The 72089-nt window shown below is 43.8% G+C and overlaps 1 protein-coding gene across 1 annotated transcript; it reads left to right on the forward strand.

Annotated features, from left to right (window-relative positions):
* Positions 1–4812: 4812 nt before the first annotated feature.
* On the forward strand, positions 4813–33865 carry LOC121538173 (acetyl-coenzyme A synthetase, cytoplasmic). The gene is made up of 18 exons (XM_041845974.2): positions 4813–5829; positions 8352–8547; positions 16058–16253; positions 16522–16594; positions 17267–17342; positions 17769–17910; positions 22102–22149; positions 23655–23792; positions 23976–24146; positions 24717–24850; positions 25420–25552; positions 28372–28428; positions 28552–28632; positions 28785–28893; positions 29073–29141; positions 31220–31396; positions 31588–31662; positions 31778–33865. Exons 1-18 carry the CDS (start codon positions 5703–5705, stop codon positions 31903–31905), a joined length of 2130 nt encoding a protein of 709 aa, XP_041701908.2. The 5' UTR covers positions 4813–5702; the 3' UTR covers positions 31906–33865.
* The last annotated feature ends 38224 nt before the right edge of the window (positions 33866–72089 follow it).

A 72089-nucleotide genomic window follows, 5' to 3' on the forward strand; every position in this document is an offset into this window, starting at 1 on the left:
TTTGTACAGTGGGGAAAAAAAGTATTTAGTCAGCCACCAATTGTGCAAGTTCTCCCACTTAAAAAGATGAGAGAGGCCTGTAATTTTCATCATAGGTACACGTCAACTATGACAGACAAAATGAGAAAAAAAAATCCAGAAAATCACATTGTAGGATTTTTAATGAATTTATTTGCAAATTATGGTGGAAAATAAGTATTTGGTCAATAACAAAAGTTTCTCAATACTTTGTTATATACCCTTTGTTGGCAATGACACAGGTCAAACGTTTTCTGTAAGTCTTCACAAGGTTTTCACACACTGTTGCTGGTATTTTGGCCCATTCCTCCATGCAGATCTCCTCTAGAGCAGTGATGTTTTGGGGCTGTCGCTGGGCAACATGGACTTTCAACTCCCTCCAAAGATTTTCTATGGGGTTGAGATCTGGAGACTGGCTAGGCCACTCCAGGACCTTGAAATGCTTCTTACGAAGCCACTCCTTCGTTGCCCGGGCGGTGTGTTTGGGATCATTGTCATGCTGAAAGACCCAGCCACGTTTTATCTTCAATGCCCTTGCTGATGGAAGGAGGTTTTCACTCAAAATCTCACGATACATGGCCCCATTCATTCTTTCCTTTTCACGGATCAGTCGTCCTGGTCCCTTTGCAGAAAAACAGCCCCAAAGCATGATGTTTCCACCCCCCATGCTTCACAGTAGGTATGGTGTTCTTTGGATGCAACTCAGCATTCTTTGTCCTCCAAACACGACGAGTTGAGTTTTTACCAAAAAGTTATATTTTGGTTTCATCTGACGATATGACATTTTCCCAATCCTCTTCTGGACCATCCAAATGCACTCTAGCAAACTTCAGACGGGCCTGGACATGTACTGGCTTAAGCAGGGGGACACGTCTGGCACTGCAGGATTTGAGTCCCTGGCGGCGTAGTGTGTTACTGATGGTAGGCTTTGTTACTTTGGTCCCAGCTCTCTGCAGGTCATTCACTAGGTCCCCCCGTGTGGTTCTGGGATTTTTGCTCACCGTTCTTGTGATCATTTTGACCCCACGGGGTGAGATCTTGCGTGGAGCCCCAGATCGAGGGAGATTATCAGTGGTCTTGTATGTTTTCCATTTCCTAATGATTGCTCCCACAGTTGATTTCTTCAAACCAAGCTGCTTACCTATTGCAGATTAAGTCTTCCCAGCCTGGTGCAGGTCTACAATTTTGTTTCTGGTGTCCTTTGACAGCTCTTTGGTCTTGGCCATAGTGGAGTTTGGAGTGTGACTGTTTGAGGTTGTGGACAGGTGTCTTTCATACAGGCAACGAGTGGAGGACAGAGGAGCCTCTTAAAGAAGAAGTTACAGGTCTGTGAGAGCCAGAAATCTTGCTTGTTTGTAGGTGACCAAATACTTATTTTCCACCATCATTTGCAAATAAATTCATTAAAAATCCTACAATGTGATTTTCTTGATTTTTTTTTCTCAATTTGTCTGCCCATTACAGGCCTCTCTCATCTTTTTAAGTGGGAGAATTTGCACAATTGGTGGCTGACTAAATACTTTTTTTCCCCACTGTATGCCTCCTCGTCTGTATACCTGCAGATACAGACGCAAAAGTGAGCAGTTCATTCATCTGCACCCAATACAGCTTGCCTTCAACATATTCTTATAGCATACATATTCTTAACTCTTTATTGATTGATATCCATTGAATTGTGTCAATTTTCTGTTTTAGAAATATTTACACAAATATGAAAAGATAGATGGTATCATCATAAAACAATATCAATTTAGATCATACAAGGGACAAACCTTACCTTAAATTGAGGAGATCTATTAAAAAAATCAGTTAAGTGCCTGCACCTGCTGTCCTTTCAAATCCAAATGTTTCAGTTGGGCAGTTAGGTTCCTGCAAGAACCCCCACCAACTAAGGAGGTTCCTCGATGAACCCCACTTCCTATGGGGTTCTTGGAAGAACCCTTTGGGGGCAATATTTCTGTGCCAAAAACCCTAAGGTTCGTCAAAGAACTTTGAGGATCTTAGAAGAACCCTTGTTGAATTTTTAGAGTGTATTGTGACAACCTTAGGTCATAGTAGTTCAAATATAGGTCAAACCGTTTGGACACTACAGACGTTTTAGTGAGAAGACCGGGATGTCTCATGGTCTGATAAACACCGCTCTAGCTCTGCCACCTTTCACCACAGATGCGGAAGTGTGACATAGGTGGATGTGGTGGATTGAGACACATCCAACGCAAAATAACAGATGTCTCTAGCTTAAATGTACAGATTTTAATGGGGATTTTTTTATTATGTTGCATCAATCGACTCTAGGGGTTTTTATGACCATCCTGTGTCACTTTAGTTGGACTAAGAAAATGCACTTTATGACACTGTCATGAAGCATCATGACCATCATAATCATATAAGCCAGATAGGTCTATCAGGTACATGCCCTTACAGTGAGGGAAAAAAGTATTTGATCCCCTGCTGATTTTGTACGTTTGCCCACTGACAAAGACATGATCAGTCTATAATTTTAATGGTAGGTTTATTTGAACAGTGAGAGACAGAATAACAACAAAAAAATCCAGAAAAACGCATGTCAGAAATGTTATAAATTGATTTGCATTTTAATGAGGGAAATAAGTATTTGACCCCTCTGCAAAACACGACTTAGTACTTGGTGGCAAAACCCTTGTTGGCAATCACAGAGGTCAGACGTTTCTTGTAGTTGGCCACCAGGTTTGCCCACATCTCAGGAGGGATTTTGTCCCACTCCTCTTTGCAGATCTTCTCCAAGTCATTAAGGTTTCGAGGCTGACGTTTGGCAACTCGAACCTTCAGCTCCGTCCACAGATTTTTTGGGATTAAAGTCTGAAGACTGGCTAGGCCACTCCAGGACCTTAATGTTCTTCTTCTTGAGCCACTCCTTTGTTGCCTTTGCCATGTGTTTTGGGTCATTGTCATGCTGGAATACCCATCCACGACCCATTTTCAATGCCCTGGCTGAGGGAAGGAGGTTCTCACCCAAGATTTGACGGTACATGGCCCCGTCCATCGTCCCTTTGATGCGGTGAAGTTGTCCTGTCCCCTTAGCAGAAAAACACCCCCAAAGCATAATGTTTCCACCTCCATGTTTGACAGTGGGGATGGTGTTCTTGGGGTCATATGCAGCATTCCTCCTCCTCCAAACACGGCGAGTTGAGTTGATGCCAAAGAGCTCGATTTTAGTCTCATCTGACCACAACACTTTCACCCAGTTCTCCTCTGAATCATTCAGATGTTCATTGGCAAACTTCAGACGGGCCTGTATATGTGCTTTCTTGAGCAGGGGGACCTTGCGGGCGCTGCAGGATTTCAGTCCTTCACAGCGTAATGTGTTACCAATTGTTTTCTTGGTGACTATGGTCCCAGCTGCCTTGAGATCATTGACAAGATCCTCCCGTGTAGTTCTGGGATGATTCCTCACCGTTCTCATGATCATTGCAACTACACGTAGTGAGATCTTGCATGGAGCCCCAGGCCGAGGGAGATTGACAGTTCTTTTGTGTTTCTTCCATTTGCGAATAATCGCACCAACTGTTGTCACCTTCTCACCAGGCTGCTTGGCGATGGTCTTGTAGCCCATTCCAGCCTTGTGTAGGTCTACAATCTTGTCCCTGACATCCTTGGAGAGCTCTTTGGTCTTGGCCATGGTGGAGAGTTTGGAATCTGATTGATTGATTGCTTCTGTGGACAGGTGTCTTTTATACAGGTAACAAGCTGAGATTAGGAGCACTCCCTTTAAGAGTGTGCTCCTAATCTCAGCCTGTTACCTGTATAAAAGACACCTGGGAGCCAGAAATCTTTCTGATTGAGAGGGGGTCAAATACTTATTTCCCTCATTAAAATGCAAATCAATTTATAACATTTTTGACATTAGTTTTTCTGGATTATTTTGTTGTTATTCTGTCTCTCACCGTTCAAATAAACCTACCATTAAAATGATAGACTGATCATTTCTTTGTCAGTGGGCAAACGTACAAAATCAGCAGGGGATCAAATACTTTATCCCTCACTGTATGTCAGTCATCAGTCACAAAGAGGGTGTCTTGTCCTGCTCCTGAAATATGCTCCTGCATTCATCCAAGTCATCAGAAACAGAGCATTTGGGGTAGGTGCATATCCAACAACAATGTGTGTGCAATTACAATGATAATTTAACATGGTCAATTTCAGAAAATGGTATATAACATAAACATACTGTTGACAAGTAGGCTATGGTGTAATGGAATGTTTTGCCTTGTGTGGTAGGTTTTGTGGGTTTTTACACTCTTATTATGTAGGCGTCATAACTAGTCATAAAATAACTGTTGTGGTAGGTTTTGTGGGTTTTGACACTCTTATGTAGGTGTCATAACCAGCCATAAAATAACGCAATATATGTCACAATAGGTCTAAATATGTGTCATGACAGTGTTATGACCATATTATGACAGGTTATGACAAGTTATGTCCGCTGTTATGACATATTATGACATGGTTATGACCGTGTCATAAAGTGTGATGATGCTGGGTGTCAAGTAAAGTCTTACCAAAAAGTGTTAGCTAACATGGCTAATTGAGGGACTGTCAGTGACTGACATAACAAGAGAAAAACTGCTGTTGCACAACCAAATTTCGAAATTGAACCTGGTGTATTGTACTATTCTTACTCTCAATAGTAAATTGAGACCCCGACTGAGTTTCTAAAAAATAAATAAAGTGGCGGTGGTTGTTGAAAATTCTGACACTCGGTCCCTTTAAAACCTGCGTTCTCCTCAAATATGATTGGCTGTCGCGTTTGTGGGTCAAATGGAGTTCACCTCTGCGCTCTTCCTTCGCGTTGTCTCTGCAGTCAAAGGAACGAGGATTTGGACGAACCGTAGACCACTCCACTTCAGGGCAAAACTGATATTTTTGCTGATAAAAATGTCATGTTTCAGTATGAATGCAATCGTTTTTATTTGAATGGAAGAAGGGTATATAAAGTCAAGTGGTGTCCGACCTAGCACGTCGAACAGAAAGGCCTTGTCTCGCAAGTCCCAAGTTATTCTTATTTGCTTTCTAACGTTACTTTCCTAGCTGCTAGGGAGCTATTGTATGGTGCTAGCTAGCTAAAACTTACAAGGATTTGAAGTCTAGCCAGCTCGCGAGACTCTGGTCTAACTGAAAACGCAGTTACATCGAAACTTTTTGCAAAGCAAAAAGTTGCTTATATTTGAGCTTAGCTATTTTCTAACAAGAGGTGGCTAGCTGATGTAGGTTAGGTAGTTAGCTGCTAGCTCGTTTCTTTGGGTTCCACTGCCTAGCAATATTGATTGAATGTGCAACCACCAGCTAACGTTAGCTAGCTGGCTTGTTTGACATAGTTAACTAGCTGTCATTTTCTCAATCACTAACTACATTGCTTCTTTAGCTACTATTCTAAGCATTAACGTGGAAGTAGCTAGTAGGAGGCTAAAGAAGGATCCTCAGTCAAACAAGGAAGTAAATTAATTTAGCTAACTAGCCATTGTTTTTGTGCCAGACAAATGAGAGCGTGACTTGCTTTGTACGTTGCTAGAGCTGCAGTGGGCACGAGCAAATAGCACAATTTATCCTCAATACCATTCTAGATAACTTTGCTATCTGTCCCGCATTTCGACAGCTAATCGATAGTTAGGATAGCTAGCTAGTTAGCCAGCTGACTCGAGGGCAAAATGATTCCAGACAAAGCACCGAAGGAGGACGTTTTTCATGCAGGAGGAGACTTGAAGAAGAACGCTCATGTACCCAACTTTGAGAACTACAAAGAACTCTACCAGAAATCTATTGAAAATCCAGATGGTAGGTTTATCTACAAATACACTTATCAAAGCCTTGTCAACAACTTGTGGAAATAAGTGTTGCATGAACAAACACCTTTCACTTCTATTTTTACAATTGTTTTGCCTCTTGTCTTACAAGAAGCTAAAATGACTATGTATGCTGATTGCACCTACAGCCAGTGAGTTCACTGACGCTTAACAAGGAGTTAGTTTCAGAATGGGTAATTAACAATAAACTGGTCTTAAATGCATCTAAAAAACCAAAAGCATTGTATTTGGTTCAAAGCATTATCTTAGACCTAAACCTCAGCTGGAGTTGTGCATAAAGGGTGTGACCATTGAACAACTTGAAGAAGTTGAACTTCTAGGAGTAACATTGGATGGTCAGTTATCATGGTCAAGTCATATTAACAAAGTTGTTGTGAAGATGGGGAGAGGTATGTCTGTTTATAAAAATACGTTCTGTGTTTTTGACACAAAGATCAACTGTACTAGTTGTTCAGGCCCTGATCTTGTCCCATCTTGATTATTGTCCGGTAATATTGTAAGGTGCAGAAAAGAAAGACCTAGCAGCACACCTTGCCCTTAACTGCACACCAAGAAATAACAACAACCATGCGTGATAGTCTTTCATGGTTGAGGAGAAATTAACTACTTCTGGTCGTTTTTAAGAAAAATGTGTGAAAATGCCTAACCCCTTGTATAATATACAGTGCCTTCGGGAAAGTATTCAGACCACTTTACTTTTTCCACCTTTTGTTACGTTACAGACTTATTCTCAAATGGATTAATACAAATAATCCTCAGCAATCTACACACAATAACCCATAATGACAAAGCGAAAACAGGTTTTTAGAAATGTTTGCAAATTTATTAAAAAAAAACCCAGATACCTTATTTACATTTTTACATACATAAGTATTCAGACCCTTTGCTATGGGACTTGAAATTGCTATGGGACTTGAAATTGAGCTCAGGTACATCCTGTTTCCATTAATCATCCTTGATGTTTCTAAAACTTGATTGGAGTCCACCTGTGGTAAATTCAATTGATTGGACATGATTTGTAAAGGCACACACCTGTCTATATAAGGTCCCACAGTTGACAGTGCATGTCAGAGCAAAACCCAAGCCATGAGGTCGAAGGAATTGTTCGTAGAGCTCCGAGACAGGATTGTGTCGAGGCACAGATCTGGGGAAGGGTACCAAAACATTTCTGCAGCATTGAAGGTCCCCAAGAACACAGTGGCCTCCATCATTCTTAAATGGAAAACTGAGCAATCGGGGGAGAAGGGCCTTGGTCAGGGATGTGACCAAGAACCCGATGGTCATTCTGACAGAGCTCTAGAGTTCCTCTGTGGAGATGGGAGAACCTTCCAGAAGGACAACCATCTCTGCAGCACTCCATCAATCAGGCCTTTATGGTAGAGTGGCTAGACGGAAGCCACTCTTCAGTTAAAGGCACATGACAGCTCGCTTGGAGTTTGCCAAAAGGCACCTAAAGACTCTGACCATGAGAAACAAGTTTCTCTGGTCTGATGAAACCAAGATTGAACTCTTTGGCCTGAATGCCAAGCGTCACGTCTGGAGGAAACCTGGCACCATCCCTACGGTGAAGCATGGTGGTGGCAGCATCATGCTGTGGGGGATGTTTTTCAGCAGCAGGGACTGGGAGACATGATCGAGGGAAAGATGAACGGAGTAAAGTACAGGGAGATCCTTGATGAAAAGCTTATCCAGAGCGCTCAGGTCCTCCGACTGGGGTGAAGGTTCACCTTCCAACAGGACAACGACCCTAAGTACACAGCAAAGACAACGCAGGAGTGGCTTCGGGACAAGTCTCTGAATGTTCTTGAGTGGCCCAGCCAGAGGCCGGACTTGAACCCGATCAAACATCTCTGGAGAGATTTTAAAATAGCTGTGCAGCGACGCTCCCCATCCAACCTGACAGAGCTTGAGAGGATCTGCAGAGAAGAATGGGAGAACCTCCCAAAAACAGGGGTGCCAAGCTTGTAGCGTCATACCCAAGAAGACTCGAGGCTGTAATCGCTGCCAAAGGTGCGTCAACAAAGTACTGAGTAAAGGGTCTGAATACTTGTGTAAATGTCATTTCCATTTTTTTTTTATACATTTGCAAAAATTCCAATAAGACTCTTATTTTGTTTTTTTTAATTTAGAATTGAATGTAATATCTTATGTTCTTGTCTGTAACTGTTCTGTACTTTGTTGTGTATTTATGTTTTATGTGGACCCAAGGAAGAGTAGCTGCTGCATGTGCAGTAGCTAATGGGGAACCTAACAAACTAAACTTATGGATAAGGATAGCTAGCCTACATCATGCAGTAATGTTTTTTATCTGTCTAACACGGATGGCAATTCATGAGTGTTTAAACATTTGGTAATGTGACAAGAAATGGGTGTGTCTGACATTTCTGTGCTTCCTGGTGGTGGAGGCTGTAGGTGGCCTTGCATGATTGTCCCATTCAACCACCAGCTAGTTAGTGGTCATCATAATGGCTCCTCATTTTTTCCTTATTCCAGAGTTCTGGGGTGACATTGCAAAAGAATTCTACTGGAAGTCGACGCACACGGGCCAGTTCTTGGACTACAACTTTGACGTGACGAAGGGGGAGATCTACATCAAGTGCATGGAGGGGGCCACCACCAACATCTGCTACAACGTCCTTGACCGCAACGTTCACGAGAGGAAGCTTGGGGACAAAGTGGCATTCTACTGGTCAGTGTGTGTGTGTGTGTCAAGTGGGATTATGGAGGTTGTCAAAGCACACTCTTGTTGGCCGTTCTATGGTCCTCTGCTTGAGGGGGTGCCCCTCGGGAACAATGGGATGGAATGCTAGGAGAGGAGGCTAAATGGTTCAACAGTGATACTCGGTCCTTCGTCTCTGGCCTCATTTGATATGACTAATGCTCATGATTTTTTCCCCCTTCTTTGTGAAGCTAGCCCCAGGTCAAAGATGTCCCCATGAATGAATAGTGAATCCATGAGGATGAATGTGCTGGATGGGTTATTTAGGGATGTGGTAGCTATTTGTGTGTTATGTTGGTATAAGAGAGCTTTGAAGTTGAGATGCAAAAATACACTTATAAAATTGGTTGTTTGGATCCTGGCTGCTGGTTGGACAAGCAGCATTCCAAGCCTTTCTGTATTGGGGTCGCAGACACACCAATGCCTGCTAATAGTTCAATCTGAAAATTATCACTGCGCCTCCATAAGAATATCATTTTCATGTTGCTGTCCGAATCATCTCTTGTATTTATCTCAACTCGCACATTATTTCCAGTTGCTTCCAGCCTAGCATTTCGTTTGGTACAGCGGGGCTTAATTAATATACCGGTAAGCCTTGTTGTCTGCATGGCCGATTTCGGAAACAATGTTTCACTTTTTAATTTAGATCTCTGTAGTACCGAAGACAGGCTGAAACTGCTTCTCCAATAAAAATCCCAGATCCCACTTGTAGGCGACGTTGGCTAGCAAAGCTCATGCGTAGAAACACGTAATCGGGTCTAGCGGTTGTCTCGCGCCGAACAGCACATCAAATCAAAGGCACTCGTTCGATATAAAGTTATTTTTGACAAAAATGAAAACCTTTCACAAGGTTGGAGTAATAACATGTTCAACTACTCAAATCTAGGTTGTACCTTTTTAGATTGAGAAGATTACAACTGAGTAAGAATTTTTAACTTCTCTCATTGACTTCTCAAACCTGGTCTGTTTGGCAAGCGTTCCCGGAAGTCTTGCAATGTTGTGCCTCTGGGTTTAGAGTGAATGGTTCCCAGACAAACTTTTTCTGAGACGGTCGCAATAACGCATCAACGTCATTATCATGGACATATCCAAGTAAATGTCAATATAAACAAAGCTCAAATACATGAAAATGCATGAATACAGTCACAGGTAAATGGGTTGACTGGCCGAACAATGCCATTTACCTATGACTGTTCATGATACAGCACTGCCTCTTGTGCCTTATTGGTTAATTATAGTCTTTGCTCACCCCGTGAACCACACCAGACTGTGGGTCATTTAGACCACAAGGAGATGTCATGTATGTACAGTATGCTGCAGTTTTGACATAATAAAGTGCTCTGTAGTCTCAATGCAGTGGTATACGGACACCAAGCTCCCAGTCACATCAAAGTTGAATTCATTTAGGTGTCTGCGTGTCTTATCTTGCAAATTGTCTCACAGTTATTGGCTAATGATGAACATCATTAGGCCTACACTTGACTTGTACTGCGTACTAGGGTGACTGAGGTCTCAACTCTGATTTTAGAAAACTGACTTCACACTACAGATGTTTTCACTACTAGAATTTTGAAGTTTATTCCTTGCCGACAGGCTACTCATCACAATGGTTAAAGTTAGGAGAGATTTTGCTTCACTTCCAAAGTTCTGTCTTGCGTTGTTGTAGCTTAAAAGGCCGTACTCTCTGCAGTGTCTTTCAGTCATGACTTCTCAAGTGTGAAATATCTGTCCCATCAGTTCCTATTTATACCATTAGTTTGGCCCTGCTTCTCATCTTATTCAGTCCTTTCTTTAGGAATTCCGTTTTAGTCTCGGACTGATGTTGTAATAGGCAAGCCTATCGTCTGTTGCTAGGCTACATTAGCTGTTTTGTCCCTAAATGCTTGTTATGTTTATTCTGTGCTGATGTAGGAACTAGGCAGGCCTGGTTTTTTTCTGTCCTCTGCCAACCTCTACAACAGTGTTGGAGTGTTTGTCATCTGTACTTTGACATCTTGACCGTGAGTGCTGAAAGTGTATTTATAGGACTGGGTGTCTTGACTCGTGTGTGTGTGTGTGTGTGTGTGTTTCGCCACACTGTCACCACCATTGGGAGGGGAACTAGTTGGATGACCTTGACCTACCAGCAGTCGTGTGAGAGACTGCCAGAGAGCAGAGTGAAGCTCATAAATAAACATACATCTAAAAGGGAACAGTGGGCAGTCTGTTGAGAAATCAATGTTGTGTGAAAGCAGAGCTTTGCATGGGTCTTTTCGTCCTTGCACATACACCATTGCGAGATAACACAGTGGCTCTCTACAGTATCTGGCAGGCCTATTGCTTCTCAATCTAAATTCACAGCCAGACCCACAAGCTCTCTTTCCTTTAGATTTCCTGTTATACACAGCCTAATAGGTTTTGTCCCTAATTGCCCTACATTTTACTGTAGTTCGTTATGATTATTCTGTGCTGATGGAGGTACAGTTGAATTGTTTCTGTCCTCTGCCAACCTCTACAACAGTGTTGGAGTGTTTCATCTGTACTTTGACTTCTTGACCGTGAGTGCTGAAAGTGTATTTATAGGACTGGGTGTGTTTCGCCACACCCATGGGGAGGGGAAATTAAGCTAACATATGGAATTGTTTTAAGATGGTCACACCATGGATCATTTAGCTATTTGATTTAGCATTTTAGGACCCCTTTAGGTATCCATATTTGTTATAAAATATTGAATTTGACCTTTACTGCTATAGCCCATAGAAACGCGTTGAATAACACATTCATAAATGGCAAAAGAGGCGGTCAACTAAATCACAAGGAATAAGGTTTTGAAGTGTCTGTCCTATATCTAGGAGATATGAGAAAGCTCAGGAATTATTATATTTAAAAAATGGACACATTTTAACCCCTTTTTAGGGGGGGCACAACTACTTTTTTTAAACCGGTACTGGTTTACCTTTAGATGAGAAACGGATAACCCCATCGTGTTCCTGAGTCTCCACTTTCCATAGTGGGGTCATATTAGTTTGTAGCCCAAACGGTTCGGACGCTGCAGACAGAAGTTGGCACATCAGCGGTACTGACTTCAGACGAGTCCCATGACACTATTGGGGGTGGTAGAACAAAACGGAGAACACCATCATGTTGGTGAGTGTTATCTTTCCATAGAGTGGTCATATTCATTTGTAGGCCGAACCATTCGGACACTACAGACATTTTCGTGAGAAGACTGATTTTCGGGGTGTCTCCTGGTCTGACAAACAGCGCTGTAGCTCTGCCACTTTCCACTGCAGATGCGGAAGGCCAACAAAGGCGGATGCAGTGGATTGAGACTCAGACCATACAAAAAAAACATATCTCTAGCTTAAACAGACGGATTGTGATTTAAAAATGATGTTAATTAGATAGACTCGCGGGTCAATCGACTCTAGGGTGTTTAAGTAGTCTATTGTGGTTATTTGAGCATAATGTAGGCCAGGGGTGGGGGCCACAAAAAAAACGAACTCATCGTGAGGGGCTGCAGTGGCTCGTGGGTCTGCGTACCCACATCCATACCCACACATGCAGTCAGAGCCGGCCCTAGCCTTGCGAGTAAAACATCTTAGCGGCCCCCCCTCTTGATAGCGAAGAGAGAATTGATGTTTTACAGCGAATTTCCTGCAATTCTACACATTTTTCCATAGGGTGGAGACAAATGTTTGCAGTTTTTAATATGATATCTGATGATCAATGGGGCCCACACGGTAATTGGTAATTCGACCATTCTTACTACAAGTTTAGATAGCTGATCGCTACACTACTAACTTATCGATTTGAAACATTTTAGCTGACATGGGCTAATTGAATGACTGACATAACAAAAGAAAAACTGATGCACAACCACATTTTTTAGATTGCGCCTTGTGTATTCTATTATTCTAACTCTCAACAGTGAGTTGAGACCCCGACTGAGTTCCAGGAATTGATCCGCGGGCCAATATATATATATATATATATATATACACACACACAGTGGGGAGAACAAGTATTTGATACACTGCCGATTTTGCAGGTTTTCCTACCACAAAGCATGTAGAGGTCTGTCATTTTTATCATAGGTACACTTCAACTGTGAGAGACGGAATCTAAAACACAAATCCAGAAAATCACATTGTATGATTTGTAAGTAATTAATTTGCATTTTATTGCATGACATAAGTATTTGATACATCAGAAAAGCAGAACTTAATATTTGGTACAGAAACCTTTGTTTGCAATTAGAGATCATACGTTTCCTGTAGGTCTTGACCAGGTTTGCACATACTGCAGCAGGGATTTTGGCCCACTCCTCCATACAGACCTCCAGATCCTTCAGGTTTCGGGACTGTCGCTGGGCAATACAGACTTTCAGCTCCCTCCAAAGATTTTCTATTGGGTTCAGGTCTGGAGACTGGCTAGGCCACTCCAGGACCTTGAGATGCTTCTTACGGAGCCACTCCTTAGTTGCCCTGGCTGTGTGTTTCGGGTCGTTGTCATGCTGGAAGACCCAGCCACGACCCATCTTCAATGCTCTTACTGAGGGAAGGAGGTTGTTGGCAAAGATCTCGCGATACATGGCCCCATCCATCCTCCCCTCAATACGGGGCAGTCGTCCTGTCCCCTTTGCAGAAAAGCATCCCCAAAGAATGATGTTTCCACCTCCATGCTTCACGGTTGGGATGGTGTTCTTGGGGTTATACTCATCCTTCTTCTTCCTCCAAACATGGCGAGTGGAGTTTAGACCAAAAGCTATATTTTTGTCTCATCAGACCACATGACCTTCTCCCATTCCGCCTCTGGATCATCCAGATGGTCATTGGCAAACTTCAGACGGGCCTGGACATGCGCTGGCTTGAGCAGGGGGGACCTTGCGTGCACTGCAGGATTTTAATCCATGACGGCGTAGTGTGTTACTAATGGTTTTCTTTGAGACTGTGGTCCCAGCTCTCTTCAGGTCATTGACCAGGTCCTGCCGTGTAGTTCTGGGCTGATCCCTCACCTTCCTCATGATCATTGATGCCCCACGAGGTGAGATCTTGCATGGAGCCCCAGACCGAGGGTGATTGACCGTCATCTTGAACTTCTTCCATTTTCTAATAATTGCGCCAACAGTTGTTGCCTTCTCACCAAGCTGCTCGCCTATTGTCCTGTAGCCCATCCCAGCCTTGTGCAGGTCTACAATTTTATCCCTGATGTCCTTACACAGCTCTCTGGTCTTGGCCATTGTGGAGAGGTTGGAGTCTGTTTGAGTGTGTGGACATGTGTCTTTTATACAGGTAACGAGTTCAAACAGGTGCAGTTAATACAGGTAATGAGTGGAGAACAGGAGGGCTTCTTAAAGAAAAAGTAGCAGGTCTGTGAGAGCCGGAATTCTTACTGGTTGGTAGGTGATCAAATACTTATGTCATGCAATAAAATGCAAATTAATTACTTAAAAATCATACAATGTGATTTTCTGGATTTTTGTTTTAGATTCCGTCTCTCACAGTTGAAGTGTACCTATGATAAATATTACAGACCTCTACATGCTTTGTAAGTAGGAAAACCTGCAAAATCGGCAGTGTATCAAATACTTGTTCTCCCCACTGTATATATATATATCAACAAAACCAATGGAGCAAATGCCATAACATTTCCACGTGGATATAGCTGTTGACATCTATGATAGCATACAATAGCCAATATGTGGTGTTCAATGTAGGCCTACACTTTTTTACAACGTTATGCATGGCTTGACATTAAGCATTTTAGGAATGATGCTTTACTTGTCCGAAAGCTCAAATCACGATAATAATAATAATAAGAAGAAATCATAGGTGACTGGAAATTGCACTATTGTGTTATATTACAAATGTACATTAATTGTTATTATTATTACCATACAAAGAATCATACAAAAATGTATGCTACCCTCTGCCTATTAGCTTATTTGCAAATGTTTGCCCCTTTTTAAGAATAAAGCTCGCTTTTCAAAGACTGATGTACAAATGTTGTGCTCTTGTAGGAAGCAATGACTCCCCCATTGCTGACCAAAATTTGCTATAACTGGGCTAGTAACTAACTAGCAAATAATATCAGCAAATGTATGAAAAAAATAATGTATGCACTCACTAACTGTAAGTCGCTCTGGATAAGAGCGTCTGCTAAATGACTAAAATGTAAACATGTGCAAACGTTGCTGCATGCGTCTCTGGTAGCCTAGTGGTTAAGCGCGTTGGACCAGTAGCCGCAAGGTCGTTGATTCGAAACCCCGGAATGAAAAATCTGTCTGTGCCCTTGAGCAAGGCACTTAACCCTAATTGCTCCTGTAAGTCGATCTGGATAAGAGCATTTGCTAAATTACGTAAATGTAAAATTCTGTGATCTCAGGTGATGGAAAGACAGCTCGTGCTGTGAAATCAAACAAGGCTACTCCGGTGCGCTCCTCAGCCTACAACATTCTTTACAACTCTGTCTTGAAGTTAGATTTGGTTTGGTTTGTTGCACCAATTTCCACAGCGGAGGAAAAGTTGATCTGTATAAAGCCAGGAAAGATGGTGTACCTTTTTATCAAGTTCAATCTCTTGCGTCTTTGTGCGGGCTGGCAATTCTTCAGCGCGGGACTGCTCCAGGAGCTGCGCGGCCATGCGCACACACAGCTTAGAGGGAACATTTGTCACGTGGCGTTGGCTCGTTTTATATTGTCAGTTATTTTATCATCAGTTCCATCTAGCCTTGTGTAAGATTAAGCAATCTGAGTTTCACAATCTGCTTTCCACCCTCCCATGAAAGTATGTTTCAGCATGGCACAGTGATTGCTATCCTTGGGCAGAATGTGGGCTAAATGGGTGAACTTGATAAGTGACCTTTGCTCTGACTTTCAGCAGTCTCTAGGGGCTCCTGTTATGGGCCAGTGTTCACACATAGAGGAATGACAGGGCCAACTGTGTTAGGAGGGACAGAGTACTTTAACAGAGACACAAATATACCCAGTAACCACGCTTTAGTGCACACTCTGCCGTCTTAAGAGCTTGTCCTTAGAGTTTACCATTCATGCGTTTCTCATTTAAGAGGAGATTTCAAGAGACAAACAACTCCAGAGCTCAGGCACATTGCTGATTTTAAAGTAGAGGCACAATGTCAGTTTATTACGCCAACCTTCAGCACATGAGACTTAGCTAGAATTGATCCACCATGAATATTAGCTTTGTGAGCATGTTGGTGTGAGTGAATGTTTTGAGTCTGAGTATAAATCAGTGGTTTAGTTTCAATGCTTATTTTCTGATCATACTCTTTTGGGATAACGTCTATACCATATAACTCCTGTCCTTTTCGGTTGGGTTTATTTAGGAAACACTGTGTGTGTTAAGTCATAATTTAAATAGAACACTACAATGGACATTGGCATCCCGGCAACATGACTAAAACTATGGCCATCTTGGTCAGGAAAACGTTAGTTCTACAAACATTATGTATGATATCTCTGTTGTTGGTCCCATCACAGGGAAGGGAATGAGCCTGGCGACGTGATGACAGTGACCTACAGAGAGCTGCTCCAGCAGGTGTGCCAGTTTGCCAACGTGCTCAAGTCCCAGGGGGTGAAGAAGGGCGACCGCGTGTCCATTTACATGCCCATGGTGGTGGAGCTGGTGGTGGCCATGCTGGCCTGCGTCCGCATCGGGGCCGTGCACTCAATCGTGGTGAGTAGCTAACAGCCACCATTTCAACCATGTCTGGATGAGGCCTATAGGCACATATCATACCAGCCTGATTTAGACTCAGACTTAAGCCACTTAAGTGCTAAGTGGATGGAATAGCCATTTTACCAGTTTTTCCTCATACAGATTTTGAAGGAACAAATCTTTCAACCCACACCCTACAAGGCAACCAGAACAGGCAAACACTTATGCGCACACCGCACAGTGTATTTGATTAGTGTACTTGTGTTTTGATTTGTGTGCTTCCCAGTTTGCAGGCTTTTCGGCAGAGTCGCTGTGCGAGAGGATCCTGAACTCCCAGTGCTCGTTGCTGATCACGGCCGGTGAGACTGCAAACTAAGCTGCAGTAACAATGAAACTCTTATTAGATGGATTATAGTGCCATAGGTTATCCCAAAACCTTCTAATCCACAGTGTTAATTAGCCATACTTTATTCTGCTCATAGTGAGAGAGCCCAGTGTATAGGCGGACTGCATCACTCTACAGATTTGGATTTGGAGTGACGCTAATCGGATAACTGCCATAACCATAACCTCTTTAGAGGTGTCCCATTGTGTGTGACAGTGGGGTTGTCATGGGCAATTTCTCCCCACTGATAAAGACTGTTGCCAGGGGGAATGAAAGTAATTAAAAATGTTGCACATTAGCGAAGTCTGCTGGATGCTATTCAATTATACTAAAACCCAGACGTGCATTTTATGATCGTTTGACATCTGAAAACACTCAATACTAAAATGTTTTGCCTCTTAGCTATAAATATAATCGAAGACGGAATCATTCCTTTTCGTAGTCAGTGGATTTCAAAATATCAATATGAAAATTGTTCCCAGGCTGTGACGGGTTCATGCCAATTCACTGAGTCACATCTTACAGTACCAGTAACGTCCTGTCGATGGCAATAACTGCCCTGCGTTTCTCTCATTGATCGGTATGCACCCTTTCACCTCATCTATTCTGAACTTCCCCAACCCTGTCATGCCCCCCCCTCTCTCAGATGGTTTCTACAGAGGAGATAAGCTGATCAACCTGAAGGTGATCGCTGACGACGCGCTGCAGAAATGCAGAGACAAGTAAGGACCAAGCCCTTCTTGAAGTACTGTTCTATCTGACTAGCTCACAGGAGGTTGGTGGCACCTTAATTGGGGAGGACGGGCTCAAAATATCAATATGAAAATTGATATTTTGAGTTTGATGCCATTCCATGTGCCATGTGTTTGATGCCATTCCATTCGCTCCTTTCCAGCCATTATTATAAGCTGTCCTCCCCTCAGCAGCCTCCACTGGACTAGCTAGTCGCATTTACACACTTCTTCTCTGTTTGCCGTTCCTGAAGAGATGATGCTGGTTTGTCTTGTATTTCCAGCAACACATGCCCATGCTTGCCTCCATTAGGTATCTCTTCTGTATGTTCATGTGAATCACGACTCTCACCTTTCTTCTACTTCCTCGTCTTCCTACTCTTTCCCACTCCCCCCCCCCTCTTCTCCGTCTGTCAGGAGTTTCCCAGTTCAGAGGTGTATCGTGCTAAAACATCTGTCCAAGGAGGTGGAGGCCACTCACCTGGTCTCCGAGTCCCCCCCTCCCACTCACCTGGTCTCCGAGTCCCCCCCTCCCAAGCGGCCCTGTCCTGACCTGCAGGTGAGACCAGCATCAGAAGCCCCACTGTCCTATTCATTAGGGCAAACCATGGTAAAATGTTTTGCAATGGAAAATAAAAATGGGTGTTTATTAACAAGTTCAGGTAGTTCGTCTTGACTTCTTTCTTATCTCATTCTCGTTGGCACCAAAAGTAAAAAAAGTGTTGATAGGGGACAGAATGCGGTCAGACCATCATGTAATAGGCATATATATTACTCTTACTGAATTTCCACGTGGGCGAGGATATTGGAAATTTAATCAAAGCCTATTGGATGATAATTTATTTATAATTAGAACAAAGGAATTTATAACTGATTTTTTCCAACATAACATAGGTACAGCGAATCCCCTTATTGTATGGGACACCTTTAAATGTGCCTTTAGAGGCCATGCAATTCAGTACTCATCTCGAAAACAAAAGCAATTTAGGTCAAAAGAGTTTATACTAAGAAAGGAAATAGAAAGTCTAACAGAACAGATAGATGGCAATAAAAACTGTAACATAGAGGCTCAGAATAAATTAGAGGAAAAACAAAAAGAAATGGAGAAATTTATTCAAGAAAGATCAAGTGTAACATATTATAAAAATAAAGCAAACTGGATGGAATATGGGGAAAAATGCACAAAATTCTTTTTTAATCTTCAACATAGGAATGCTACCAAAAAGAACTTAATGAAACTGGTTACAATTGACGGAGTCACCCATGATTCACCAAATGACATTTTGAAGGAAGAAACAAAGTACTTTAAGCATATGTTTTCTTTTCAGTCGCCTCCATCTCCTCTAACTGAAGCTAATTGTAGAGATTTTTTTTCTATTGATAATGTCAAATTAACAGCCACACAGAAAGACTCATGTGAAGGTGAAATTACAGAGGAGGAACTTCTGGATGCAATTAAAGACTTTAAGTCTGGGAAAACTCCAGGGTTGGATGGCATACCAGTCGAGGTATACCAAACCTTTTTTGATATACTAAGAGGACCGTTATTAGCATGTTTTAACCACTCCTATGTAAATGGTAGATTATCTGACACTCAAGAAGAAGGACTGATCTCATTATTACTGAAACAGGATACAAGTGGAAAATATAAAGATCCAGTCCATTTACAAAATTGGAGGCCCCTTACACTTCAGTGTTGTGATGCAAAAATCCTAGCAAAATGTATAGCGCATAGAATTAAAAAGGTATTGCCGGATATTATTCATTCTAATCAGACAGGTTTTTTACATGGAAGATACATTGGAGATAATATAAGGCAAGTATTGGAAACATTAGAACACTATGGAAAATATGGGAAACCAGGCCTGCTATTCATAGCAGACTTCGAAAAGGCATTTGATAAAGTTCGACTGGGGTTTATATATAAATGCCTGGAGCATTTCAATTTTGGAGAATCTCTTATAAAATGGGTCAAAATCATGTATAGTAACCCTAGGTGTAAAATAGTAAATAATGGCTATTTCTCAGAAAGTTTTAAACTGTCAAGAGGAGTGAAACAAGGTTGTCCACTATCGGCATATCTATTTATTGTGGCCATCGAGATGTTAGCGATTAAAATCAGATCTAATAATAATATCAGAGGATTAGAAATAAAGACCTTAAAAACAAAGGTGGCATTGTACGCTGATGATTCATGTTTTTTTTAAATCCACAACTAGAATCCCTCCACAGCCTCATAGAGGATCTAGATACATTTTCTAACCTCTCTGGATTACAACCAAATTATGACAAATGTACTATATTACGTATTGGATCACTAAAAAATACAATTTTTACATTACCATGTAGTTTACCAATAAAATGGTCTGATGGTGATGTGGATATACTCGAATACATATCCCAAAGGAAATAAATGATCTCACTTCAATAAATTTTAATAGAAAATTAGCAAAAATAGATAAGATCTTACTACCATGGAAAGGAAAATACCTGTCAATTTGTGGAAAAATCACCCTGATTAACTCATTAGTATTATCACAGTTTACCTATTTGCTTATGGTCTTGCCTACGCCTAGCGAACAGTTTTTTTAAATTATATGAGAAAAAAATATTCAATTTTATTTGGAACGGCAAGCCAGACAAAATTAAAAGAGCATATTTATATAATGAATATGAATTCGGAGGACAGAAATTATTAAATATTAAAGCATTAGACCTATCACTAAAAGCTTCAGTCTTACAAAAGTTATACTTAAATCCGAACTGGTTCTCAAGCAAATTAGTAAGATTGTCTCACCCAATGTTCAAGAAAGGCCTTTTTCCCTTTATTCAGATTACAACCTCACACTTTCAGTTATTTGAAAAGGAAATAATCTCCCAAATGTCACTATTTCTAAAACAAGCCATAGAAAGTTGGTTGCAATTTCAATTTAATCCTCCAGAAACGACAGAACAAATAATGCAACAAATATTGTGGTTAAATTCAAATATACTAATTGACAAAAAACCTTTATTTTTTGACAGAATGTTTAAAAAGGTATAATCTTTGTAAATGATATCATCGGTAGGACTGGTGGAGTTATGACGCACATGCAGCTAACAAAAACATATGGAAATGTCTGCTCTACCCAAAATTACAACCAAATAATGGCAGCATTACCGCAAAAAATGGAAGAGGAAAGTGGAGGGGGAGAAAGTAAGGAACTTGTCTGTCGGCCTTGCATTAAAGAACATAATTGGTTAAGGAAAACTGTGATAAATAAAAAAATATATCAGTTTCACTTAAGGACCAAAGGATTGACAGCCGTCCCATATAGATTGCAAAATAGTTGGGAAGAGATCTTTGATGTACCGATCCCATGGCATAGTGTTTATGAACTGACACGCAAAAACGACACCGGATTCAAAAATTAGAATCTTTCAATTTAAATTATTATATAAAATCCTTGCTACCAATAGAATGTTATTTATATGGGGGATACAATCTTCCCAGCTCTGCAGATTTTGCTGTGAAGAGACGGAATCATTGGACCATTTGTTTTGGTTCTGTCCATTTGTAGCTTGTTTTTGGACACTGGTCCAGGAATGGCTAAAGGATTGCAATATTTACCTGGAACTAACCTTGCAGATAGCATTACTGGGTGATCTGAAAAGTCATAGTCAATCAATCAATAATATAATAATACTTTTAGCAAAGCTGTTTATTTTTAACTCTCAATCTGTAGAAGCAATGAGAATAGAAAGGTTCAGAATTATTGTAAAACATCACAGTACGGTTGAAATATATATGGCAAATAGAAATCCGATATGGATGGTGTTAAGAGATAGATGGGAGGTATTGAATAGAGCTGAAGGATGGGACTAATAACAAATAATAACAAAGATAGCTAATAATGTAAAGCATACTGTGTCCATAATAAGTATATAGGCTGTATGTTGGGAGCTTTTGGGAAAGAGCACAGTTAGAAAGATATGGCATATAGAAGCAAACCGGATGGACATCATGAAAACGATCGGAGAGGTTGAGAGTAGAAGTAGTTCAGGAGCAAAAAATAAATAAATAATAATAATAATAATAATGATATATATATGTATGTATGTATATGTATATATATATATGTATATATATATATAATAGAATTATTGTAAAATTAACTGTGTCCATAAGGTGTAGATAGTAAGTATAGACCGGAAGTAGAGACCTGGGCATTGTTGTTCACTAATTTACTCCAAGTAGGGAAAGGATGGTGAGGGTTGAAAAGTAATAAAGGGGAGTATATATATAAAAAAAAAAAAAAAAAATGGGGGATTGGAAGTGATGCAGACAATTACATTGATAGAAGATACAATCTATCTGCAATATTAAGCTGATCCATTCCCCCAAAAAAAAAAACCAAAAAACAAGTTCAGGTAGTGCCTCCATTTTCTTCCAGTTGGTGCCTAATGATTACAACCCATTTGTTCATAGGACAGGTCTCTCACCTTTACCACATGCTACTGTTTAGTTAATAAAGGCTTAAGTTGTTATCCCTTTAACGTTAACTCCCTCCTTTGTTTGTTTTTCACTTGTATCTCCTGAAACAGTTCAAGCTTTTGCCGCCTTCTTCCTTGGTGTTTATATAAGATGAAAAGTATACATTGTCCCTCTGCAAAGCCTGTACGGCTTTGTCTCAGATGTCATGGTTCAAATGACATGAAGCCACCCTTTTTTATGTCTGTTGAAATAACAGTTTCTATTAACCCCTTCTAGCAGGAGAAACAGAAAGACAGAGTAAAGAAAATCCGTCCCGTCCCGCAGGTATTTCAGATTTCCCTGAGCTTGAATTTTCTCAATTTCCTTTTCTTCTTAACACCTTTCTGTCTGATCCTCTTCTCAGCGGTAGCCTAACCCTGGGGGTCGATCCCATAGTAACACCCTAACTGCTGTGTCTAGAGGGTCTCTCTCTGTCGGAGCGTGACTGTGGTCTTACTAACAGAACTCTGCTCACAACTGGTCCCGTACCTTATCTCTGCCTGGCTTTAGCCTTTTACTTTTAGCTATACTTAAGATAAGATTGTTGGGTTGAAATTGACCTGAAAGCAACACTGAAGAATAAACAATGACTAGAAGCTTTCAGATGGAAGGTAATTGACCCCTGACTCACCATGTAGATGTAGTGTATCAACACTGACCTCTCATGCCGTCAGTGGGGCCTTTCGTCTCCTGCTATAGTTAAAGTCAGTCTTTTTCGTACTGGGATTGTGCAGCACTGTCAATATACACTGAGTGTACAAAACATAAGGAACACCTGCTCTTTCCATGAGACTGACCAGGTGAAAGTTATGATCCCTTGTTAAATCCACTTCACTCAGTGTAGATGAAGGGGAGGAGACAGGTTGAAGAAGGATTTTTAAGCCTTGGTACAATTGAGACATGGATTGTGTATGTGTGCCATTCAGAGGGTGAATGGGCAAGACAAAAGATTTAAGTGGCTTTGAATGGGTATGGTAGTAGATGCCAGGCGCGCCGGTTTGTGTATGTCAAGAACTGCAACACTGCTGGGTTTGTCACGCTCAACAGTTTCCCTGGTGTATCAAGAATGGTCCACCACCCAAAGGACATCAAGCCAACTTGACACAACTGTGGGAAGCATTGGAGTCAAAATGGGCCAGCATCCCTGTGGAACGCTTTCGACTCCTTGTAGAGTCCATGCCCCGATGAATTGAGGCATACCCAATATTTTGTACTCGGTGTAGATCAGTATATGTGCAACGCTATCAATGTGATGCACATATATATGGCATATTTCAGAAATACTATGGCGGTACAAGTTGGCTGAAAACGCAGGGCCCTACCCATAGTTTAAGAACATCTGTACAGTATATTTCATTAACCCCACCCATATAGTGACCTTTAACCCCCAAGAACAGCAGTTTGGGAGATGCATTTGATTATGAACTCTGGAAGTTACATTATTTGCTAACTTCTCTCACCATTGTTTCAGACTGCTCAAGTGTATACAATGCTGATTCACTTATTCTCTCATTTGTTCTCGTCTGTCTTAGCTTGTCTGAGCGGCATGTTTGATTTGAGCTAACATTCTGACTTCTGATTAAGCGATTAAAAGTATTTAGACTTCTTCCTACTGCTTAATACGAGTGTTATCAGTTAGGCTTGGATGTTGCACTTCACTGAATAGAATCAGTTGGGTTCATCTTTTATTGTTGATTCGGTATCTCTCAAGGGCTGTAAACATTCAGCTATCCTTGTCACCCGGTCAGTCATTCTGTGTGGTTTTACCAGTGTGTGTGTGGTTCTGCCAGGTGCCGTGGAACCCTGAGGTGGATCGGTGCTGGCACAGCTTACTGAGTAATATGTCTGAGGAGTGCGAGCCAGAGTGGTGTGACTCTGAGGACCCCCTCTTCATCCTCTACACCAGCGGATCCACCGGGAAACCCAAGGTACACATTATCACATGCAAGCAATTTCAATTTCTGTCTCTCTGTGCGCCTGTCTCTCCACTCGGAAACCTAAAATACACGTCTTTATCTTTCTCGGTCACGTTTTTGTTTGCCTCCTGTTTTTTCTGTCTTCACATGCACATCAATGCTGCTGTCATGAACATGTGTGTCTCTTCTCAACAGGGTGTGCTCCACACAGTCAGTGGCTATATGCTCTACGTGGCCACCACCTTCAAGCTGGTGTTTGACTACCAGCCTGACGACGTGTACTGGTGTACGGCCGACATCGGCTGGATCACAGGCCACTCCTACATCACCTATGGACCCCTGGCCAACGGTGCCACCAGCGTCCTGGTGAGTGGAGGGCCACAGGCTTACTGCTGTCATTTAGGGGAGGGAGGGCTGTGTCTGAAATGATACATTATTCCGTTTGGTCTCTGGTGCACTATATAGGGTGCCATTTGGGACACCCAGAGGCTTTTTGTGATTAATATGATATACTTATCATTGCTATTCTGGGCTTCCACTTATATTGAAAGAAGGCTGTCAAATTTTGTGCAACATGATTATAATGTTATATGATTTTAAATGGTGTCAAAAACATCCATAGTCCATTTTGACAAACTGTAAAGAGATATGTTATAACCAAGTCATGGTTTTATTGTGACTCATCTCATACAGCTACTCATTAAAATGTCTTCTCATAAAACATGTGTATAAACAAGGAGGGGAGCGATCAAAGGAGATGTTATTTTCCACCTCGACTTCCTCATGTAGTTGAGACAGCATTCTCTTTGATATCAGACAGCCAATGATGACTTAGTTTATGATCATAGAGTTGTGTTCACATAATCTGACTCTGTTTTGTTGTCAATATGTGACTGCCTCTGACTCTGTTGTGATGTGAATCTGATCGGTTTACAGTTCGAGGGTCTGCCCACCTACCCAGACGTGAGCCGCATGTGGGAGATAGTGGACAAGTACCAAGTTACCAAGTTCTACACGGCGCCCACAGCCATCCGCCTCCTCATGAAGTATGGCAGCGAGCCCGTCCAGAAGTGAGTCTCTACACACTTGGCTCATCCACCCTGTTTCTAACCAGGATTGTGTTCATTAGGGCACACTGTAGCAAAATGTTTTGCAACAGAAAACAAAACTGTTCTAATTGGACAGTACCTCCTGGTTTGACCCTGTTTCAACAATTTCTGCCCTATTGAAAACGACCCAGGCCTGAATATGACAGGACTTCATACAGCAAAAGCGTCACTATCTACAGATGGGACTATTGAGTGCTCCATCTGCTTAAATGTGTTACTTTTTATTATTTTTTACTTTAGTTTATTTTGTAAATATTTTCTTAACTCTTTCTTGAACTGCATTGTTGGTTAAGGGCTTGTAAGTAAGCATTTCATGGTAAGGTCTACACCTGTTGTATTTGGCACATGTGACAAAGTTTGATTTGATCCTTTAAGTACATCTACTGTGTAGACGGTCGGTCTTTGCCCTCTGTATATACTGCTATATACACAAGTGTTGGCAAATGCCTGCATGTTTGGTTTTGTCCTTTTGTGTGAGGCTATGGGAGTGTGTCTTCCAGGTTAACATGTTCCCTCCCCGTGTGTGTCAGGTACAGTCGTGAGTCTCTGAAGGTGCTGGGGACGGTGGGGGAGCCCATCAACCCGGAGGCGTGGCAGTGGTACTACAGCGTGGTAGGGGAGAAGAGGTGCCCCGTGGTCGACACCTTCTGGCAGACTGAGACCGTCAGTACCCACTTATTTGTTTATCATGTAATGTTACTGAATAGATTTTAAATACATTGAAGAAATGGATGCGTTTATTGAATGTATTTTATTAGGATCCCCATTAGCTACATCCAAAGCTGCAGCTACTCCTCCTAAGGTCCACACAAAACATGACATAATTCAAAACATGAATACACAATTACAGGACAGAACTACATAAATGGACATAATACATAACATTAACAGACAGGTACAGAACTACATGTGACCCTATTCATTTTATGAATGGCTCCACCCAGTGTGATTCTTGTTCATCAACTGAATAGCTCATGAACCAGCGGAAACTCCATGTTAAGGGGACTTTATTCATTTTATGAATAAATCCAAAGGCCACGCACTATACCTTCGCTAACCCTTTAACGGCGTCACTGTGTGCTTAGGGTCGTTGTCCTGTTGGAAGGTGAACCTTCACCCTAGTCTGAGGTCCTGAGCGCTTTTGGGCAGGTTTTCATCAAGAATTTGCTCCGTTCATCTTTCCATCGATCCTGACTAGTCTCCCAGTCCCTGCTGCTGAAAAACATCCCCACAGCATGATAACTCCAAGCGGGCTGTCATGTGCCTTTTCCTGAGGAGTGGCTTCCGTCTGGCCACTCTACCATAAAGGCCTGATTGGTGGAGTGCTGCAGAGATGGTTGTCCTTCTGGAAGGTTCTCCCACCTCCACAGAGGAACTCTGGTGCTCTGTCAGAGTGACCATCGGGTTCTTGGTCACCTCCCTGACCAAGCCCCTTCTCCCCCGATTGCTCAGTTTGGCCGGGCGGCCAGCTCTACGAAGAGTCTTGGTGGTTCCAAACTTCTTCCGTTTAAGATTGGAGGCTACTGTGTTCTCTGGGACCTTCAATGCTGCAGAAAGTTTTTGGTACCTTTCGCCAGATCTGTGCCTCGACACAATCCTGTTTCGGAGCTCTAATCAAATCAAATCAAATCAAATTTTATTGGTCACATGCGCCGAATACAACAGGTGCAGACATTACAGTGAAATGCTTACTTACAGCCCTTAACCAACAGTGCATTTATATAAATAAAAAAAAGTAAGAATTAAAAAATTAAAAAAAATTAAAGAAAGTGTTGAGAAAAAAAGAGCAGAAGTAAAATAAAGTGACAGTAGGGAGGCTATATATACAGGGGGGTACCGTTGCAGAGTCAATGTGCGGGGGCACCGGCTAGTTGAGGTAGTTGAGGTAATATGTACTAATATGTTCCTTCGACCTCATGGCTTGGTTTTTGCTTTGACATGCACATGCCTTTCCAAATCATGTCCAATCAATTGAGTTTACCACAGGTGGACTCCAATCAATTTGTAGAAACATCTCAAGGATGATCAATGGAAACAGGATGCACCTGAGATTAATTCAGTCTCATAGCAAAGGGTCTGAATACTTATGTAAATAAGGTATTTCTAAAAACCTGTTTTCACTTTGTCATTATGGGGTATTGTGTGTAGATTGATGAGGAAAAACATTTTATTTAATCAATTTTAGAATAAGGCTGTAATGTAACAAAATGTGGAAAAAGTCAAGGGGTCTAAATACCTTCCGAATGCACTGTATATAACATTCTATTGGTTGCAAGAATTTTGTATAAGCCGTAAATGTGCATAATATCTAACAAGGAGAGCGAGGGTAGGAAAAAATATGAAACAACAATGCACGTTCTGTCTGAATGACTCAAATCCACCCATAGTTTGAAAGGTGAGAATGCACACACACCCGCACTGATCAAATCAAATGTTATTTGCCACATGCGCCGAATACAACAGGTGTAGACATTGCCGTGAAATGCTTACTTACAAGCCCTTAACCAACAACGCAGTTTTTTAAAGAATTTTTTTAAAATAAAAAGTGTTAATTAAGAACATTTTTAAATTAAAGCAAATAGCTAAAGAGCAGCTTTCTTGGTCCATTAACATGCAGGAAGATTCTTAGGTAGCTAAACCTATTGCCAAACTTTTATTTAGGATTTTTAAAACACTTCCTCCCTTCCCTATTACGATAATCATCTAATCTGATTACTAACTGTCAATTTACGGATACGATTGCGGCTGGTCAGATCAGCACACCAGTAAATAGCTAACGTTACACCGCATGTCTGATGGCTCATAACCAGCTAACGTTAGCTAGCTATGTTGGCTATTAGCTCACATCTGATATCTTAGCACCGTGTTTATCTAGCCAGCTAGCTAGCATAGTAATCTTTGCTAACATGCTACATAGCTATCTGCTTAGCTAGCTTGCTTATTGCATGCATGTCCGGGCACGTCGACACGAGCCTTATTATTAGTGAATTCAACTAAACTAATATTTGCAACAGGAGTTCGATTTTGGTCACTGTCAATTCATACGTTTCTCAATACTGCACCTTTCTGTTGGAGAATGAGCTAGCTTACTGCTGATTTTCCAAGATAGACATTCCTCGACATTGTGCAGTGCTCGCCGGTGGCTCTGCCAGGTGCTGAGTGGCGACTGGTATAGCAGCAGTTTTGCTATGCAGAGGGACTATCGGCATAGCTGATAGAGAAGGGCCAATAGACTAGAAAAGGCCAATATCCGCCCGATATATCGGCTCGGCCGATTATCGGTCGTTCTCTAAATTCAGCACACATAGAGAGACACAGGCTTTGTGTCTATTTGTAAAAATAGAAAACAATAACACGGCATCGACATCTCTCTTCTGTTTCTGTCACTGTCACTGTAAACTGTAAATAGTGAAAAGGGTAGTTTCATTTTGTCAGTTTGGTGTGTGTGACTGAATCTCTCTTCCCATTCGGTCTTCTCTCAGGGTGGCCACGTGTTGACTCCTCTACCTGCTGCCACACCATTGAAGCCTGGCTCTGCTGTAAGTGTTATGTTCATACTATCAAGTCCTCCATTCCTGCCCACTAAGATGCTGCCTGCCTCCTGTCATTATGAGGGCAGAGTTGGTCTAATTTGCTCTCTGTTTTTTCCCTTCCACCACCAGACCTTTCCTTTCTTTGGAGTTGTCCCAGCCATTTTGAATGAGTCTGGGGAGGAGCTGGAGGGACCATGCGAGGGTTACCTGGTAAGAAAACTGTTAGAAATTACCCAATACTTTCATTTAGCTGCAAACGTTAGATTAATTCTCACTGCAATATGTTGTCGGTATTTGATTAATTGGATCTTCAATGCTTTTGTTTTACTTTGGACATCCTTGCATCTTGTACCCCTCCTCAGGTGTTCAAACAGCCATGGCCAGGAGTCATGAGGACTGTGTATGGGAACCACCAGAGGTTTGAGACCACCTATTTCAAGAAATTCCCTGGATACTACGTCACTGGTGATGGTAAGATGAGTCTAACATGGTCCTGAGCACCATCATGACTGATGTTTATAGAATACCGCACACATTTACCATATGTATTCTTTAAGTGCCATCATATAGACTTCCAATTTGTTTTATGTATACTTGTTTAAATCAAGACCCCCTGTAAACGGCACTTATGTATTAACGTTTCCCCCCAGGTTGCCGTAGGGACAAGGATGGGTACTACTGGATCACAGGGAGGATGGATGACATGTTGAATGTCTCAGGTCAGTACTATCAGCTGGAGCTCTGTGAAATATAATGTGTAGTGTTGGAATGTCTGTACTGTGTGGTCTCTTGTTCTGCCATCTGCGCTACTGCTAATGGTGGAATTCCCCTTTGTGTTGTAGAACATATTACATTACTACTACTACTGCTGGGCACTTTCAACAAAACACCCTTTCAAAGGCCCTTCCACTGTACATACAATATACCAGGGATAATCAAGTACTATTTGAGAAGGTCCGGTCACAAAATTGTCCTAGGTGGCAAAGGTCTAGATGGATATTGTCATTTATTGGGGTAGTAACAAACCCCCACCTCGCGGCTTCGCAGATACAATTTCCTGCAATTTGACACATTTTGCCATGTCTTGTGTGTTCATTTGTGACCCACCACCTGGAAACAGTCCTATGTAGCAACATTTTAAATGGTGTTTTTTACATTGGATAAAAGTAGAGACTCAGAGCTAGAAAATTGTATATAATACACTGCAGTTGAGGAACAATGGGAAAGTCATTCTGATTTGAAAGTTTATAAACTTGTAACCCCACTTTTGAGAAAATGACCCGTGAATGTTTTGGTACATCTACTGGAGAGCTCTTCTTTGTCTACACCCATTCAGCATCTTTCACACCATCATAAGCCTTAGACCCACCCATCTCTTTAAGGATTCACAGTGTAGTAAACAACCAAAGATCTCAAGACTAAAAGTGGTGAAAGTAGTTGCAAAAAGTAGTACAAATACACTTTATCTCGTCCTTGGCCTATATCCTAATCTGACTTTGGTGCAGGTTATGTTCTTCACATTACCATCTCTGGTAAACACGCACTATATCAAATAAAATCAGTTTATTTGTCACATGCACAGGATACAGGTGTAAACGGTCTTTTGTTTAGACATGTAGCTAGCTAAACAATGAACCATAATCCCAACTCTAATGCAGAGTTCCAAACAACAAGGAACTCTGAAATCTCTGACTTCAGTGCGTTCAAAACAACTCGGGAAGAATCTATTTGAACGGTCATCCAACTCGGAATTCCAACTCGGGAACTCTGGCCTCTTTCTAGAGCTCTGACTTTCCAAACTGAAGATCACTGACGTCATGATTTGAACTCTTATTTTTCCCAGATGTTTTGAAGACTGCAATACTACCATGCAGGTAGATAAAGCTAACCAACTAGGTTCAATGTTAGCTAGCTAGCAAACATTAGGCTATAACTAGCAACTCAAATGGATTTCTGAGATACTAATAATATTACTACACAGATCATACACGAAACGTTAGCTAGTGAGCCAGCCAGTAATGAAAATGACTTTCTGACTAAATTAGAAATGGATAATATCTGAAAATGTAGGTAGACTCTTACCCGTATATATTTTTACATTTTAGTCATTTAGCAGATGCTCTTATCCAGAGCGACTTACAGTTAGTGAGTGCATACATTATTTTTTTCATACTGGTCCCCGTGGGAAACGAACCCACAACCCTCTACCAACTGAGCTACACAGGACCATATACATGGGTGAACGCTTCTCCCCCTCTGTCATGGATACCCTTAGTTAGAAGATGGAATCCGGAGACGGGTTTTATACAACGTCCTTCTGCGTTCTCTTTTGGACTCTCTCCGCATTTGGCAATCATCTCTCTGCTTCCACTGGACATTCCACTGATTTCGAAACAGGTCAACGACACTGTTTCTTCCCACCACTGTCATCAGAAGACTCTACAATGTCTGGTTCAATTCAAATGTTTTTAACTAAATCAGGGATTTCGTCATTGTCTGATTCATTTTCAGAATCATGAATAGTGTTCTGCTGTTGTGAAATATTAGTTAGTTAGTCTTCCAGGAAGATCTGACTGATGATAATGTTAAATTCTCCAGCACTAAAATATGATTCAGAGATAGGTAGACTGTTATTGTACTATATTCCTGTCATTGGACTGTATGCTTATCTGGGTCGTGTTAAGTAGGGCACACGGTAGCAAAATATTTTGCTACAGAAAATGAATATCTGTGTTGGACAAATCTAGCTAGTACCTCCCCGTTTCTAAACGTTTTCTCCCTACTGAACACACCCCAGGTCATCTGCTGAGCACAGCAGAGGTGGAGTCAGCCCTGGGAGAGCACGCGGCGGTGGCCGAGGCAGCGGTGGTGAGCCGGCTGCACCCTGTCAAGGGGGAGAGTCTCTACTGCTTTGTCACGCTCACGGATGGAGTCAGTTTCAACTGCACCCTGGAGGCCGAGCTAAAAAAACAAGGTGTTTGCATGCGTGTGTGCGTGTTAGGCCAAGTACTGTCACTGAACATGACAAAGGGGATTATCCTGCAAGGCACCATCCTTGTTATATGCATCTCAAGAGACAATAGGTTCTTGTGTTGAAGCAGATGTATTATAACTGGAATTGAGGATGTTCAGATGACTAATGCTGTGTATTATCTGTTGTGACAGTAAGAGAGAAGATTGGTGCCATTGCCACCCCCGACTTCATACAGAATGCCCCAAGCCTTCCCAAGACCAGATCAGGTGAGAGGGTAGCACATATGATGCAACATTTTACACTATGATATCAAAGCTGTACTGAATGAGAGCTAGTAATTGCGTTAATGACCAAATTGCCTTTCTTCTTCTCTGTATACAGGTAAGATCATGCGGCGCGTGCTACGTAAGATTGCCCGTAATGAGCGGGACCTGGGCGACGTGTCAACGCTAGCTGACTCTTCGGTCATCGAGCAGCTCTTCCTGAACCGATGCTGTGGTGCAGTGTGAGCTTCTACCTGCAGAGGGAGCCAGAGAGCCCTGCCAGGTATAACAGGAAGGAAGGGGAGGAAGAGTTGCAGAAGAAGGAGATTCATACATTGAACTGTAGAGCCTTCACTGTGGGGCTCAAGCCAACACGGGGTTAGCGGAAACACAACATATCCTTCTAGTTTGTCAGGAGTTCCATTCTCCCCAGTTATAAAGTACAGTTGATGTACTATTGGATTCAAAAGTTTGCTTTTTTCCATTTGAACAATGTAGACTTTTGTCATTTTGTTTTGTTTCTTTGCAGCTTGACATAGGATCGCTATGTATGTTTGTGTCTGCATGCTTGAAATGTTTTAAATTGTATTTTCTACTCCCTCTGTAATCTAGAGACAGAGGGAGTTTGTTAGTGTGTACTAGCAGAACACTGTCTAATTCACATCTCCTTTCCTCTCTTTAGTCTGTGAGTGTGGGATGATTGTACTAGAAATAAAATGTAAGGTCACATTTTGAAAAAACAACTCAATGATGCATAAACCCTTTATGATACCTACCTACTGGACGTCAACGACAACGGGCCGGTGTTTAAGGTGGTGTATCCCCCGGTGGTGTGGGAGAACATTGCTGTCATTCATTAGCAAATGTCATGGGGAACGAAAGGGGGACTGAAGGGTTATATTACCGTTTATGTCATAGGACTTTGCTTATAAATGATTATGTAGTTCTAATGAAGACATAATGAAATCCTTTACAAGTTGTTTATTTAAAAGAGTGACCTAACATAAAATGCAGGACCCATTTAGATGTTTGTAATTTTATTTATGGCAAAACTGTCATTGTGTTCATGTGCCAACATAACATTGAAACTGGATGTTATAGTTATGTCGGTTAAAAAAAAAATGGTTTTGAAATAATTTGTCTATCTTCTCACACAACTTCTGGTATTAGGGCCTGGGTGAAAATGTTTTTACGTTTTGCCATTTTATCTTTTTGTTGCCCCTTTGTATCAAAGTGACATGCAATAACTCACTTTAAATTGACTGACTACTTCATGTGCTCTGTTTTAATGGTCATTATTTCGGAAAAAAACCTGGGTTGTATTCACTAGGCACTAAACTGTAGAAAACAAACTGAAACGGGGATGGACTACTTGGACTTGTCCAATAAGAAATGCTACATTTTGTTCTCTTGCAAAATGTTAAATATGTTTTCTATTGCATTCCCTAATGAATACAACCCTGTCCTGGGCATGTTGGAGTGCTGTAATCGTTTTATTCATTCACCTGCATCTCTCATCTCGCACCTCTTTGTGTAGTTTGTCTTGACCGTTCTTACGTTCTCCAGTAGATGGTGCTATAACATGTATTTTCTGAAATCCTCAGGTTCCTCACTTCTACTACATATTTTCCCTGTAGTGTTCTTCTCTATAGCCAGTTTGATCTGTCAGTCAGCAGACAGTTCAATGCATATTATATGCACACAATGATAGACCTATATTGTGTCCAGTTATAAGACCTACAGAACAAGATCTTTGGGTATCTGACTGAACGTGACATGATGAAATGCATGGATGTGATGTTATTGTTTAGTTAGAAGCAGAATACTCTAGGAGACATGAGAGTCACAGAAATACTGATTTATGCTCTGCTGCCTGTCAAAACAATTCCTATCTTTCTCGTCGATAATTTAGCGTTTTCTGCTGTAATTGGCATTATTTTTGTTCCAAGGGCACTTCGATACATTATCATAAGATGAGTAAAAAAAAGTATTTAATCGTTCCCTGTTTTTTTTAGTATGGCATCCTTTTTTCATGTAGTCTGACTTGGTCAGAAAATAACGTATTATTTAAAAGTGTGAATGTATTAAAGAATACCGGTATGCTGCTGCTTTTTGTGTGTACATACGTCTTGGCCAGGTAGTCATTGTAAATGAGAATTGGTTTTCAATTGACTTATCTGGTTAAATAAAGGTAAAATAAAAAGCGTACTGTCTGGCTTGTAGAATTGTAGTAGCTGCCCAAATGTTCTGTGTATTTGTTCATGCTCTGTTTCATCAACTGCCTATTTTACTGGAAGCCACTAGACAGTATCTTCTACGATGAATACATATATTAATGATCCACTACTGCATCATTGTGTTCGGCTCACTTATTGATTCCTTCTCAGATTTCCCCTAGAATGGAAATTATCTGTTTTAGTGGAAACAGCACCACCCTCAAGTTGGCAGTGTTGGAGTATCGATAAGACTTGGGAAGCCTTTGTCATTGTGTGTAGACTGGAGGGAGGGTATACTCAATGAATACATTTGTATTGATTCTTCAACTGATGTATTTTTCCATTTAGTCTTTGTAATACAAATCATGCTTATCAAGTATAGAAATTAAATATGCACTTGTATGATATGCCACGTTGCTCAGTAACATGAACCATCTGCTGCCAATGGGGATGGCTGGGACTGAATAATTGATGGTGTTGTGCTTGGTTTTGGGGCAGGGGCTGGGGACGCTGGACTATTCATGTCCAGTAGCATGTTTGTTCATATTTATCTCGATCCCCTCCATCTCAGTGTTGATCAGGGATGTGAACAACACTAACGACGCTATGGTCTTTTATCACATGGACAGGTGAAGCTAAGGGGTTTGTCCTTGTTTTGGGGGTTGTGTTTGTGTGCCGCATGCGTGTGAACTAAAATAACGGCAGGGACACCCAATTTACATGTCAGGTTATTGTATTTCCTGTGCATCAAAATCCATAACTAGTGCACATGACAAAGCCTCTATGCTTTGTCCTCTTAGCATTCCCTCCACACATGAAACCTGAGCAACCTCAGATTGATCCATTCTTCCTCTCAATCGATACAGTTACATATCACAATATAATTTTTTGGAAGATATATCGATATTTGACTCCCAAGTATCGGTGTAAAAAAATTATTATTTATATACTACTGTAGGTAGCGTTAGCTGGCGCTAGTCGGCTTTATCTGCGCTAAAACGCTAGTATTTTTCATCCGATAGCTTGTTCTCCGTCTTCTTTTGAAATAGTGAGCCAACATGTTTAGAGCACATTTATCTCCCTGAATGATCAAAACACATTTATCTCGTCTCTCTAGTGAGCAATACGTTTCGAATATCAAATCGCAATAAAATCGCAGTATTGAATCGCAATATATATATACAGTACCAGTCAAAAGTTTGGACACACCTACTCATTCAAGGGGTTTTCTTTATTTTTACAATTTTCTACATTGTAGAATAATAGTGAATACATCAAAACTATGAAATAACACATATGTAATCATGTAGTGACCAAAAAAGTGTTAAATAAATCAAAATATATTTTATATTTTAGTTTCTTCAAAGTAGCCACCCTTTGCCTTGATGACAGCTTTGCACACTCTTGGCATTTTCTCAACCAGCTTCACCTGGAAAGCTTTTCCAACAGTCTTGAATGAGTTCCAACATATGCTGAGCTCTTGTTGGCTGCTTTTCCTTCACTCTGCGGCCCAACTCATCCCAAACCATCTCAGTTGGGTTGAGGTCGGGTGATTGTGGAGGCCAGGTCATCTGATGCAGCACTCCATAACTGTCCTTCTTGGTCAAATAGCCCTAATACAGCTGGGAGGTGTGTTGGGTCATTGTCCTGTAGAAAAACAAATGATAGTCCCACTAAGCGCAAACCAGATTGAATGGCGTATCGCTGCAGAATGCTGTGGTAGCCATGCTGGTTAAGTGTGTCTTGAATTCTAAATAAATCACAGACAGTGTCACCAGCAAAGCACCCCCACACCATCACACCTCCTCCTCCATGCTTCACAGTGGGAACCACACATGCAGAGATCATCCGTTCACCTCTCAAAGACACAGCGGTTGGAACCAAAAATCTCAAATTTGGACTCATCAGAACAAAGGACAGATTTCCACCGGTCTAATGTCCATTGCTCGTGTTTCTTGGCCCAAGCAAGTGCACTTACAGAAACTTTAAAAGTTATTGAAATTTTCCAGATTGACTGACCTTCATGTCTTAAAGTAATGATGGACTGTAGTTTCTCTTTGCTTATTTGAGCTGTTCTTGCCATAATATGGACTTGGTCTTTTACCAAATAGGGCTATCTTCTGTATACCACTCCTACCTTGTCACAACACAACAGATTGGCTGAAACGCATTAAGAAGGAAAGAAATTCCACAAATTAACTTTAAACAAGGCACACCTGTTAATTGAAATGCATTCCAGGTGACTACCTCATGAAGCTGGTTGAGAGAATGCCAAGAATGTGCAAAGCTGTCATCAAGGCAAAGGGTGGCTACTTTGAAGAATCTGAAATCTCAAATATATTTTGATTTGTTTAACACGTTTTTGGTTACTACATGATTCCATATGTGTTATTTCATAGTTTTGATGTCTTCACTATTATTCTACAATGTAGAAAATAGTAAAAATAGAGAAGAACCCTTGAATGAGTAGGTGTGTCCAAACTGGTACTGTATATAGAATCGCAATATATCGTATTGTGAGGTCCCTGGCAATTCCCAGCCCTAGCGTTACTGTACGTGTTTGTGTACTTGCGTGTGTGTATTGCACCCATACATGTGTAATTGTAGGACTGGAGCAGGGTCAGTGTCAGTTCCATCACCCCCACCATGGCCTGTTGATGGGAGTCAGAATGAAGGGACAGCCCTGGGGGTCCCCTGGGTGTGCTGCCTGGGCGTGTTGGCCCAGCTGTCTCAGCCGCTTGACCCCTGTAAGCATATGTGCCGTGGAGAGGCCGCTGTTGTTTGTGTACGCAGTGGGCCAACCGTGACAGAAGGAGGAGACTGGACAGGACAGGTGGGAGAGAAGGATCTTGAGACCTCAGAGAGGGGGAAGGGGCGAGAGAATATGACAGAGGTAGTGATGAGAGAAGAATTTTGATTTGTGGCGTAAGACCGGAGAATATGAGGATGTAGGGTGGATAAAGACTGCCAGGGGAAGGGAGGAGCGAATAGAGAGAGGGAGAAAGAGTAGTCTCAGATGTCCGTAAGCTAGCTAGGCAACGGCAGAAGGTCTGGGGAGGATGTCTGCTTCTTTCGACAACAACAAATCACGAGTTTGGGTAGGCGGGGCTTAAAATGTGGGTGGGAATTGTGCTCATGTTTAGCTAGGTAAACAAACAAATACGGCAGTGACGTTACCGGCGACGTGCTTCCCTTTTCCGACTCGTCCTCTACGTCTGAACTGACGGCAGAACTTCTACAGACGTGTAAGCTGGAGCATTGTTACATTGCCGGAAGCAACCCGTCTGTCCAAAGAGACTAGAGAAAGAAACAAAGGGTAGGAAATAAGTAACAGATAGAGAAAGAGAGGCCTTGATGGTGGCCTGGCAAATCTACTCCAGCACCTGGGGCTTGAAGAAGGAGGGAAGACGGAGCAAGGGAAAGGGAGAACTAGCTAGTAACCTTTCCCTCTCCCTAAGTCCCTCTTCTCCTCCCCTCCCCCACCCCCTTCATCACTCCTCCCTGGGCTGTGTGCTCTGGTCCAGGGGGATTTGAGTGTGGTGGTTGGTAGGTCGGGTGGGTGAGGAGCAGAAGCTAGTGAGCAGCTCAGAGACAAGACAGCAGGTGGTGATCTCTGTTAGAGATCTGCACTACGATCAACTGACCAGATTGCCTGCAGGGAGAAGTCTCTTTCTGTTTGTTGTAAGCTCACTGTAGAGGCCAATGTTTACTATGCCATGAGACTAATGTATAAGAACAGATGTGGTTGTATTTTTATCATTCCTTACTTATCTATCCATTTGTCCAATGGTATATCTGTCTCTGTTTTCCCCTCTTCTCTAATTTGGTCAAATTACAGGATTTACCACTCACTCCATCTACCTAGCTATATGTCGGTCTTTGTCTCTCTGGCTGGGGTCTTACATTCCTATCTAGCATGTAAGGGTGTGTCCATACTGAATAAATTAGAAATCTGTGTGGGCCCAGGCTGAGTAAATCCATGTTATTACAGATCAGATAGAGGACAGATGAAGGAGGAATGTGAAGCCTCGTCTCTACACAATAACCCCTGTGACTCTGTCATCACAATGAAGCCCTGTTGTTGTTCTCTCCTCTGTCAACTCTCTCTCTTTCTCTCTCTTTCTCTCTCTCAAATTATTTCTACTCTCTCCTCTCTTTCTTCTCTCTTTCTCTCTCCCCCTCTATCTTTCTCTCAAATTATTTATGTTCTCTTTCTTCTGTCTCTCTCTCTCTCTCTCTCTCTCTCTCTCTCTCTCTCTCTCTCTCTCTCTCTCTCTCTCTCTCTCTCTCTCTCTCTCTCTCTCTCTCTCTCTCTGTCTCCCTGTCTCCCTCTCCAACTCCAACTCTCTTTCCCCTGTCCGTCTTCCTAACCGACTTCAGTAATGACCAGAACAAATCAGAACTTTGGAATGAGCCTGTTGTGACAGTGTCTGTGGTCAGCCTGTCCAGTGGACTGATGTGACTGGCTGACTGGAGTGACCTGCCAATTCAGCCAGCTCAGACACCCATTTAAAGCTGACCTGCACCCAGACCGGCTTAGATGAACAAGTCTGAGAAGTCAGCCAAGAGTCACTGTGCACTGTATGTATCAGCATGTGTCGTAGTAAATTAAAAACAAAAACGGTGTTTTTCTAGAACAGATCAAGTGTTTTGTATGCAAATGTCCTGCATCAAGAACAGCACGTGGATAATAAGTTAATAGCATTACATCTGACAGGAAAATGATGACTAGGAATAAAGGTAATGTGTAGTTCAGTAGTACATGGCTCCTAGAGCTAAGTAGTAGTAGAGCTATCTCGCTAAACTGATGACACAGCAACATAAACCAACCACCTAATTAGTGTGCATGTGTGTTTGTGTGTGTGTGCGTGCGTGCGTTGGAAATTACGCTAGTTCATGAATGTTTGCATGTGAGCACATCTGCTAGTGTTTACTCAAGTAAAACCCAGATTGTATCCACACTGGAGTTGAATCAAGAGAAAGCAGGCACTGCTGCCCTCCCACTTGTGCATGAAGGGCAGATATGTTTGTGTTTGGGGTTAAAGTTAAACTCTTTTCCCCTATGGTGTGGATGGGCGTTCCTCAGGGGACAAATGCAATTAAAAAGTCATTACTGGCCCAGTGTCACCTTCCGTCTACCCCAGCACCTTACATCCCTTCTAATCATCTGAAGTTCACTCACTTCTCAACTGAGTCCCAAATGGCACTCTTTTCCCTGTTTAGTGCACTACTTTTGACCAGGACCCATAGGGCTCTAGTCAAAGGTAAGGCATTACATAGAGAATAGGGTGCCATTTGGGACGTCACAGCTCTGTTTAATATATAAATTATGTTTAGTGGGAAATTGTAACCACCAGAGAAGATTGTAACCACCAGAGAAGACCCAAACCAAAGCTATGCTTATCCTAAACCATACCCCTGATAAGGGTATATAGTGTAAACAATTAATTCACAGTAATGTTCTTGCTAAATCTTACTTGTTCGCTATTGAGTTAGCAACCTTGCTTAGTTTACTTGTGACACATGCACGTAGATATGTACGTACAAACACACTCTCTCTCTCTCTCTCACACACACACACACACACACACACACACACACACACACACACACACACACACACACACAAACTAGTTATCCTGTGTAATTAGAAGCAGCAGCTGCCTGCAGCCTCTGGGTTATCAGTGATTCCCTGGCTAACGGCTCCACCCCTCCTCATTTAGTACAGCCAGCTTCCAAAGCCATCACTGTTTTTATTTTGCATTTTAGTCATTTAGCAGACGCTCTTATCCAGAATGACTTACAGTAAGATAGCTAGGTGAGACAAGCACATCTCACAGGCATACTAAGTACATTTTTCCTCAATAAAGTAGCTATCAGCAAAGTCAGAGCTAGTAAGGGGGAAAAAAGTCAAGTGCTAGTGTTACACTGAACAAAAATATAAACGCAATATTCTTTTATATTTTTTTACTGATTTACAGTTCATATAAGGAAATCATCTCCTTCGCATAGAGTTGATCAGGCTGTTCATTGTGGCCTGTGGAATGTTGTCCGACTCCTCTTCAATGGCTGTGCGAAGTTGCTGGATATTGGCAGGAACTAGAACATGCTGTCGTACACGTCAATCCAGAGCATCCCAAACATGCTCAATGGGTGACATGTCTGGTGAGTATGCAGGCCATGGAGGGGTGCTGTGGGATTATTTAAGATACTCTGTTTCTACTGCTGCAGCTCCCAGCAGTCTCTGCCCTGCCCTGCTGCATACTGCTCCCATTCAGCACTGCAGATGGTCAGTCAGTCAGTTAGTTAGTCAGTAAGTAATTCCATCTCTGTAACATACACTTGATTCTGACCTATTGGGCCATTAGTGGCCTCTTCGTACATCAACATACAGTACATCAACCAATGTGTGGCTCTATGGTTCTAGTGACTAGTTGGAGAAGATACTGTAAATGTAAAGCTGTTGAATAGCTCTTCTGTACTGTTGAAGGTGGAAGTTAGCAGACCTTAGTTAACGTTCAGTCTTGGTCCTCAGTCAGGACAGTTGTAGATGAGTCACCTAAAGGAGTGTAGTGTACTCTGCTCAAGCTCCTGCTCTTTCTCTTTATATCTGTCTTCTTCCGTTGATTTATTTGTTCACTGTCCTCTGACTGGTGCAAGTCTTCCTGTACCTCTTTCTTCCTATCTGTTCCAGGTTGTTTGTGCTATGTTGTGTTGAGATGCTTAAACTTTCTGTTTGTCCCTTGTCAACTGTGGTAAAAAATCCCAAACTGTCAGTCTCAAATCTGACGGTATCATTCTGTATCTCTCTGTATGTATCTTTTCTTTTTTTCTCACTATCCACCTTTTATAAATCTTCTACACTGGTTGCTCCATTGTTGTTCTATGATTGATCCATAGTTAGCATTTTCCTTGATCACCACAGACACAGAGGAGGTTCAGTTCAGTAAGGTTTTGTTTTCCATGTTTATACCACCTGATCTAGCCCTCTCTTCTTGATCTTCCCCCGCTAACCCACTTTTCCTAATCATGCTCACCAGAGACCATCTCGAGGGGTAAAGCAACCCAGTTATCATGACACACATGGAAGAGCCATATGGGCAATTACATATTGCCCTCATATGATCATGCAGTGGTTCAGAGAGATGAGAGACAAGCATCATGTTTTTACTCCCTGATCGCCTCTCATATCACTGCTGCCTTACTCCTCCCAACTAGAGTCAATCTACAAATGGATGTGTGGTTGACTTGACGGTGTGTGTGTGAGTGTGCGTGTGTTTGTGTGTGTGTACTGTATGTGCATGCTAACGTGTGTGTGTGTGAATATATACTTTTCATGTGAAGTTTGAATGTAGTGCACGTCTCTGGATTTGCATTAGTCTCATCTCATTTCTCCTCTGTGTGATAGTTCAGTACAAATCAATAGGGGGAAAGGAAATGGGAATAACAGGGTGTGTGTGTGTGTGTGTGTGGTCACACGTGTAGGTCTCTTTATGCCGTATCTATTTCTCTCACCCTGGTTGAAATGTGAGGAAATTGTCTGAGCCTGACCAGTTGAGCGGGTAATGATCTAATTGGGCAATACAGGGCTCAAGTGGTATGGATATTGCAGTTAAGGTTGAGTTGTTTAGGAAGCAATGCAGCTGTTGTCTGTCTGTGTGTGTGTGTATGCACGTGTGTGTATGCTTGTGTTTGTGCGCAGGGTGTAAGTGATTGCGTGTGTGTGCCCACGCGCACATGTGCATAGACGTGTATATTCTACTCTTCACAGGCTTGATCCAAATAAAGGCATTATAAAAACACCAAGAAAATAGCATCCTTGACTAGCAACAATTTTCTCTCTATCCATCCAATTATCTCTTTATCTGTACAGACCCTGTAATCCAGGGCAATTTAGAAGGCTTGTAAGTCTGCTGTCTTTTGTCATCTGATGGCACAGCTGAATGTGTTTCTGATCTGAACCTGTGGTGGTTTAAAGCTTGGGGAGAGAGAAAAAGGAACACATCTGTACCCCATTAGGAGATGAACAACTTTGACCCTGTAGTAACTTCACCCCACGAGGCTCTCTGTTGGGACGCTGTACCTCAATGAAGCGATAAGGGCCACTGTAGCTTTTTGTAGTTAAAGTGTCAAGGCGTCAGTGTAATGCGGTAGGCGAAGTCAGGCGCAGGACACACAGCTAATCAGAAGGCGTACTTTATTCAAAGGTAAAAGGAAGAACAACAACCTCCACGCAGGGAGGGAACAAACCCGCACACTAACGACAGCCGAAACATGAACAAACACACACAACACACAGTGTGAGACAGAGGGTTAAATAGGGGAGACATAACTTCATAATGGGAAACAGGTGTGACCAATAAAGACAAAACAAGTCGAACATAGATACATGGATCGGTAGCAGCTAGTACTCCGGTGACGACGAACGCCGAAGCCTGCCCGAGCAAGGAGGAGGGGCAGCCTCGGCTGAATCCGTGACAGTACCCCCCCCTTGACGCGCGGCCCCAGCCGTGCGCTGACCCCGGCCTCGGGGACGGCCAGGAGGACGCAGAGCAGGGTGGGTCGGATAACTCTGGTGGAAATCCCTCAACATGGAGGGATCGAGGATGTCCCTCCTAGGGACCCAGCACCGTTCCTCCGGACTGTACCCCTCCCACTCCACGAGATACTGCAGGCCCCCCACCCGACGTCTCGAATCCAAGATGGAACGGACCGAGTACGCCGGAGCCCCCTCGATGTCCAGTGGGGGCGGAGGAACCTCCCGTACCTCAGACTCCTGGAGTGGACCAGCTACTACCGGCCTGAGGAGAGACACATGGAACGAGGGGTTAATACGGTAATTAATAGGAAGTTGTAACCTATAACAAACCTTGTTCAATCTCCTCAGGACTTTAAATGGCCCCACAAACCGCTGACCCAGCTTCCGGCAAGGCAGGCGAAGGGGCAAGTTTCGGGTCGAGAGCCAGACCCGGTCCCCCGGTGCATACACCGGGGCCTCACTGCGGTGGCGATCGGCGCTCGCCTTTTGTCACCTGATTGCCCGCTGCAGGTGTACATGAGCAGCGTTCCAGGTCTCTTCCGAGCGCCGAAACCACTCATCCACCGCAGGAGCCTTGATCTGGCTCTGATGGCAAGGTGCCAGGACCGGCTGATAACCTAACACACACTGGAAAGGCGTAAGGTTAGTAGAGGAGTGGCGGAGTGAGTTTTGGGCTATCTCTGCCCAGGGGATATAACCTGACCACTCCCCCTGCTGGTCCTGGCAATAGGACCTCAGAAACCTACCCTCATCCTGGTTAACTCTCTCCACCTGCCCATTACTCTCGGGTTGAAAACCTGAGGTAAGGCTAATCGAGACCCCCAGACGTTCCATGAACGCCCTCCAGACTCTTGAGGTGAACTGGGGACCCCGATCCGATACAATATCCTCAGGTACCCCGTAGTGCCGGAAGACGTGTGTAAACAGGGCTTCAGCAGTTTGTAGGGATGTAGGAAGACCTGGCATAGGAATGAGACGGCAGGCCTTCGAAAACCGATCCACAATGACAAGGATCGTGGTGTTCCCTTGTGAGGGGGGAAGGTCCGTCACAAAATCCACCGATAGGTGGGACCACGGCCGTTGTGGAACAGGTAGGGGTTGTAATTTCCCTCTGGGCAGGTGTCTAGGTGCCTTACACTGGGCGCACACCGAGCAGGAGGAAACATAAACTCTCATGTCCTTTGCTAAAGTGGGCCACCAGTACTTCCCACTAAGACAGTGCACTGTCCGACCGATGTCAGGATGACCAGAGGAGGGTGACGTGTGAGCCCAATAGATCAATCGATCACGAACCTCGAGCGACACGTACATCCGACCCTCTGGACACTGGGGGGGAGTGGGCTTGGTACGTAACGCCCGCTCAATGTCCGCATCAACCTCCCACACCACCGGTGCCACCAGACACGACGCCGGGAGTATGGGAGTGGGCTCAATGGACCTCTCCTCTGTGTCATACAGTCGGGACAGGGCGTCTGCCTTAGCGTTCTGGGAACGTGGTCTGTAAGTGAGAGTAAACACAAAACGAGTGAAGAACATGGCCCACCTTGCCTGACGTGGGTTCAACCTCCTCGCCGCCCGGATGTACTCCAGGTTACAATGGTCAGTCAAAATGAGAAAAGGGTGTTTAGCCCCCTCAAGCCAATACCTCCACACTTTCAGAGCTTGAACCACAGCTAACAGCTCCGGGTCCCCCACATCATAATTGCGCTCCGCCGGACTGAGCTTCTTAGAAAAGAAAGCACAGGGGCGGAGTTTTGGTGGCGTACCCGAGCGCTGAGACAGTACAGCTCCAATCCCAGCCTCGGACACATCCACCTCCTGTCCGCCTCAGCTGACCACTGCAGACGCACCGGTCCTCCCTTTAGCAAGGAGGTAATGGGAGCCGCAACCTGCCCAAAGCCCCGGATAAACCTCCGGTAGTAATTGGCAAAACCCAAGAATCGCTGCACCTCCTTCACCGTGGTTGGAGTCTGCCAATTACGCATGGCCGAAATGCGGTCAATCTCCATCTCCACACCTGACGCGGACAGGCGGTGTCCTAGGAAGGAGATGGACTCTTGGAAGAACAGACATTTCTCGGCCTTCACATACAGGTCATGCTCCAACAATCTACCAAGCACCTGACACACCAGGGACACATGCTCGGCCCGTGTAGCGGAGTATATGAGAATGTCATCAATATACACCACTACACCCTGTCCATGCAGGTCCCGGAAAATCTCATCAACAAAAGATTGGATGACTGAAGGAGCATTCATCAAACCGTATGGCATGACGAGGTACTCATAGTGTCACGTTCGTTGAATGACGGGACAGACCAAGGCGCAGTGTGATATACGTACATGTTTATTAAACTTAATAAACACACGACAAAACAATAAACGAAACGAAACGTGAAGTCCTAAGGTAGATACAACAAACCTTAACCGGAACAAGATCCCACAACTAGACAGTGCCAATAGGCTGCCTAAGTATGGTCCCCAATCAGAGACAACGAGCGACAGCTGCCTCTGATTGGGAACCACACCGGCCAACATAGAACTATACATACTAGATCCCACACATAGAAAAAGCACAACAAGGAATATACACACCCTGACTCAACATATAAGAGTCCCCTGAGTCAGGGCGTGACAGTACCCCCCCAAAGGTGCGGACTCCGACTGCACAACATAAACATAACAGGGTAGGGGCCGGGTGGGCATTCTGCCTCGGAGGCGGATCCAGCTCGGGGCGTGACGACCTCTCACTCTCCGCCTCCCTGTTGTGCCCCTGGTCTGGTCTGGACCTCGGCATGCTGCTTCCCCTCTCCTTCCTCCCACGATACGCCAGGCCCTGTCTGGACCCTGGTGTGGGAGACACCAAACCTGGAGAGGGGCTGACGTCATGGTCTGGACTGGAGCCGCTGACCGGAGCTGGACAGGGCACCGGTGGAGCGGACTGCTCTGGCTCAGGAGTGGAGCCGCTGACCGGAGCTGGATCAGGCACCGGTGGAGCGGACTGCTCTGGCTCCGGAGTGGAGCCGCTGACCGGAGCTGGATCAGGCACCGGTGGAGCGGACTGCTCTGGCTCCGGAGTGGAGCCGCTGACCGGGGCTGGACTGGATCCCGGTGGAGCGGACTGCTCTGGCTCCGGAGTGGCGCAGCTGACCGGAGCTGGATCAGGCACCGGTGGAGCGGACTGCTCTGGCTCCGGAGTGGCGCAGCTGACCGGAGCTGGATCAGGCACCGGTGGAGCGGACTGCTCTGGCTCCGGAGTGGAGCAGCTGACCGGAGCTGGATCAGGCACCGGTGGAGCGGACTGCTCTGGCTCCGGAGTGGAACCGCTGGCCGGAGCTGGACTGGACCCGGTGGAGCGGACTGCTCTGGCTCTGGAGTGGAGCCGCTGACTGGTACTGGACCAGGCACCGGTGGAACGGGCACGGGCTGTGCCGGACTGGACACACGCACCACTAGCTTGGTGCGAGGAGCAGGAACAGGCCGGGCCGGACTGGCGACGCGCACCACTTGCTTGGTGCTAGGAGCAGGAACAGGCCGGGCCGGGCTGGCGACGCGCACCACTGGCTTGGTGCGAGGAGCAGGAACAGGCCGGGCCGGGCTGGCGACGCGCACCGCTGGCTTGGTGCGAGGAGCAGGAACAGGCCGGGCCGGGCTGGCGACGCGCACCGCTGGCTTGGTGCGAGGAGCAGGAACAGGCCGGGCCGGGCTGGCGACGCGCACCGCTGGCTTGGTGCGAGGGGCAGGAACAGGCCGGGCCGGGCTGGCGACGCGCACCGCTGGCTTGGTGCGAGGGGCAGGAACAGGCCGGGGGGTTGCCTCTCGGGTTTTTCTTGGGGTTGCCTCTCGGGTCTCCGTTGTCGGCACTGTTGGTGCCGTTTCTCCTCTCCTACCCGGGCTTCCTCCTTCATCGCCTTCCGATAACAGACGGCCTCCTCCTCTGTAATTCTCCCCCAACCGAGGAGGACATCTACTAATGTTACCTCCTGTTGAGTCCCAGGCGTTTGCTCCTTCTCGGCACGCTGCTTGGTCCTTGTTTGGTGGGATCTTCTGTCACGTTCGTTGAATGATGGGACAGACCAAGGCGCAGTGTGATATACGTACATGTTTATTCAACTTAATAAACACACAACAAAACAACAAACTAAATGAAACGTGAAGTCCTAAGGTAGATACAACAAACATTAACCGGAACAAGATCCCACAACTAGACAGTGCCAATAGGCTGCCTAAGTATGGCCCCAATCAGAGACAACGAGCGACAGCTGCCTCTGATTGGGAACCACACCGGCCAACATAGAACTATACATACTAGATCCCACACATAGAAAAAGCACAACAAGGAATATACACACCCTGACTCAACATATAAGAGTGCCCTGAGTCAGGGCGTGACATAAATGCCGTCTTCCACTCATCTCCCTCCCGGATACGCACCAGGTTGTATGTGCTCCTGAGATCCAATTTAGTGAAGAAGCGTGCCCCGTGCAATGACTCCGTCATACTCGCAATCAGAGGTAATGGATAGCTGTATTTTATTGTGATCTGATTTAGACCACGGTAGTCAATGCACGGGCGTAAGCCACCATCCTTCTTCTTCACAAAAAATAAACTTGATGACACAGGGGAAGTGGACGGCCGAATGTATCCCTGTCTCAGAGATTCGGTGACATATGTTTCCATAGCCGCCGTCTCCTCCTGTGACAGAGGATACACGTGACTCAGGGGAAGCGCAGCGCCTACCTGGAGGTTTATCGCACAATCCCCCTGTCGATGGGTGGTAATTGAGTCGCCTTCTTCTTACAGAAGGCGAGAGCCAAATCGGCATATTCAGGCGGAATGTGCATGGTGGTAACCTGGTTTGGACTTTCCACCGTAGTTGACCCTACGGAAACACCTACACACCTCCCCAAGCACTGACTTGACCATCCCTTGAGAGCCCTCTGTTGCCATGAAATAGTGGGGTCATGAGAAGTTAACCAGGGAAGCCCCAACACCACGGGAAACGCAGGAGAATCAATCAGATATAGACTAATTATTTCCTCATGCCCCTCCTGCGTCTTCATCCAGAGTGGCGCTGTGACCTCCCTAATCAGACCTGACCCTAAAGGGCGACTATCTAGGGCATTGATAGGGAAGGGCACATCGACTGGCACAATAGGAATCCCTAACGTACGGATAAACTGACGATCAATAAAGTTCCCAGCTGCGCCTGAATCTACTAGCGCCTTATGCAGGGAATGAGAAGAAAACTCGGGAAACACAACATTAATACACATATGCGCAACAGGGAGCTCTGGGTGAGTTCGGTGCCTACTCACCTGAGACGGTTCATCAGTGCGCTGCCTACTGCCTCGACTCCTTGAAGGCCCTCCCCAGCACCGACCAGCAGTGTGTCCTCTGCGGCCACAGTTGGTGCAGGGGACGGCCCCTCTACCAGTCTCCCTCATAGCAGCACCTCCGAGCTCCATAGGGGTAGGGTCGGAGGTGCTGGGGGATGGAATGGACAGCCCCTGATCAGGACGTCTGCGGGTAGCCAACAGGTTATCCAGTCGAATAGACATATCCACCAGTTGGTCCAGGTTTAGGTTGGTGTCCCTGCAGGCCAATTCCTGACGAACGTCCTCCCTCAAGCTGCAACGGTAATGGTCGATGAGGGTCCTCTCAATCCATCCTGCGCTGGCAGCCAGAGTCCGAAAGTCCAGTGCAAATTCCTGCGCGCTCCTCTTCCCCTGTCTGAGGTGGAATAGACGCTCACCCACCGCTCTCCCCTCTGGTGGATGATCGAATACCGCCCTAAAGCGGCGGGTAAACTCTGCATAGCTTACAGTTGCGGCGTCTATTCCCCCCCACTCGGTGTTGGCCCACTCCAGCGCTTTACCGGACAGACAGGAGATGAGGGCGGACACGCTCTCGTATCCCGAGTGAGCCGGGTGGATGGTTGCCAGGTAGAGCTCTACCTGGAGCAGAAAACCCTGACACCCGGCAGCTGTACCGTCATAAGCCCTCGGGAGCGAGAGCCGAATCCCACTGGACCCAGAAGGTGAAGCGATGGACATCGGGGTGGGTGGTGGTGTAATCGGAGGAGGTATAGGGATGCCTCCTCTCTCCCATCGCTCCATAGTGTTCACAACTCGTTACATGGCGGTGCCGAGAGCCTGGATCATGGCTGCTTGTTGTTGGACGCGTTCCTCCATCGATCCGGGTGGCATCGCTGTACCTGCTGACTCCATGTAGATGGTGTGTGTTTCTGTCAAGGCGTCAGTTTAATGCGGTAGGTGAAGTCAGGCGCAGGACACAGAGCTAATCAGAAGGCGTACTTTACTCAAAGGTAAAAGGAAGAACAACAACCTCCACGCAGGGAGGGAACAAACCCGCACACTAACGACAGCCGAAACATGAACAAACACACACAACACACAGTGTGAGACAGAGGGTTAAATAGGGGAGACATAACTACATAATGGGAAACAGGTGTGACCAATAAAGACAAAACAAGTCGAACATAGATACATGGATCGGTAGCAGCTAGTACTCCGGTGACGACGAACGCCGAAGCCTGCGCGAGCAAGGAGGAGGGGCAGCCTCGGCTGAATCCATGACATTAAGGTCTTCTGAGATTGCCTTTGTGTTTGAAAGAAGGCTGAAAAAGAAAGTTGTAAGTGGCGTGCTTTAGAAAGACCTGTTTTAGCATAAATGACAGACCATGAAAACAATTCCCTAGTACTTTAGTCCATTGGTAGAGATTGAGAGAGCAGGAGTGGCGCTTGGAGAGTGAAATGGAGAGAATAGAAACATTGTTTATCCTGCATGGAAGAGTAGATTGACAACTAGATGTCAAAATGCTTTCAAGGCTCTCTAGAGTTGCAACATTTTCCTGCAGCTGTATTCATTTGAAACAGGGATCTTCAATGCTGTGGAATTGATAATGGATACAAAGCCAAAATCTACAGCTTGTAATGCATTGGGATACTCAAATGAACAGATGCTATAATGGAGAGATGTATACTGAACCAAAATATAAATGCAACATGCAACAATTTCAAAGATTTTACTGAGTTACAGTTCATATAAGGAAATCAGTCAATTGAAATTAATTAATTAGGCCCTAATCTATGGATTTCACGACTGGGAATACAGATGTGCATCTGTTGATCACAGATACCTTAAAAAAAGGTAGGGGCGTGGATCAGAAAACCAGTCAATATCTGGTGTGACCACCATTTGCCTCATGCAGAGCGACACATCTCCTTCACATAGAGTTGATCAGGCTATTGATTGTGGTCTGTGGAATGTTGTCCCACTCCTCTTCAATGGCTGTGCGAAGTTGCTGGATATTGGCAGGAACTGGAACATGCTGTCATACACATCAATCCAGAGCATCCCAAACATGCTCAATGGGTGACATGTCTGGTGAGTATGCAGGCCATGGAAGAACTGGGACATTTTCAGCTTCCAGGAATTGTGTACAGATCCTTACGACATGGGGCTGTGCATTATCATGCTGAAACCTGAGGTAATGGCGGTGGAAGAATGGCAAGACAATGGATGTCGTCACGGTATCTCTGTGCATTCAAATTGCCATCGATAAAATGTAATTGTGTTCATTGTCCGTAGCTTATGCCTGCCCATACCATAACCCCAACGCCACCATGGGGCACGCTGTTCACAATGTTGACATCAGCAAACCGCTCGCCCACATGACGCCATACATGTGGTCTGCGATTGTGAGGCCGGTTGGACATACTGCCAAATTCTCTAAAACGACGTTGGAGAAATGAATATTAAATTATCTGGCAACAGCTCTGGTGGACATTCCTGCAGTCAGCATGCCAATTGCAAGCTCCCTCAAAACTTGAGACATCTGTGTCATTGTGTTGTGTGACAAAACTGCACATTTAAGTGGCCTTTTATTGTCCCCAGCACAAGGTGCACCTGTGTAATGATCATGCAGTTTAATCAGATTCTTGATATGCCACACCTGTCAGGTGGATGGATTATCTTGGCAAAGGAGAAATGCTCACTAACAGGGATGTAAACACATTTGTGCACAACATTTGAGAGAAATAAGCTTTTTATGCGTATGGAAAATGTCTGGGATCTTTTATTTCAGCTCATGAAACATGGGACCAACACTTTACATGTTGCGTTTATATTTTAGTTCAGTGTAGTAGATTAGTTGGGACTTGGCAATGACAGCAAGAGATTACAGTGGGGAAAAAAAGTATTTAGTCAGCCACCAATTGTGCAAGTTCTCCCACTTAAAAAGATGAGAGAGGCCTGTAATTTTCATCATAGGTACACGTCAACTATGACAGACAAATTGAGAAAAAAAAATCCAGAAAATCCCATTGTAGGATTTTTAATGAATTTATTTGCAAATTATGGTGGAAAATAAGTATTTGGTCACCTACAAACAAGCAAGATTTCTGGCTCTCACAGACCTGTAACTTATTCTTTAAGAGGCTCCTCTGTCCTCCACTCGTTACCTGTATTAATGGCACCTGTTTGAACTTGTTATCAGTATAAAAGACACCTGTCCACAACCTCAAACAGTCACACTCCAAACTCCACAATGGCCAAGACTTAAGAGCTGTCAAAGGACACCAGAAACAAAATTGTAGACTTGCACCAGGCTGGGAAGACTGAATCTGCAATAGGTAAGCAGCTTGGTTTGAAGAAATCAACTGTGGGAGCAATTATTAGGAAATGGAAGACATACAAGACCACTGATAATCTCCCTCAATCTGGGGCTCCACGCAAGATCTCACCCCGTGGGGTCAAAATGATCACAAGAACGGTGAGCAAAAATTCCAGAACCACACGGGGGGACCTAGTGAATGACCTGCAGAGAGCTGGGACCAAAGTAACAAAGCCTACCATCAGTAACACACTACGCCGCCAGGGACTCAAATCCTGCAGTGCGAGACGTGTCCCCCTGCTTAAGCCAGTACATGTCCAGGCCCATCTGAAGTGCATTTGGATGATCCAGAAGAGGATTGGGAGAATGTCATATGGTCAGATGAAACCAAAATATAACTTTTTGGTAAAAACTCAACTCGTCATGTTTGGAGGACAAAGAATGCTGAGTTGCATCCAAAGAACACCATACCTACTGTGAAGCATGGGGGTGGAAACATCATGCTTTGGGGCTGTTTTTCTGCAAAGGGACCAGGACGACTGATCCGTGTAAAGGAAAGAATGAATGGGGCCATGTATCGTGAGATTTTGAGTGAAAACCTCCTTCCATCAGCAAGGGCATTGAAGATGAAACGTGGTTGGGTCTTTCAGCATGACAATGATCCCAAACACACCGCCCGGGCAACGAAGGAGTGGCTTCGTAAGAAGCATTTCAAGGTCCTGGAGTGGCCTAGCCAGTCTCCAGATCTCAACCCCATAGAAAATCTTTGGAGGGAGTTGAAAGTCTGTGTTGCCCAGCGACAGCCCCAAAACATCACTGCTCTAGAGGAGATCTGCATGGAGGAATGGGCCAAAATACAAGCAACAGTGTGTGAAAACCTTGTGAAGACTTACAGAAAATGTTTGACCTGTGTCATTGCCAACAAAGGGTATATAACAAAGTATTGAGAAACTTTTGTTATTGACCAAATACTTATTTTCCACCATCATTTGCCAATAAATTCATTAAAAATCCTACAATGTGATTTTCTGGAATTTTTTTTCTCATTTTGTCTGTCATAGTTGACGTGTACCTATGATGAAAATTACAGGCCTCTCTCATCTTTTTAAGTGGGAGAACTTGCACAATTGGTGGCTGACTAAATACTTTTTTTCCCCACTGTATATCCATAACACAATACTGTAAAGAGACAATTGGGAAATATTTGTTCTTTCAAATGTTTGTTGGCTCAACTGATGGATTCTATTTCATTATGTGAGCTCACATTAAACCATGGTGTCAAACATACAGCCCGCGGGGGAACGAATTCAATATACTTTTAAATGACTAAAACCAAATCGAAACTGTGTAGAAATTATAATGGACCTCATACAGTTTCTTGACTGTGTCCAGCTCGCTAATAATCACCGAAATGAAAGCTAGACAGTCAGGGAGCATCGCAAAATCAAAAAACGATGGATAGAGGACGATATATTTGCCAATTTTGTTGGCGTGGAAATATAACCAATTTTTAGTGCGGCCCTCCAGACCTCGTTGAAGACTGAATGTGGCCCCCGGGAGTTTGATACCCCTGCATTAAACCATGTATCCTAAAAATGCTGGGAAGAAACTAAAATTAACTGATGCAGTTTAGGGCTTACAGCACAATGTAAGTGCTTTGTTGATGTTATACATTGACGTTCAGTGAGGTTGGTGGCTGGGTAGCACTGGCTATTATCAAAGCCAGATTTACTCACAAATAAACCTTGATGAAGCCCAAGTTCACCATACAACAGATGTGACATAGGCTATTAACTGTTCACAATGGATTTACAATTCTTCCAAAGTTTTCCTTGGAAATCCGACTTCGGAAATAGTTTGAAGTTCAGTATAGTGTCCATTTGTCAGGTTGTTTTTGCTAGCTAGCTATCTTCGTTCAGTTCGAGGGATGCGAGCGCCAAATGATGTACACGCCCAAATGTGCAGAGCTTACCCCAGGCTTACCCACACAACATGTTTAGGCAATACGCATGTGCAAAATATGAAATTGGGACAATGCAACGAACGAAACTAGGCAAAACAGTGAGGCCTATGCTGACCCTGTCCATTTTTTAAATGTATTTTACCTTTATTTAACTAGGCAAGTCAGTTAACAACTTCTTATTTACAATGACGGCCTACACCAGCCAAACCCGGACGACGCTGGGCCAATTGTGCGCCGCCCTATGGGACTCCCAATCACGGCCGTTTGTGATAAAGCCTGGAATTGAACCAGGGGGTCTGTAGTGACGCCTCAAGCACTGAGATGCAGTGCCTTAGACCGCTGCGCCACTCGGGAGCCCAATCAAAAGTGATTGGAGTCAGGAACGGCCATGCGAGTCAACGATTTGAATGAATGGATGGATGGTAAGTAAGGTGCCTTTCTTGAGGTTTTGATGCAGTTTTAGTAAATGTTTTGATTTTGAGCATAATTAACACCAGAATCGAGAAAAAACATTAGATAACAGTATGAAAAAAAAAAAATATGCACTCACATTTACTAAAATGTAAATGTAAAATAACAAAAAAATAATTCCAATTCATTTTATATTTGTCTTTTTTATTTTGCTTTTTATAACAGCTTTTATTTATTTATCACAGGGTAAGTACTGCCTACCCTGACTGCACGTCACTGATATTATGGTTCTCTCTTTTTCTCTCTCTCTCTCTCTCTCTCTCTCCTCTCTCTCTTTCTCTCCTCTTCACTGCCAACTCCTTGAATGCCAGGCTGTGAGGTTGCCATGGCAATGTGGACTGGTGCATGCGGCGTGTTCCTCCACCCCTGCTGAGCCCAGCAGTACAGAGAGACAGATAGAACACAGCTCACTGAGAGAGAGAGAGAGAGAGAGAGAGAGAGAGAGAGAGAGAGAGAGAGAGAGAGAGAGAGAGAGAGAGAGAGAGAGAGAGAGAGAGAGAGAGAGAGAGAGAGAGAGAGAGAGAGAGAGAGGCCACACAATAGCACATCTCCTACAGACAGACATGGTGTTCAGGAGAGGAGGGCTGACAGTGAAATCTGTACAGAGAGACAGAAGAAGAGAGAGAGAGATGGCATTGCGCCAAACAAGCTCCAATTTACACAATGCCGTTCCTCAATCTCCTCAATTTCAGAGTTTGCTGCGGGTTGTTATTTTGATATTCCAAATAGGACTGATAGCAGTCTGATGGGGAAGTGAAGTGAAGTAAAGAGATCTCATTTTAAGAGCCTACGTGGTTCTACAATTCTTGTGGAAATGTCATTGGTGACACTGAGAGTATCTCAGGCCCACAGTGGTGTGTGTGTGTGTGTATCTCACATTAATAAAATGTAATGTAGTCTGTTGCACATTTTGTTAATGTTTGCCGTTCATACGAAAAAGTATGAAAAATGTATTCACTCACTAACTGTAAGTCTCTCTGGATAAGAGCGTCTGCTAAATGACTCAACGTAAACACGGAAAAAGTAAAAATTCAAAAATATATATTTTTAGGATACATGAGAAATATTTAAAATTGGCCAAACAATGTATCTATATATATATTTTTATAAATGTTAAATACATTCCAACATATATTACGGAATGTGTTTAAAATGTATATCACAATATGTGTTAAATGCATGTATTTTAGAATATATTTTCATGTGTTTATCAATGTTTTGTGAAATATATTCCAACATGCATTTTAAATGTATTTGTAAGAAATATTTGAATCTGAAATATAAAACACTCACCAAATCATATTGTAACAAAATGACTGTCTTAACAACTCTTTGGCAATTCTAAGACTAAAGAACAAGCATTGTACAAACTTACATTTTCATCACAGAACACAACATAGCATATTAACTGGCATGAATTGTCATGTCATGGGAGTCCAAAAAACACTAAGCCACACCCCCAACAAGCCACGCCTCCAAGTCTTCTAATAGGCTGCCGCTGCGACAATATACAGTATTTTGTCAAAATTCACTTTTATTGTACTTGTACATTGTACATACCAAAAGCAAACCAAAGGCACTAATATGCCTTTAAAGGATACAACAATTATCGGTCATGTAGTGTGACGGTGTCTTTCATGTGCATATGACAAATAAACAATCGAACTTGACGAAAGCATTGCAACCAATGTCCAACGGGCAGAACTTAACCTGTACTGGGTTGTTCCACGAAATCAGTGCCTTTTGCGTCCATTTGATATGTTAAGTAGAAATGATGCACCAATATTTAATTCGAATAGCCTGAAATGAAGTGCCCTTTAATATAGACCACATGGAGAATTCAATAAATCAGATTTTCAATATGAATAAAGACTTGCTAAAGTGCTAAAATTCAGCATTTTGACATGTCCCTCCATGCACCCTCTGTGACGTCTAGGAAGATTTTAATCCACTAACCCCACAACAAACTCAACGTTTCCACCATCATTGTAAAGCCCTAGTTATTTTGTTGCTTTGACAAAGTTATTTCTCAAAATTATTATTTATTTAATGTGATCAGTGATTCATTCAGGACAGCGGAGTCACTGACCACCTTCCGGAGACACTTGAAACCCTACCTCTTTAAGGAATACCTGGAATAGTTTAACAGTAATCCTTCTACACCCCCCCTCCCCCAGTGGTGGTTGTCCCACTGGCTATCCTAAATTGAATGCACCAATTTGTAAGTCGCTCTGGATAAGAGTGTCTGCTAAATGACTTAAATGTAAATGTACATTTACGTCTGCCCCTCATTTTATGGTCAACCCTGTTATGTGAACTGAACTCTTGTTTTAATACACTGAAACTATTCCTTTTTAAATATTTAGTTCAAAATAAACATTGAACATCTAATAGTCTATTCATAGTGTAAAAGCAGGTGAGCCAGTTCTACCTTTTTTGGCCATTTCCTGGTGTTTTGTAATGACAAACTGAGAGGGTCAAGCATAACACGTCAACCCTGTTACCCATAAATAGACAGGCTAGAAATATAGTAAATTTTTTTGTGAATCTTGCATTCAATTGCCCCTCCCTGTTACACACAACAAGCTTCCATTCCCCCTGTCACAGGGGGATTTATGGCTGATTTTACTAGTATTACATGTTGGAGGGCCGTTCAAGTGGACTTTTCCCAGATGTGGTAAATTATCACTTCCCACACACCGCTAACCATCCACTGTAGAACCACTTATTGGAAGCACAAGACCTAGACCTACACTTTGACATATTGTGGAGCGTTGTTCTTCGATGTATAGTTTCTGTTTAAATTGATAAAAACTCAAATAAAATAATAATAAGCTGAAGAGAGGCACTTACTATAGTATTTTTTTTTCCTGGAGATGGAAAAACATGTTTTTTATTAAGTTGAACATATGGTCTTTGTGACAGAATGTTAAAATTAGGTGAAATCAAAGTATTTAAAAAAAAACTTACCATCACAATTACACTGCGAGGGGAAAAAGTATTTGATCCCCTGCTGATTTTGTACGTTTGCTCACTGACAAAGACATGATCAGTCTATAATTTTAATGGTAGGTTTATTTGAACAGTGAGAGACAGAATAACAACAAAAAAATCCAGAAAAACGCATGTCAAAAATGTTATAAATTGATTTGCATTTTAAAGAGGGAAATAAGTATTTGACCTCTCTGCAAAACATGACTGAGTACTTGGTGGCAAAACCCTTGTTGGCAATCACAGAGGTCAGACGTTTCTTGTAGTTGGCCACCAGGTTTGCACACATCTCAGGAGGGATTTTGTCCCACTCCTCTTTGCAGATCTTCTCCAAGTCATTAAGGTTTCGAGGCTGACGTTTGGCAACTCGAACCTTCAGCTCCCTCCACAGATTTTCTATGGGATTAAGGTCTGGAGACTGGCTAGGCCACTCCAGGACCTTAATGTGCTTATTCTTGAGCCACTCCTTTGTTGCCTTGGCCGTGTGTTTTGGGTCATTGTCATGCTGGAATACCCATCCACGAACCATTTTCAATGCCCTGGCTGAGGGAAGGAGGTTCTCACCCAAGATTTGACGGTACATGGCCCCGTCCATCGTCCCTTTGATGCGGTGAAGTTGTCCTGTCCCCTTAGCAGAAAAACACCCCCAAAGCATAATGTTTCCACCTCCATGTTTGACAGTGGGGATGGTGTTCTTGGGGTCAGGCAGCATTCCTCCTCCTCCAAACACGGCGAGTTGAGTTGATGCCAAAGAGCTCGATTTTGGTCTCATCTGACCACAACACTTTCACCCAGTTCTCCTCTGAATCATTCAGATGTTCATTGGCAAACTTCAGACAGGCCTGTATATGTGCTTTCTTGAGCAGGGGGACCTTGCGGGCGCTGCAGGATTTCAGTCCTTCACGGCGTAATGTGTTACCAATTGTTTTCTTGGTGACTATGGTCCCAGCTGCCTTGAGATCATTGACAAGATCTGATTGATTGATTGCTTCTGTGGACAGGTGTCTTTTATACAGGTAACAAGCTAATATTAGGAGCACTCCCTTTAAGAGTGTGCTCCTAATCTCAACTCGTTACCTGTATAAAAGACACCTGGGAGCCAGAAATCTTTCTGATTGAGAGGGGGTCAAATACTTATTTCCCTCATTAAAATGCAAATCAATTTATGGTGGCCAACTACAAGAAACGTCTGACCTCTGTGATTGCCAACAAGGGTTTTGCCACCAAGTACTAAGTCATGTTTTGCAGAGGGGTTAAATACTTATTTCCCTCATTAAAAAGCAAATACATTTATAACATTTTTGACATGCGTTTTTCTGGATTTTGTTGTTGTTATTCTTTCTCTCACTGTTCAAATAAACCTACCATTAAAATTATAGACTGATCATTTCTTTGTCAGTGGGCAAACGTACAAAATCAGCAGGGGATCAAATACTTTTTTCCCTCACTGTATCACTGACAAGGTTTTTTCTTGGTGGCCAAAAAAATGATCTCCATTGATCAATACGTAAAGAGTAATTTAAGAAGCCGAATGAGGAACTGCTTTGGCCACCCTGTAGACTAGATGTCATAGCCATGAATTTCTGGAATATTGTCAGCCATTACATGCATTTGAGCAAAGATGCAAATGTATGTACATGCATTTCAGGAATACATTTTAAGGCATTACATGCATTTAAGCAATGTATCTAAATGTATTACGACTAGTGAGGTGAACCAGGCAGTACCATCATCAGTGCATATTCACAAACATCCTCTTGTCAGAGGAGCCTTGTTTGATGTTGATGATAATGTGTTTTCTTGTATACCGAATATGCCAGATATTGTTTTTGTGGGGGGACACTGGAGGAAGATACTCATTTTGGAAGTGGGTTGCTCTTTTGACTCCTATATGGAGCAGACCTTTGCTGCCCAATCGCTGAAATACCAGCCCCTTGTGTCACGCATGAACAGCCTTGGTAATCAGTGCATACTTGTGGTGCTGCTATTTGGGAGTCTCTGCCATGTACTGTACATAGGCTGAGTACGTGGCCTGCTGATTGCATTGTATAGGACAAAGGCAAAGCAGCTAGCAAGGACTGCTCTGTGTCACCACTCATGGGCAGTCTAGCTTTATGAAGAAAAATGTGTTTCTGTATCTATAAGTGTCCAGATATCTGTGTCTTTTAAATGTTTGAATCCTTCTCAACTGTACTATGATTTGTGGATTCAAATAAAGTATTTAAAACGTGTGGGTCTGCTCATCAGGCTGGCCTCCCATGCACTCATCATCAGGGGCTTATTATGGGGTTTTCACAAGCCCTCTGTGGTGCGTGTTATGAACATACAGTGGGGAAAAAAAGTATTTAGTCAGCCACCAATTGTGCAAGTTCTCCCACTTAAAAAGATGAGAGAGGCCTGTAATTTTCATCATAGGTACACGTCAACTATGACAGACAAAATGAGATTTTTTATCTCCAGAAAATCACATTGTAGGATTTTTAATGAATTTATTTGCAAATTATGGTGGAAAATAAGTATTTGGTCAATAACAAAAGTTTCTCAATACTTTGTTATATACCCTTTGTTGGCAATGACACAGGTCAAATGTTTTCTTTAAGTCTTCACAAGGTTTTCACACACTGTTGCTGGTATTTTGGCCCATTCCTCCATGCAGATCTCCTCTAGAGCAGTGATGTTTTGGGGCTGTCGCTGGGCAACACAGACATTCAACTCCCTCCAAAGATTTTCTATGGGGTTGAGATCTGGAGACTGGCTAGGCCACTCCAGGACCTTGAAATGCTTCTTACGAAGCCACTCCTTCGTTGCCCGGGCAGTGTGTTTGGGATCATTGTCATGCTGAAAGACCCAGCCACGTTTCATCTTCAATGCCCTTGCTGATGGAAGGAGGTTTTCACTCAAAATCTCACGATACATGGCCCCATTCATTCTTTCCTTTACACGGATCAGTCGTCCTGGTCCTTTTGCAGAAAAAACAGCCCCAAAGCATGATGTTTCCACCCCCATGCTTCACAGTAGGTATGGTGTTCTTTGGATGCAACTCAGCATTCTTTGTCCTCCAAACACGACGAGTTGAGTTTTTACCAAAAAGTTCTATTTTGGTTTCATCTGACCATATGACATTCTCCCAATCCTCTTCTGGATCATCCAAATGCACTCTAGCAAACTTCAGACGGGCCTGGACATGTACTGGCTTAAGCAGGGGGGACACGTCTGGCACTGCAGGATTTGAGTCCCTGGCGGCGTAGTGTGTTACTGATGGTAGGCTTTGTTACTTTGGTCCCAGCTCTCTGCAGGTCATTCACTAGGTCCCCCCGTGTGGTTCTGGGATTTTTGCTCACCGTTCTTGTGATCATTTTGACCCCACGGGGTGAGATCTTGCGTGGAGCCCCAGATCGAGGGAGATTATCAGTGGTCTTGTATGTCTTCCATTTCCTAAGAATTGCTCCCACAGTTGATTTTTTCAAACCAAGCTGCTTACCTATTGCAGATTCAATCTTCCCAGCCTTGTGCAGGTCTACAATTTTGTTTCTGGTGTCCTTTGACAGCTCTTTGGTCTTGGCCTTAGTGGAGTTTGGAGTGTGACTGTTTGAGGTTGTGGACAGGTGTCTTTTATACTGATAACAAGTTCAAACAGGTGCCATTAATACAGGTAACAAGTGGAGGACAGAGGAGCCTCTTAAAGAAGAAGTTACAGGTCTGTGAGAGTCAGAAATCTTGCTTGTTTGTAGGTGACCAAATACTTATTTTCCACCATAATTTGCAAATAAATTCATAAAAAATCCTACAATGTGATTTTCTGGATTTTTTTTCCTCAATTTGTCTGTCATAGTTGACGTGTACCTATGATGAAAATTACAGGCCTCTCTCATCTTTTTAAATGGGAGAACTTGCACAATTGGTGGCTGACTAAATACTTTTTTCCCCCACTGTACCACTATCAAATTATTTGGTTTCTGTACTAGATCAGCACTCCTACTCTAAGATGCTTTATGAATACAGCACTGGCTGTGTGGGCTAGCAGTATGTACAGTATACTATCCACAGTGTTCCCTCCTTCCTCCCTCCTTCCTCCCTCCTTCCATCCTCCTTCCTCCCTCCTTCCTTCCTCCTCCTACCTCCCTCCCTCCCTCCCTCCCTCCCTCCCTCCCTCCCTCCCTCCTCCCTCCCTCCCTCCCTCCCTCCCCTCCCTCCTTCCCTCCTTCCCTCCTTCCTTCCTTCCTTCCTTCCTTCCTTCCTTCCTTCCTTCCTTCCTTCCTTCCTTCCTTCCTTCCTTCCTTCCTTCCTTCCTTCCTTCCTTCCTTCCTTCCTTCCTTCCTTCCTTCCTTCCTTCCTTCCTTCCTCCCTCCCTCCCTCACTCCCTCCCAACCTTCCTTCCTCTCTCCTTCCACCCTTTGTTGTCAACACACCTCTCCTGGGAGACCTGCTGCATTGCAAGGGCAGGGAAAAATAGCGAGAGAGAGACCACTACCAATCTACCCTCTCTTCCCTCCCTCCCTCCCTCCTTTCCCTCCCCCTTTCTTTTGACTGTCTTTAATCACTCGTCCTCCGCACTCTGCTCTCTACTCCCCACCTTCCACCTCTGCATATAACACAAGCGTCCTCATTCAGGATTCTCAGGGTAATGGTGGCGCTGGCGTTCTGTCTCCCCCTCACCTCGCTGGCCCCCCTCCCAACTGCATGGTTTAGGAGGCACCATCAAGTCCCCATCAAGCCACCCATGAGAAGTCATTGTGATGATGAAAGGTATTAGACTGGCAGACAGTGTGACTCACAGCCAGGGTCTGGAATATGGGGCTCTATGGAGGGAGCTGTAGATAGGGCTCTGTTGGGCCTCACAACCTTACCTGAGGTAATGATGACCATCAAGGTGAAGCCCATTGTACATAGAATAAGGCCATTCCCCTTTGTTTTAATGAAGTATTTGTATCAACTTGGCCTGTGTAGGTGAGTCACTGGCAGCTCCAGCTCTGCTCTGTGTTTCTGACTAATGAAGCAGCAACAAGAAGAGAATCACCCCCTCCACTGCCTTATAAGGCCAGCCCCATTCCCAACCCTGGCCTGCTGCTGCTGGAGGGGAGTGTTCTCAGACCAGTGTCAGAGCTATCCATCTCCCAGGGAGGACCCCAGTCTTACCAAGGCGCACAGAAGATCTGTGTCAGGAGGACTGACCACATAATGTTCCCGTTGAAAAAAAGAATCAGGGGAATACCTTATTGATGTTTAAAGGCAGTTTAATCCTTAAGAGTCTGTTGACGTACCCGTGCGTCAATCTAAGTAACATAATATACAAATCCCCATCAAAATCTGTCAGTTTAAACTAGAGATATGTCCTCACTGTAACTTAAATCTAGATTAGAAGTGAACAAGTCAATTGTGTCTCTGGGCAACATTCACCCTCATGCTGACCTCAGTTGTAAAGGGTAACTTTGTCTAGTCACTGCATCCTAACAGTTCAACATTGTGTTGCGTGTAGAGTCTACACTGTATGCACAACACCTCTGTGTAACATATTGTGCGCTTCCCACTGCAACACATTACAGAGAGCCTGTGTTCCATCACAGATGTGCTGTGGTTTCTTTAGCTGTCCAGAGAAAGGCTGATTGTTAAGTTATCTTAATATAATCTTTACATGGCTCACAGTGTGTGTGTCAAATCAAATCAAATCAACATGTATTTGTCACATGTGGCGAATACAACAGGTGTAGACCTTACCGTGAAATGCTTACTTACGAGCCCTTAACCAACAATGCAGAGTTTTTAAAAAGTAAGTAAGAAAAATGTGCTAAATAAACTAACCGACAAATAGTAACACAATAAAATAACAGTAGCGAGGCTATATACAGGGGGTACCGGTACCGAGTCAATGTGCGGGGGTACAGGTTAGTCGAGGTAATTGAGGTAATATGTACATGTAGGTAGAGGTAAAGTGACTATGCATTGATAATAAACAGAGAGTAGCAGCAGCCTATGTGAAGAGTGTGAAGGAATGTGAATGTATGTGTGTGTGTGGCGTCAATATGCACGTGTGTGTCCGTTTTGTGTGTGTCCGTGTGTGTGTGTTGGAGTGTCAGTGTAGTATGTGTGAGTGTGTGGTTAGTTAGGTTAGGTGTTAGGTTATGTGTGTGTGTATGTATCTGTGTGTGTGTATCTGTGTGTGTATGTATGTGTCTGTGCATGTGCACGTGTGCGTGCGGCAGGTTGCCTAGCGGTTAAGAGCTTTGGGCCACTAACCGAACGGTCTCCCAGAGTCGGCAAGGTGGAAAAATCTGCCGTTCTGCCCTTGAGCAAGGCAGTTAACCCCCAACAACCACAACTACTCCCCGGGCGCCGTTGACATTGGTTAAGGCAGCCCCCTGCACCTCTCTGTTTCAGAGGGGTTGGGTTAAATGTGGAAGACACATTTCAGTTGAATACATTCAGTTGTGCAACTGCCTAGGTATACCCTTTCCCCTTCAATGTGCCATGGTCTTTCAAGCTAATTCATTCGTTCACGCTCGGTCCAATGGTTCAGAATGAAGGCACATAAGACAGTCACAGTCTCCTTCCAGTGGACCAGTGAGAGTCTTCCATTCAATACAGTGTATTTTGCTCTTGGATTGATCCTCTCTGCTCAACGGCCCATAGCATCATCAAGTTACATCTTTATTGAGATGGTTTGCAGAGTGGACACCAGTGTAATGCACAATTAGGTACATCAAACTACATCTGCACATCCATAGAAATAGAATCTCATTCTAGTGATGTGTGCACATCCACATTTACCAGTTCCCTACGGAAAACACAGGAAAACAGTATGTTCAACACTCAATATACTGTAGTACAAGACCAGTTCAATGGATCAGTTTATGCTCTAAAAATGGAGCCTTTGTGTTAATTCATGGAAGGTTTTAATGGCAATAATTGTGTGTGTGTGTGTGTGTGTGTTTGTGTGTACCTGTGTGAAGTATAACTTGATGTGTTACTTTATAACATCCCCAAACAAATCATCCGAAAATGAGAACATGAATATTGAATGCACTGAGAATAGAGCCAGCCTTGTGGAGCTAATCTGCTACATCTCAATGATTAACATCACAATGGAAGTGATGGCCTTTGAAAACACCCACCTGGTCCCATGCCTCCCGTTAGAAGCCCCATTCAATTACTCTCAACACTCTGCAGAATAAAAACTCACGCATGCACGCAGAGGTATAACGACTCCCCAGTATTTATATCATATTGTTTAAATATGAATCACTTTGTTGATAATAGACATGGATGTATTTACGATTTGATTAACATGATAATCATACATGACATGACATGATAATCATACGATAATGATTGTGATAATTGAGATGATAATCATATGATCTACCAAAGCCTAAGGTGAGGCCTTGGCCTATAGACCCAAGGTGAAGCCTCAGCCTCTTGGAGTTGTTTGTCAGTGTGGATGCTAGACCTGATAGCACTGGAAAGGGAAGAACAACAAGAGATTGGTCGATTCTTTACAGGGCGGCAGGTAGCCTAGTGGTTATAAGAGCATTGGGCCAGTTTGAATCTCTGAGCCGACTAGGTGAAAAATCTGTTGATGTGCCCTTGAGCAAGGTACTTAATCATAATTGCTCCTGTAAGTCGCTCTGGATAAGAGCATCTGTAAAATGTAAATGTAAAGTGGGATCACAGATTGCGATCAACAGGAACAAACCCCCCCTTATCTATCTATCAATCTTCCTCAACAGTGTTTTCCCTAGCTAGCATGTTTCCTTGGCAGGGCACAGAGGCCCCTGATGCAGCTGAACTACTCTGTAATGTCATATTAGTGGGAAACACTGATTACCACTTTAAAAGTTCAATGTGCTGTCACACCACCGCTTAATGACAAAATATGGTGTCATTTAGATTCCCGATATCTCGTCGCCTCCCCTCTGGTTGCAGCCTCTGGTGACAGCAGTGTCTGTGTTCCACTGGTGTTAAACAATGATGTTATGAGTCTGCCGACCCAGAGAGAAAGATTACCACTAAATTAACAACAGGTGCCTTACTAGAGTACATACCAGACCTGGGTTCAAATACTATTTGAAATCTTTTAAACACTTTTAGCGTTTGCTTTAGCCTGCCTAGAGTACCAGATGGGCGGGGCTTGTAGTTTTGTGTCTATTCTATTTGTTGCATTGCGCCAGACAAGCTCAATCAAGCCCAGATAAAGTATTTACAATTATTTAATGATTTCAAATAGTACTTCAACCCAGGTCTGATAGGGCTACACCAGCCGTGTTCTACAGCTAGTGACTGTCTGGCCAATGTCTGGGCAAAGTTATAACCGTTTTATCCGTGAGTTACGGCCCCGTATCGAGCGCCCCGTATCTTTATAACTCCTGCTGGATTTATGGATGAGGGGCTGAACAGATATATGGGCGAAGGGAATTGTCCGGCTATCCAGCACGCATCACCACCGCTCAAGGTTAATTTGCTGTTGGTCAGAGCTGCTGATGATACCTTTGTCCACGCAACGTCAATTTGTCGTTAGGGAACAGGAACATACTGTAAAATCTGCTGCCAACTAACGATCAGCTGAAATCGAAGTATCTCTCCATCAAACAGAACAAGATGCTTAGCTATACTCTGTTTCTTTATGACTGAGTCAATGTGGATCCTTGACATTTCTCAACATTCTAAATATAGGCTACATTTTAGGTTTTCAGAGCACCCAAACAGAAACCAACCAGGAGAGGTCCCCAACTAGTTTTTCCAGAATAATCTGGAACTTCTTCCTCATTCCCACATTTATGGTATCAAAGCAATTTCTCTCAATGTGTGTGCAAGCACAGAATCATGGTCTGGGTAGTGGCAGAAGTGCTTTTTTTTATTTTAGGATGTAGATCAGCTTTAATATTGCAGATAGATTGTAACTTCCATCAATGTAATTGTCTGCATCACTTCCAATCCCCCATATGTTTTTTCTTTTTTTTTTTTCCCGCACATATATATATATATATATATATATACATATACACATACATACACATACATACACGCATATACATACATATATATACATACATGTCACACCCTGGCCTTAGTTATCTTTGTTTTCATTTATATTTTAGTTAGGTCAGGGTGTGACATGGTGTAGTATGTTTTGTTTGTCTAGGGGTTTGTAGGTTTATGGGGAAATGTCTTGTCTAGGTGTTTGTATGTTGATGGCTGCCTGGATTGGTTCTCAATTGGAGACAGCTGTGGTTGATTGTCTCTAATTGGGAACCATATTTAAGGCAGCCATGGGCATCATGTGTTTTGTGGGTAATTGTCTATGTTGAACGTTTGTTGCTTGTCGGTGCACTTACGTTATTTAGCTTCACGGTCGTTTGTTGTTTTTGTAAGTTTTGTATAGTGTTCGGTTTCGTGTTTTTCTCTCTCTTTCTAATTAAAGAGATGTATTTTGCAAAAGCTGCGCCTTGGTCCGCTTCCTCTATAAACGACGATCATGACAGAATTACCCACCAATCTAGGACCAAGCGGCGTGTCAAGCGGCAACAGGATCCACCTACACAGGATTCATGGACATGGGAGGAGATACTGGATGGAAAGGGTCCTTGGGCACAACCGGGAGAATATCGCCGCCCTCGTGAAGAGCTGGAGGCAGCTAAAGCCGAGAGGAGGCGATATGAGGAGGCAGCACGGAGGCAAGGCTGGAAGCCCGTGAGCACTAGCCAAAAATTTATTGGAGGGGGCCTTAAAGGGAGTGTGGCGAAGTCAGGTAGGAGACCTGCGCCTACTCCCTGTACTTACCGTGGAGAGCGAGAGTACGGGCAGACACCGTGTTACGCAGTAGAGCGCATGGTGTCTCCTGTACGCGTGCATAGCCCGGTTCGGTACATTCCAGCTCCACGTATCGGCCGGGCTAGATTGAGCGTTGAGCCGGATGTCATGAAGCCGGCCCAACGCATCAGGCCACCAGTGCGTCTCCTCGGGCCGGCTTACATGGCACCAGCCTTACGCATGGTGTCCCCGGTTCGCCCTACATAGCCCGGTGCGGGTTATTCCTCCCTTCCCGTACTGGTCGGGCGACGGGGAGCATACAACCAGGTAAGGTTGGGCAGGCTCGGTGCTCAAGGGAGCCAGTAAGCCTGCACGGTCCGGTATTTCCGGCGCCACCTCCCCGCTCCAGCCCAGTACCACCAGTGCCTACACCACGCACCAAGCCTCCTGTGTGTCCCCAGAGTCCTGTGCGTCCTGTTGCTGCTCCCCGCACTAGCCCTGAGATGCGTGTCCTCAGCCCGGGACCACCAGTTCCGGCACCACGCACTAGGCATTATGTGCGTCCCCAGGGTCCAGCATGCCCTGTTGCTGCTCCCCGCACTAGCCCTGAGATGCGTGTCCTCAGCCCGGTACCTCCAGTTCCGGCACCACGCTCCAGGCCTATAGGGCGTCTCGGCCGGCCAGAGTCTGCCGTCTGCCTAACGGCGCCTGAACTGCCCGTCTGCCCAACGCCGTCTGAACTGTCCGTCTGCCAAGCGCTGCATGAACTGCCCGTCTGCCCAACGCCGTCTGAACTGTCCGTCTGCCAAGCGCTGCATGAACGGCCCGTCTGTACTGAGCCTGCTAAGCCGCCCGTCTGCCATGAGCCTTCAGAGCCGTCCGCCAGACCGGAGCCGCTAAAGCCTTCCGCCAGACCGGAGCCGCTAAAGCCTTCCGCCAGACCGGAGCCGCTAAAGCCTTCCGCCAGACAGGATCAGCCAGAGCCTTCCGCCAGACAGGATCAGCCAGAGCCTTCCGCCAGACAGGATCAGCCAGAGCCTTCCGCCAGACAGGATCAGCCAGAGCCTTCCGCCAGACAGGATCAGCCAGAGCCTTCCGCCAGACAGGATCAGCCAGATCCGTCAGCCAGCCATGAGCAGCCAGATCCGTCAGCCAGCCATGAGCAGCCAGATCCGTCAGCCAGCCATGAGCAGCCAGATCCGTCAGCCAGCCATGAGCAGCCAGATCCGTCCGCCAGCCATGAGCAGCCAGATCCTTCAGCCAGCCATGAGCAGCCAGATCCGTCAGCCAGCCATGAGCAGCCAGATCCGTCAGCCAGCCATGAGCAGCCAGATCCGTCAGCCAGCCATGAGCAGCCAGATCCGTCCGCCAGCCATGAGCAGCCAGATCCTTCAGCCAGCCATGAGCAGCCAGATCCGTCAGCCAGCCATGAGCAGCCAGATCCGTCAGCCAGCCATGAGCCGTCCAGCGCGGGGATCCGCCAGAGCCGTCCAGCGGGGATCCGCCAGAGCCGTCCCAGCCGGGATCCGCCAGAGCCGTCCCAGCCGGGATCCGCCAGAGCCGTCCAGCCGGGATCCGCCAGAGCCGTCCAGCCGGGATCCGCCAGCCAGCCGGGATCCGCCAGAGCCGTCCAGCCGGGATCCGCCAGAGCCGTCCAGCCGGGATCCGCCAGCCAGCCAGGATCCGCCAGAGCCGTCCAGCCAGGATCCGCCAGCCAGCCAGGATCCGCCAGAGCCAGCCAGCCAGGATCCGCCATTCAGTCCGGTGCTGCCCCTTAGTCCGGTGCTGCCCCTTAGCCCGGTGCTGCCCCTTATCCTGGTGCTGCCCCTTAGTCCGGTGCTGCCCCTTAGTCCGGTGCTGCCTCTTAGTCCGGTGCTGCCCCTTAATCCAGTGGGGTTAAGTTGGAGGGTGGTCATTTGGAGGAGGCTACGAAAGCGGGTAGTGACTATGGTGGGGTGGGGACCACGACCAGTACCAGAGCCGCCACCGTGGACAGACGCCCACCCAGACCCTCCCCTAGACTTTATGCTGGTGCGCCCGGAGTTCGCACCTTAAGGGGGGGGTTATGTCACACCCTGGCCTTAGTTATCTTTGTTTTCATTTATATTTTAGTTAGGTCAGGGTGTGACATGGTGTAGTATGTTTTGTTTGTCTAGGGGTTTGTAGGTTTATGGGGAAATGTCTTGTCTAGGTGTTTGTATGTTGATGGCTGCCTGGATTGGTTCTCAATTGGAGACAGCTGTGGTTGATTGTCTCTAATTGGGAACCATATTTAAGGCAGCCATGGGCATCATGTGTTTTGTGGGTAATTGTCTATGTTGAACGTTTGTTGCTTGTCGGTGCACTTACGTTATTTAGCTTCACGGTCGTTTGTTGTTTTTGTAAGTTTTGTATAGTGTTCGGTTTCGTGTTTTTCTCTCTCTTTCTAATTAAAGAGATGTATTTTGCAAAAGCTGCGCCTTGGTCCGCTTCCTCTATAAACGACGATCATGACAATACATATCCTTGAAAAATATATATATTTCCCTTTATTACTTTCCAACCCCACCATCCCTTCCCTACTTGGAGTATACTTGTGAACAACAATGCTTAGGCCTCTACTTCATGCTTATACATACTATATACATTTTATGGACACAGTCAATAATTATATTTTGTTTGATCATTTTCATGATGTCCATCTGGTATGCTTCTATATGCCATATCTTTCTAACTGTGCTCTTTCACAAAAGCTCACAATATATAACCTATATACTTATTGTGGACACAGCATGTCTTACACTAGTTATCTTGTTGTTATTAGTTGTTGTTATTAGTCCCATCCTTCAGCTCCATTCAACACCTCCCTTCTATTTCTTAACACCATCCAAATTGGATTTCTATTCGCCATATATTTTTCAACTGCACTGTGATGTTTTACAAAAGTTCTGAACCTTTCTATTCTCATTGTTTCTACAGTTTGTGAATTGAAAATAAAATTTTTTGCTAAAAGTATTATTATATTATTGATCGATTGACGATGACTTTTCAAATCACACAGTAGTGCTATCTGCAGGGTCAGCTCCATGCAAATATTGCAATCCTTCAGCCATTCCTGGACCTGTGTCCAGAAACATGCTACAAATGGACAGTACCAAAACAAATGATCTAATGATTCTGTCTCTTCACAGCCAAATCTGCAGAGCTGGGAAGATTGTATCCCCCATACAAATAACATTCTATTGGTAGCAAGAATTTTATATAATAATACGTTTTAAATCCACCGTCGTTTTGCATATCAGTTCATAAACACTATGCCATGGAATCGGTACTTCAAAAATGTCTTCCCAAATATTTTGCAATCTATATGGGACGGCTGTCAATCTTTTGGTCCTTAAATGAAACTGGTAAACTTTTTTATTTATCACAATTTTCTTTAACCAATTATGTTATTTAATGCAAGGCCGACAGACAAGTTCCTTACTTTTTCCTCCTTCCACTTTCCTCTTCCATTTTTGCGGTAATGCTGCAATTATTTGGTTGTAATTTTGGGTAGAGCAGACATTTCCATTTGTTTTTGTTAGCTGCATGTGCGACATAACTCCACCATTCCTACCGATAATATCATTTACGAAGATTATACCTTTTTTAAGCATTTTCTCAAAAAATAACGGTTTTTCATCAATTAGTATATTTGGGTTTAACCACAATATTTGTTGCAATATTTGTTCTGTCATTTCTGGAGGATTAAATTGAAATTGCAACCAACTTTCTATGGCTTGTTTCAGAAATAGTGATATTTGGGAGATTATTTCCTTTTCAAATACCTGAAAGTGAGGGGTTGTAATCTGAATAAGGGGAAAAGTCCCTTCTTGAACATTGGGTGAGACAGTCTTACTAGTTTGCTAGAGAACCAGTTCGGATTTAAGTATACTTTTTGTATGACTGAAGCTTTTAGTGATAGGTCTAATGCTTTAATATTTAATCATTTCTGTCCTCCTAATTCATATTCATTATATAAATAGGCCCGTTTAATTTTGTCTGGCTTGCCGTTCCAAATAAAATAGAATATTTTTTTCTCATATAATTTAAAAAACTGTTCGCTAGGCGTAGGCAAGACCATAAGCAGAAGTGCTTACTCAAATTAGAGTCTGTTTGACGACACCAAAGCAAAGTAGTGTGGACCAAAAATGCAATGCTGCACCATCTGTCATGTCAGAACAGCAATTCCCGCTAGAGATTTAGCCAGCGGAAATTGGAGCAGTGGCATTCCACAGAGAAAGAAACTGCAGCTCTGCCAATACCCCATTCTGTCATTATTGGTCCTGTTGATTAGTGGTTGAACAAATGGTTATGATGTAGTTGTATTGCTGTTGCAGTGTGTTGGACTATGTCCTCTGGGAAGTCAGTGCATTATTGGTTTCAATTATCTTTCGCAAGATTTGTAAGTCGCTCTGGATAAGAGCGTCTGCTAAATGATGTAAATGTAAATGTAAAATAATGACCACGGCTATCGATTTGACAAGACATCCTTTGATAAGCTCTTGCTGTTTTAACAAATTCTAGACATTTGCAATCAGGGAAACTGTTATTTGATGGGATTCAAGTTTCTATGTAATGAAAGTTTTCTATCATTGCATGCTATGTTACCGTATGTCAGTGTGGTCAATGACAATGGAATCCCCATTCATGTCAAACCTTCCTTATCTTACTTATAAAGGACATGACAGGGCTGAGGAAGAACAGCAACAACTCCACTACCGACCTCACCCGTCCACACCAACCAGACCTCGACTCAGACAGGCTGAGTGGATGTGACACATCCTGTGACATCACCGCCTAAATAGACACGGTCCTGACCTGAGTGGTGGAGAGCAGTGGAGGGACGGTGACAACGACAGTCCAAGGACAGGGTCATCAGGGGTTGGTGGTGTGCGTGCCACAGACCTGTCTGCCTGGTACACAAGTTGTGTCCTTTGCAGTCGTCCAGTGGGAGGAAGGGGAGGGGAAGAGGTGGGGTGTCCTGTGCTGTTTGCAGTTATCTGGGTTTGGTGGAGGATGAGAAGGGTAGGCATGGGGGTGAGGTAGCGTGGGGTCAGGTGGGTTGAGGGGAGGGGACGGGGCATCCTGAGCAGTACAGAGGAACAGCACAGCTGGCTTTTAGGACTCGCAGACAGGGCCCTTGGGCAGGGTGAAATTTTCCATCTCTCCCTTTGACTAAAGTAAGACCTGTACTTCAAAAAGGTGTGTGTGTATGCTGTCAAGAGAGCGTCCTTTAAAGAGAGCATTCCCCTGTGCACACACATGCTCTGTTCTGATATGCTCTCTGTAGGGAGCTTATGTAACTCTTTGAGAATTAAAAGTGAAAAATAACAAAAGCTACTGGTTAGAAGAGTCTCATGTTAGAGAGGGGTGGAACTAAAATTGGATATACAGATATAGGATCTTCATTTGATCTGTTGCAGGATAACTGTCCTGAAATGCAGGACATTTAAAACCTGTAGTGTATTTGAGGTTTAAAAAGGCTTCTGAAGTTTGTAAGTTCCACTTTGAAATTTCAGGCTTGATTTTCCCTTATGAAAAATGTATCAACCCTTACAGAAATGTCCATTAATTATAATCCATGTAATAATTCACATTTCCTGTTGCTGCAGGATTATTTTCCTGCTGTAACAAACTGGCTCAATTTAAGATTATACATCTGTAGACTTTATTATGAGAGAGAGTTCAATACAGAGTGGTTTAGTATTCTCTCTGATTCCTCTTCCCACTGTGTTTCTCTGTGGTGGATTGAGAGTGGTTTGTGATGTCTATCTTGTTAATCCCTCTGTCTTGCCCAAGCGCAAAATTCTTCATTTCGGTTGTACCTTAAAACTCCCTAGTTCCCCTT

This window comes from Coregonus clupeaformis, chromosome 24, assembly GCF_020615455.1.
Source record: "Coregonus clupeaformis isolate EN_2021a chromosome 24, ASM2061545v1, whole genome shotgun sequence".
Lineage (NCBI taxonomy): Eukaryota > Metazoa > Chordata > Actinopteri > Salmoniformes > Salmonidae > Coregonus > Coregonus clupeaformis.

What these genes read in the sequence shown, in the direction of transcription:
- LOC121538173 (XM_041845974.2), top strand. Translation starts at nt 5,703, where the DNA reads ATGATTCCAGACAAAGCACCGAAGGAGGACGTTTTTCATGCAGGAGGA. An exon ending in AAATCCGTCCCGTCCCGCAG is followed by an intron (nt 22,150 to 23,654) that starts GTATTTCAGATT and finishes TGGTTCTGCCAG; the next exon opens with GTGCCGTGGAACCCTGAGGT. An exon ending in GACCATGCGAGGGTTACCTG is followed by an intron (nt 28,633 to 28,784) that starts GTAAGAAAACTG and finishes ACCCCTCCTCAG; the next exon opens with GTGTTCAAACAGCCATGGCC.